Source organism: Ranitomeya variabilis, chromosome 4, assembly GCF_051348905.1.
Source record: "Ranitomeya variabilis isolate aRanVar5 chromosome 4, aRanVar5.hap1, whole genome shotgun sequence".
NCBI lineage: Eukaryota > Metazoa > Chordata > Amphibia > Anura > Dendrobatidae > Ranitomeya > Ranitomeya variabilis.
In genome coordinates this window covers 733360669-733412728 of record NC_135235.1, presented here as the reverse complement: position 1 = coordinate 733412728, position 52060 = coordinate 733360669, and the positions used below count along the sequence as shown (strand labels likewise).

The window sequence follows — 52060 nt, the reverse complement described above, 5'->3', positions numbered from 1 at the left end:
GACCAGCGCGCCTGTCTAGGATTCAGGCGCCTGGCAGACTCAAGATAAATCAAATTTTTGTGATCAGTCAATACCACCACCTGATGTCTGGCCCCCTCGAGCCAATGACGCCACTCCTCAAAAGCCCACTTCATGGCCAAAAGCTCCCGATTACCAACATCATAATTTCGCTCCGCAGGCGAAAACTTTCGAGAAAAGAAAGCACAAGGTCTCATCACGGAGCAGTCGGAACTTTTCTGCGACAAAACCGCCCCCGCTCCAATCTCGGAAGCGTCGACCTCAACCTGAAAAGGAAGAGCAACATCAGGCTGACGCAACACAGGGGCAGAAGAAAAGCGGCGCTTAAGCTCCCGAAAGGCCTCCACAGCAGCAGGGGACCAATCAGCAACATCAGCACCCTTCTTGGTCAAATCAGTCAAAGGTTTAGCAACATCAGAAAAACCAGTAATAAATCGACGATAAAAATTAGCAAAGCCTAAAAATTTCTGAAGGCTTTTAAGAGACGAAGGCTGCGTCCAATCACAAATAGCCCGAACCTTGACAGGGTCCATCTCAATGGACGAGGGGGAAAAAATGTACCCCAAAAAAGAAATTTTTTGGACCCCGAAAACACACTTAGAACCCTTCACACACAAGGAATTAGACCGCAAAACCTGAAAAACCCTCCTGACCTGTTGGACATGAGAGTCCCAGTCATCCGAAAAAATCAAAATATCATCCAGATACACAATCATAAACTTATCCAGGTATTCACAAAAAATGTCATGCATAAAGGATTGAAAAACCGAAGGGGCATTTGAAAGACCAAAAGGCATTACTAGATACTCAAAGTGGCCCTCGGGCGTATTAAATGCGGTTTTCCACTCATCCCCCTGTTTAATTCGCACTAAATTATACGCCCCACGGAGATCAATCTTAGAGAACCACTTAGCCCCCTTTATTCGAGCAAACAAATCAGTCAGCAGTGGCAGAGGATACTGATATTTGACTGTGATCTTATTCAAAAGTCGATAATCAATACACGGCCTCAAAGAGCCATCTTTTTTAGATACAAAGAAAAAACCGGCTCCTAAGGGAGAGGAAGATGGACGAATATATCCCTTTTCCAGGGACTCCTTAATATATTCTCGCATAGCAGCATGTTCAGGCACAGATAGATTAAATAAATGACCCTTTGGAAATTTACTACCCGGAATCAGATCTATGGTACAATCGCAATCTCTGTGAGGAGGTAGTGAACCAAGCTTAGGCTCCTCAAAAACATCACGATAATCAGACAAAAACTCCGGAATCTCAGAGGGAATGGATGACGAAATGGAAACCAAAGGTACGTCCCCATGAGCCCCCTGACATCCCCAGCTTAACACAGACATAGCTTTCCAGGACTGGATTATGGGCTTGCAGCCATGGCAATCCAAGTACCAGAACAACATGTAGATTGTACAACACAAGGAAGCGAATCGTCTCCTGATGGTCTGGATTCATACGTATAGTCACTTGTGTCCAGTATTGTGGTTTATTACTAGCCAATGGCGTAGAGTCAATACCCTTCAGAGGTATAGGAACTTCCAGAGGCTCTAAATTAAACCCACTGCGCCTGGCAAAGGACCAATCCATAAGACTCAAAGCGGCGCCAGAGTCAACATAGGCGTCCGCGGTAATTGACGACAAAGAACAAATCAAGGTCACAGATAAAATAAACTTAGACTGCAAGGTACCAATTGAAATAGACTTATCAACTTTTTTTGTACGTTTAGAGCATGCTGATATAACATGAGTTGAATCACCACAATAGAAGCACAACCCATTCTTTCGCCTAAAATTCTGCCGTTCGCTTCTGGACAGAATTCTATCACATTGCATATTCTCTGGCGCCTCCTCAGGAGACACCGCCAAATGGTGCACAGGTTTGCGCTCCCGCAAACGCCGATCAATCTGAATAGCCATTGTCATGGACTCATTCAGACCTGTAGGCACAGGGAACCCCACCATAACATCTTTAACGGCATCAGAGAGACCCTCTCTGAAATTCGTCGCCAAGGCACACTCATTCCACTGAGTAAGCACAGACCATTTGCGAAATTTTTGGCAGTATATTTCAGCTTCCTCTTTCCCTTGAGATAGGGCCATCAAGGCTTTTTCAGCCTGAATCTCTAAATTAGGTTCCTCATAAAGCAACCCCAAAGCCAGAAAAAACGCATCCACATTGAGCAACGCAGGATCCCCTGGTGCCAATGCAAATGCCCAATCCTGAGGGTCATTCCGCAGCAAGGAAATTACAATCCTGACCTGCTGTGCGGGGTCTCCAGCGGAGCGAGATCTCAAAGACAGAAACAACTTACAATTATTTTTCAAATTCTGAAAACGAGATCTATCCCCAGAGAAAAGTTCTGGTAAAGGAATTCTAGGTTCAGATACAGGAGCATGAATAACAAAATCCTGTAAATTTTGAACCTTCATAGAAAGATTATTCAAACCAGTAGCCAGACTCTGAGGATCCATTTAAATTAGATGAGATCAGAGCCATTCAAGGGTTAGAAGGAGAGAGAGACAAAGGCTGCAGTATAAGCAGAAATGCTAAAGAGCCAACTAATGAGCAAACTAAAAAAAAAAAAAAAAAAAAATCTGCAGACTTCTTTTTCTCTCCTTTCTACTGCCAATAGTTTTAACATGGGCCGGTCATACTGTCATGGTTCTCAATGGCAAGAGAACTACTGAAAAACATAAATAAGGAGTAGCTCTTGGGTGATGGCATCTAGAGCTGACCGTGAGCTAAACCTACCGCACAACTAACAGTGGCCGGGTAGCGTGCCTACGTTATATCCCTAGACGCCCAGCGCCAGCCGGAGGACTAATTAACCCTGGCAGAGGAAAAACAGGCCTGGCTTACCTCTTAGCGGAAATTCCCCAAAAAGGTGACAGAAGCCCCCCACATGTATTGACGGTGAGTTCAGAGGGAAAAGACATACGTAGTATGAAGGCAGGTTCAGCAAAGCGAGGTCCACTTACTAGATAGTAGGAAAATAGAAAAGGGAACTTCACGGTCAGCTGAAAACCCTATTCAAAAGACCATCCTGAAATTACTTTAAACTCAAGTCTCAACTCATGAGACTGGAGTGGTAATTTCAGCTCACAAGAGCTTCCAGCACAGAAATATAACCGAACTGTGAACTGGAACAAAAATGCAAAAACAATACTCAGGACAAAAGTCCAACTTAGCTGATCAGATGTCTAGGAGCAGGAACATGCAACAGAAAGCTCTGGTTACATTGATGACCGGCAAGGCAATGACTGAGCAGCAAGGCTAAATAGGAAACTCCCATATCCTGGAGGAAACAGGTGAACAGAGAAAATGAGGACACAAGTCCAGTACCACCAGTGACCACCGGGGGAGCCCAAAACCAAATTCACAACACGTGTCCCAGTTGATGACCTAGGCCGCCACACCGGTGTCCCAATGTCATGCCTGTGTTCCGATGTCCTGCCTGTGTCTGATGTCCTGATGTCCAGCCTGTGCCCTGATGTCCAGCCTGTGCCCTGATGTCCAGCCTGTGTCCAGAGGTCCAGCCTGTGTCCAGAGGTCCAGTCTGTGTCCAGATGGCCTGATTTCCAGCCTGTTTCCTGATGTTCAGATGTCCAGCCTGTGTCCAGATGTTCTGCCTGTGTCCTGATGTCCCGCCGGTACCCTGGGTTCCACCCTGTGATGATGTCTGTCCAAGGTCGGTGTCTGATGTTCTCCTGCTGAGCCTGTGCTACGCCTGAGATAGAGGCCATCCTAGCATGCACATGCCAGATAACCCTGGACTGCATCAACCTGTGATGTCCTCCTGCCTTCGTCTGTTTCCCTGAGACATGTACCCTTTCTTGATGTGCGGAATCGGGAGCCTGGCATAGTTATGTTTTGTTTATGTACTGTGATTTCGTTTGAGTAAGCTTTAACCTTCTTCTTACCTGAAGTTGTGCTGTGTTATCTAGTTCTGCATGTCACCATCTCGTCCACGTGGAGGCGTCGGGTGGGCCACGTCTGCGGTCGCAGCTGTATCAGAGGGGACTGGTAACAAGCTTAACTGAGCAGCTTTTGTGTCCCTTTAACGCAGCAGATTAGTGAGATTATGGTTAAATAACAAGTATATAATGACAAAATAAAATGAACATAAACATATATAAACAATTTATTTACAAAAGGAACTCAAGATTAAAAGCAAAAAAGATATATATTTAAAAATGTAAGTAAAATATGCAAATTATGGATATGCAAATACTGCCTTCAGAAGATGAATATACAGATGTATAAGGGGTATCGTTTCTCCTTATGGAGAGTGACATACCATCTCTGGCCATAAGGAGAAACGATACCCCTTAGACCCCAGTCCAGAGCCACTCACCTAGCCAAATCAGTTCTCATGCTTCGCACTGACGAGGGCCAACAGCCCGCAACACCACCAGAGTAAACCTTCTGTCAAACCCCCCCGTAACCAAATTATACCGACAGACACACAGCCGAGATTCATTACCAAATTTAATTCAAACTGGATGGAGATCAATCGAATTTTTAAGAAGCATTGGCCTATTTTATTAACAGATAGAGACCTACAAAGACAACTTACACCCTATCCCTCCATTACATGGCACAAATCCCAGACTTTAGGTGATACATTATGCAGAAGTCATTATATACCCCCTATAAACAACCCTTTTTCAATTAATAGCAAAGGACCACCTTTGGGATGTTTTCCTTGTGGAAATTGTTCTGCATGCCGTAACATCATTAGGACAAAGGAGTTTTTAAACTCAAAGGGTGACAAGACATATAAAATAGTCCATCACATCACATGCAATACAGAAGCAGTCGTATACCATATACATTGCCCTTGTGGCCTTATATATATTGGCATGACGACTAGAGCATTTAAAATCCGGATCCAAGAGCATATAAGAGATATCAAAAACGCAGCAGAATGCCTAGAACCACATCTCTTAAAAACCATCCCAAAACATTTCTTGGATGCTCATCAATGCAACCCAAAGGGTCTTATAGCCCGTGGCATTGACCATGTATACATGGGTATTCGTGGAGGGAACCTTAAACAAAAACTCTTGCAGAAAGAAACACGGTGGATAGTGATACTTGATACTATTACACCTAAAGGCCTCAACGAGGCCATCAGCTTCAAGCCCTTTCTCTAAACATCTATTTGTGCGCTAATTTTAATTGGGTCATGGATTATGTTTGTTTTTATTCTTTTGATATTTATTGTTTGTTTTGACTTTTTAGATGTTGTCCTGTCCTATCATCAAGCATACCGTTCTCTCTGGGAGATTCAGCCATGTATATTATTTTCATTGGATAATTCCGAATAAATAATCTGGTCTATTGGTGGATCCAATGAATGCTGCTAAACAGTCTGGACTAGTAGTAACCTTTACTGAAAACAATGCTAACTACTTGGTGGCCTGTGTTTGATACCTGTTGTAACCTGTCACATTCAAAAGCATAGATGTTTTCACTTTGTATATGTTTTGATATTATATATATATATATATATATATAACCACAAGCAGAAGTGAAAAGTAGAATGGCACTAGAGCAATGTGAGTTTCCAATAGACAGGACTAAAAGTGGACAGCTGGTAATCAGGCGTCACGAACGCTAAGGGTTTTTTGGTGCTCTGCATGAAGATATCAGGAATGTTCCAAAATCCATCCAAAAAGAGAAAAGAATATGCGGCACTCACCCCAGGATAGCAGTGATGTTCGTGAACTTTATTGGAGAAAATATATGCAAAACATCCGTCAGGACATCAGGAATACAGGTATACAGGAGGGTGCGGTATTGGATTGTGAACGACGGCCGTTTCGCACAAAAATGTGCTTCGACGGGTCCAGAGAGTAGATTACACCACGTCATTTCCTTTTAAAGGATCTCAGACGTGTAACCATAATTAGAAACATAAAATTTCAAAAATTGTGAACAATTTGTGATTGTGACATATAAAATAATCTACATACAGTCATACAATCTAGATCGGAAGCTTCATTTTTACATTTTCTCAAACCATCATACGATATACGATCGCAACTTATTTATAAGAATTACTAAATGACCTCTCTAATATCATCAGTGCCATACCGTATTAAAGAATCTTATAAAAATGCAGACATATCCAGTTTGTCATTTAAGCCAATTGGCCCCTGAGCGTTTGCGTTTAGAATCCATTTGGCTTCTTTTTGTAATAGAAATCTCTTTTGATCACCTCCCTACGAGGAATACGTCATGGTTTCTATACCAGCAAAGCTGAGTAAATCAGGGTTGGCTCCGTGTTTTTCTTTCATATGTTGAATTAATCTTAGGCAGCCCTTACCAGTTGAAATTGAATTATAATGCTCTCCAAACCTCTTAATCAAAGGTCTTATTGTTTTTCCGATATAGAAATATCGGCAAGGGCAGAACAAAACATAAACAACGAATTTACTCTTACAAGAAATAAAATCTTTTACGACATGAGTAATAGAACCTATTTGTAAAGGATTTTTTGTTGTGTGGAGATGACAAAACCTACAATTGCCGCATTTATAATTCCCGGTTGATGTATTACCGGTAAGCCAATTATTTCTAGGTACAGATATTCTATTATGTGCCAATAAATCCGAAAGATTATGGGCACGCTTATATGCAAATTTTGGAGCGTTTTTATAGATTGATGATAAATCTTTGTCATTCTGTAGCACATGCCAATTTTTTCGGATGGAGGCATGGATAACTTTGTCTAAATTACTGTGCTTAAAACAGAAAGCGAAATTCTCGTTTTTTTCCGAACCGGGTTCATTAATTCTTTTTCTCTTTCTTTTCAAGAAATCTTGTTGTGTGAATTTATCTATTTCATCTTTCTTTTAATATTTGTAGGGGGTAACCTCTCTTTGTAAATTGAGATTTTAACTCATTAATTTGATCATTAAATGTTTTATTACTATTATTGATTTTTCGTAATCTTACCATGGATTCTAAACGCAAACGCTCAGGGGCCAATTGGCTTAAATGACAAACTGCATACAGTGGGGCAAAAAAGTATTTAGTCAGTCAGCAATAGTGCAAGTTCCACCACTTAAAAAGATGAGAGGTGTCTGTAATTTACATCATAGGTAGACCTCAACTATGGGAGATAAACTGAGAAAAAAAAATCCAGAAAATCACATTGTCTGTTTTTTTATCATTTTATTTGCATATTCTGGTGGAAAATAAGTATTTGGTCAGAAACAAACAATCAAGATCTCTGGCTCTCACAGACCTGTAACTTCTTCTTTAAGAGTCTCCTCTTTCCTCCACTCATTACCTGTAGTAATGGCACCTGTTTAAACTTGTTATCAGTATAAAAAGACACCTGTGCACACCCTCAAACAGTCTGACTCCAAACTCCACTATGGTGAAGACCAAAGAGCTGTCAAAGGACACCAGAAACAAAATTGTAGCCCTGCACCAGGCTGGGAAGACTGAATCTGCAATAGCCAACCAGCTTGGAGTGAAGAAATCAACAGTGGGAGCAATAATTAGAAAATGGAAGACATTCAAGACCACTGATAATCTCCCTCGATCTGGGGCTCCACGCAAAATCCCACCCCGTGGGGTCAGAATGATCACAAGAACGGTGAGCAAAAATCCCAGAACCACGCGGGGGGACCTAGTGAATGAACTGCAGAGAGCTGGGACCAATGTAACAAGGCCTACCATAAGTAACACACTACGCCACCATGGACTCAGATCCTGCAGTGCCAGACGTGTCCCACTGCTTAAGCCAGTACATGTCCGGGCCTGTCTGAAGTTTGCTAGAGAGCATTTGGATGATCCAGAGGAGTTTTGGGAGAATGTCCTATGGTCTGATGAAACCAAACTGGAACTGTTTGGTAGAAACACAACTTGTCGTGTTTGGAGGAAAAAGAATACTGAGTTGCATCCATCAAACACCATACCTACTGTAAAGCATGGTGGTGGAAACATCATGCTTTGGGGCTGTTTCTCTGCAAAGGGGCCAGGACGACTGATCTGGGTACATGAAAGAATGAATGGGGCCATGTATCGTGAGATTTTGAGTGCAAACCTCCTTCCATCAGCAAGGGCATTGAAGATGAAACGTGGCTGGGTCTTTCAACATGACAATGATCCAAAGCACACCGCCAGGGCAACGAAGGAGTGGCTTCGTAAGAAGCATTTCAAGGTCCTGGAGTGGCCTAGCCAGTCTCCAGATCTCAACCCTATAGAAAACCTTTGGAGGGAGTTGAAAGTCCGTGTTGCCAAGCGAAAAGCCAAAAACATCACTGCTCTAGAGGAGATCTGCATGGAGGAATGGGCCAACATACCAACAACAGTGTGTGGCAACCTTGTGAAGACTTACAGAAAACGTTTGACCTCTGTCATTGCCAACAAAGGATGTATTACAAAGTATTGAGATTAAATTTTGTTTCTGACCAAATACTTATTTTCCACCAGAATATGCAAATAAAATGATAAAAAAACAGACAATGTGATTTTCTGGATTTTTTTTTCTCAGTTTGTCTCCCATAGTTGAGGTCTACCTATGATGTAAATTACAGACGCCTCTCATCTTTTTAAGTGGTGGAACTTGCACTATTGCTGACTGACTAAATACTTTTTTGCCCCACTGTATGTCTGTATTTTTATAAGATTCTTTAATACGGTATGGCACTGATGATATTAGAGAGGTCATTTAGTAATTCTTATAAATAAGTTGAGATCGTATATCGTATGATGGTTTGAGAAAATGTAAAAATGAAGCTTCCGATCTAGATTGTATGACTGTATGTAGATTATTTTATATGTCACAATCACAAATTGTTCACAATTTTTGAAATTTTATGTTTCTAATTATGGTTACACGTCTGAGATCCTTTAAAAGGAAATGACGTGGTGTAATCTACTCTCTGGACCCGTCGAAGCACATTTTTGTGCGAAACGGCCGTCGTCCACACTCCAATACCGCACCCTCCTGTATACCTGTATTCCTGATGTCCTGACGGATGTTTCCGATGTTCTGGCATATACCGAATGCTCTGTTGATATTTACATTCTGTTATGTGGATGACGATTGGCATCTGAGTATCAGCTGACTTGAGCAGCTCTTACCATGGTGCAGCTCTGGTATCCTCTGCCGCTGATATCCGGGAACCAGTTCAGCCCAATTGAACATAGCGTTTAGCGCAGACGCGCTCTGCTCGCGCGCTACACCCGCCCCGTGCTGGTGGGCGGCTCGAGCGTGTTGCTGCGGTGATGGAAGGTGATGACGGAAGTCCTCCCTCCCATCGCCCGCGTCGCGCGCCGGGCCTCCACCACGGGGGGCGGGGCATCGCGGGCAGCAGCGCGTCGATTCGCTGATTAGCCCCCTCTGTCACATATTTAAATCCATGACCCTCACCTTGTAACCACGCCTCCTGACGAAGCCGTAGGCGGTGAAACGCGCGTCGAGGCATAGCGCGTCCCAGGGACACGGCGGCAGCACACAGAGAGCATCATGTCACAAGGTAAAGCATTCTAACTTTCATTATGACTGCTGCCTGCTTTCGATTTAGGAGACAGATTTGAAACGCTTATCTTATATACTAACCACTGTCTCTCACCGGACACTAACATTAAAACCCCTAAGCTCACCAATGGTTGCTCACATGGTCATATGCCTTGGCAGAACATGTAGTGAAGCATGCAGCCTTTCAGTGTAAGCAGTAGCCTGGGGTTCAATCAGATATGATACATAGAAAGTCTAATGGCACTTTTCGGTTATAACTGAATACGACCTGTTTTTTATAAACTGCATGCCACTTTTGCTCCTTGTCTTTCTTATTATCGTGTGCGAGGCCGTGTTTCTTGGGACGCGTTTATTTCTTTTCATTCCGGCACCCTCTGCTATATTTTTGTACGGTGCCGGTGTGCACGTCTTTTTACTGTATTCTACCCATTTACATACTTGTCCTAAATATTTTGTATTGATATATGTTTATATGTTTAATAAAACCATATCTGTTTATTACATTAACTCCCTCTGGTTATTCTATGATCTCTTGAGAAATATATGTCACTTGGGCTTCAATGTAGTTGCCCATTATTCATCTGAACATGGAGATTTAAACTTTTGTTGCTCTCTTTTGAGCATATCTTTCGGTATATATATTTGAAGCCACAGGGGGATGTTTTCCGTTTTGGCCACGGATCTCTTTGTAGGTTTATAGCCCGCAACACCACCGTGTCTGCGAATTGAGATACTGATTTGGCTTTTATCCTAAGTCATATTGCACGACTCGTTAGAGGGTTGATTGTGACTTGTAGGATCGCTACTTCCAACAGGTGGCGCTATAGAGTTAAGTCCACTTTTTCTCAGAAGAGGCAATTTGCATATACAGATGTATACACACATCATAAGATATTAATCACAAAATATATGGACACACATGGCCATCTGCACATGCTGTCCGCAAGAGGGAAAAATACATTTTTAAAAATGTATATACAGTATACACATCTCAAGTCAAAACTATCGACTCCACAGCCCAGCTCTATGGGGCTAAGGTCAGGCGAGTTTGCTGGCCAATCAAGCTCAGTGATTTTGTTGTTTGTAAACCAGCAGGGCCGTATTTTCCACTAGGCACTTGAGGGCACGTGCCTAGGATGGTGACAATGCAGGGGGCGGCACCTGAGCAAGGTTTTTTTTGTTTGTTTGTTTTTTATAAGTCCTGGGTCACCTCCCAACCGACCGGTATATGCCCATATTCATGACCTTAATGAGCGGTATCACATGACCGCTCACGCAGGAAGGTGCTGCGTCGGGAGTCGGGACAGAGCCAGAAGGATGTCGGCGCGGCCACGCGGTGTGGGACAGGTGAGTATGAGAGACGGGGGGACAGGTGAGTATGAGGGACGGGGGGACTTGCATACAGGTGGGGGAATATGAGCCATGCATTCAGGGGGGAATATGAGCCAAGCATACAGGGGGGGGGGGGAATATGAGCCATGCATTCAGGACGGAGAATATGAGCCAAGCATACAGGGGTGAATATGAGCCATGCATACAGGGGGGGAATATGAGCCATGCATACAGGGGGGGAATATGAGCCATGCATACAGGGGGGAATATGAGCCATGCATACAGGGGGGAATATGAGCCATGCATACAGGGGGGGGAATATGAGCCATGCATACAGGGGGGGTTTGAGCCATGCATACAGGGGGGAATATGAGCCATGCATACAGGGGGGGAATATGAGCCATGCATACAGGGGGGGAATATAAGCCAAGCATACAGGGGGGGGGGAATATGAGCCATGCATACAGGGGGGAATATGAGCCATGCATACAGGGGGGAATATAAGCCAAGCATACAGGGGGGGAATATGAGCCATGCATTCAGGGGGGGGGAATATGAGCCATGCATTCAGGGGGAATATGAGCCATGCATACAGGGGGAATATGAGCCATGCATACGGGGGGATATGAGCCATGCATTCAGGGGGATATGAGCCATGCATTCAGGGGGGGAATATGAGCCATGTATACAGGGGGGAATATGAGCCATGCATGGGGGGGGAATATGAGCCATGCATACAGGGGGGAATATGAGCCATGCATACAGGGGGGGAATATGAGCCATGCATACAGGGGGGGAATATGAGCCATGCATACAGGGGGGAATATAAGCCAAGCATACAGGGGGGGGGGAATATGAGCCATGCATACTGGGGGGAATATGAGCCATGCATACAGGGGGGAATATAAGCCAAGCATACAGGGGGGGAATATGAGCCATGCATTCAGGGGGGGGGGGAATATGAGCCATGCATTCAGGGGGAATATGAGCCATGCATACAGGGGGAATATGAGCCATGCATACGGGGGGATATGAGCCATGCATTCAGGGGGGGAATATGAGCCATGCATACAGGGGGGAATATGAGCCATGCATGGGGGGGGAATATGAGCCATGCATACAGGGGGGAATATGAGCCATGCATACAGGGGGGGGGGGAATATGAGCCATGCATACAGGAGGGGGAATGAGCCATGCATACAGGGGGGAATATGAGCCATGCATACAGGGGGGGAATATGAGCCATGCATACAGGGGGAATATGAGCCATGCATACAGGGGGGGGGGGGAATTTGAGCCAAGCATACAGGGGGGGAATATGAGCCATGCATACAGGGGGGAATATGAGCCATGCATTCAGGGGAAGGAATATGAGCCATACATTCAGGGGGGAATATGAGCCATGCATGGAGGGGAATATGAGCCATGCATACAGGGGGGAATATGAGCCATGCATGCAGGGGGGAGGGAATATGAGCCATGCATACAGGAGGGGGAATGAGCCATGCATACAGGGGGGAATATGAGCCATGCATACAGGGGGCGGAATGTTATGATCCGGTGACTTTGGAGCCGCATGAAACTTTCTCTGGAGTAGGTGGAAACTGTACTGACCGCAAAACCTGAACTAACACCGCAACTAGAAGTAGCCGTGGGGTGTGCCTAACAAACCCTAGACACCTCGACACAGCCGGAGGACTAAATACCCCTATAGATGGAAATAGGAATACTACCTTGCCTCAGAGTAGAACCCCAAAGGATAGGCAGCCCCCCACGAATATTGACTGTGAGTAGGAGAGGAAAGATACACGCAGGCAGAAAACAAGATTCAGCAAAAGAGGCCACTCTAGCTAAATAGGGAAAGATAGGACAGAATACTAAGCGGTCAGTATTAAAACCCTTCCAAAAATATCCACAGCAGATAATACAAAAAGTTCCACAATCTAACTAAAGACATGGAATGTATATCTGCCCCTCCAGAGAATCCAACAAGACTGAGAAAATACTGACACAATCTAAGCTGGACAAAAAAACACTGAATAGCACAGAATTATTAAGCACACAGCATGTGTGCCACAAAAACAAAACCAGACACTTATCTTTGCTGATTTGGCAGAAGGCAGATAGAACTAAACCAGGACCAAAACCTCCCAACAACCATGGACAACTGGCAAGGACTAATGAATCCTGCAAGCCTAAATACCCCAGTCAGAACTGCAATCAGCAGATACACCTGACCAGGACTGCAACTCAGGGACAACTGCATTACCACCTACAACCACCGGAGGGAGCCCAAAAGCAGAATTCACAACAGTACCCCCCCCCCTTGAGGAGGGGTCACCGAACCCTCACCAGAGCCCCCAGGCCGATCAGGACGAGCCAGATGAAAAGCATGAACCAAATCAGCAGCATGGACATCAGAGGCAAAAACCCAAGAATTATCCTCCTGGCCATAACCCTTCCATTTGACAAGATACTGAAGCCTCCGCCTTGAAAAACGAGAATCCAAAATCTTCTCAACCACATACTCCAACTCCCCATCAACCAAACACTGGCCGGAGGATCAACAGAGGGAACAACGGGTACCACATATTTCCACAATAAAGATCTATGGAAGACATTATGGATAGCAAAAGAGGCCGGAAGCGCCAATCGAAAAGACACCGGATTAATAATCCCAGAAATCCTATAAGGACCAATAAACCGAGGCTTAAACTTAGGAGAAGAAACCTTCATAGGAACATGACGGGAAGACAACCAGACCAGATCCCCAACCCGAAGCCGGGAACCAACACACCGATGACGGTTAGCAAAACGTTGAGCCTCCTCCTGAGACAACACCAAATTGTCAACCACCTGAGCCCAAATCTGCTGCAACCTGTCAACCACAGAATCCACACCAGGACAGTCAGAAGGCTCAACCTGCCCAGAAGAAAAACGAGGATGAAAACCAAAATTACAAAAAAAAGGCGAAACCAAAGTAGCCGAACTAGCCCGATTATTAAGGGCAAACTCGGCCAATGGCAAAAAGGCCACCCAATCATCCTGATCAGCAGACACAAAGCATCTCAAATAAGTCTCCAAGGTCTGATTAGTTCGCTCGGTTTGGCCATTTGTCTGAGGATGAAATGCAGAGGAAAAAGATGAATCAATGCCCAGCCTAGCACAAAAGGCCCGCCAAAACCTAGAAACAAACTGGGAACCTCTGTCAGACACAATATTCTCTGGAATACCATGCAAACGAACCACATGCTGAAAAAACAACGAAACCAAATCTGAAGAGGAAGGCAATTTAGGCAAAGGCACCAAATGAACCATCTTAGAGAACCGGTCACAGACAACCCAGATAACCGAAATCCTCTGGGAAACCGGAAGATCAGAAATAAAATCCATAGAAATATGCGTCCAGGGCCTCTCAGGGACCGGCAATGGCAGAAGCAACCCACTAGCACGGGAACAACAAGGCTTGGCCGCGCACAAGTCCCACAGGACTGCACAAAGGAACACACATCACGTGATAAAGAAGGCCACCAAAAGGACCTACCAACCAAGTCTCTGGTACCAAAAATACCAGGATGACCAGCCAGCACAGAACAGTGAACCTCGGAAATCACTCTACTAGTTCATTTGTCAGGAACAAACAGTTTCCCCACCGGACAGCGGTCAGGTCTGTCAGCCTGAAACTCCTGAAGAACCCGTCGTAAATCAGGGGAAATGGCAGAAAGGACCACCCCTTCTTTCAGAATGCCGATTGGCTCAAGAACCTCAGGAGAATCAGGCGAAAAACTCCTAGAAAGGGCATCAGCCTTAATATTCTTAGAACCCGGAAGATACGAGACCACAAAATCAAAACGGGAAAAAAACAAGGACCATCGAGCCTGTCTAGGATTCAACCGTTTGGCAGACTCGAGGTAAATCAGATTCTTATGATCGGTCAAGACCACAATACGGTGCTTAGCTCCCTCAAGCCAATGTCGCCACTCCTCAAATGCCCACTTCATAGCCAACAACTCCCGATTGCCGACATCATAATTGCGTTCAGCCGGCGAAAATTTACGGGAAAAGAAGGCACACGTTTTCATCAAGGAACCAACAGGATCCCTCTGAGACAAAACAGCCCCTGCCTTAATCTCAGAAGCGTCAATCTCAATCTGAAACGGAAGAGAAACATCCGGTTGGCGCAACACCGGAGCAGAAGTAAATCGACGTTTAAGCTCCTGAAAAGCAGAAACAGCCGCAGAGGACCAATTCGACACATCAGCGCCTTTCTTTGTCAAATCGATCAAGGGTTTAACCACGCTGGAAAAGTTAGCAATGAAACGGCGATAAAAATTTGCAAAACCCAAAAATTTCTGAAGGCTCTTTACGGACGTGGGTTGAATCCAATCATGAATGGCCTGAACCTTAACCGGATCCATCTCAATAGATGAAGGAGAAAAAATAAAACCCAAAAAAGAAACCTTCTGCACCCCAAAGAGACACTTAGACCCCTTCACAAACAAAGCATTGTCACGAAGAATCTGAAATACCCTCCTGACCTGTTCCACATGAGACTCCCAATCATCAGAAAAAATCAAAATATCGTCCAGATATACAATCAAGAATTTATCAATATAAGTCCGGAAGATATCATGCATGAAAGATTGAAAAACAGATGGAGCATTAGTGAGCCCGAACGGCATCACAAGGTATTCAAAATGGCCTTCGGGCGTATTGAACGCAGCTTTCCATTCATCACCCTGCTTAGTACGAACAAGATTATACGCCCCCGAAGGTCAATCTTCGTAAAACAACTAGCCCCCTTAATCCTAGCAAACAAATTGGAAAGCAAAGGTAAAGGGTATTGAAACTTGACCGTGATTTTATTCAAGAGGCGATAATCAATACAGGGTCTCAAGGAGCCATCCTTCTTAGCAACAAAAAAAAATCCCGCTCCCATTGGTGAAGAAGATGGCCGAATATGCCCTTTCTCCAAAGACTCCTTAACATAACTCCGCATAGCGGTATGTTCAGGCACAGACAGGTTGAAGAGTCGGCCCTTAAGAAACTTACAACCTGGAATCAAATCAATAGCACAATCACAGTCCCTGTGCGGTGGAAGAGAACTGGACTTGGGCTCATCGAATACATCCTGAAAATCAGACAAAAGCTCTGGAATTTCGGAAGAGGAAGAAGAGGAGATGGACATTAAAGGAACATCATTATGAACCCCCTGACAGTCCCAACTAGTCACAGACATAGACTTCCAATCCAACACAGGATTATGTACCTGCAACCAGGGAAAACATAGCACGATAGCGTCATGTAAATTATGCAACACCAGAAATTGACAATCTTCCTGATGGGCTGGCGCCATACGCATGGTCACCTGTGTCCAAAACTGGGGTTTATTTTTAGCCAAAGGTGTAGCATCAATGCCCCTTAGAGGAATAAGGTTCTGCAAAGGCTACAAGGGAAAACCACAACGCCTGGCAAACTCAAAGTCCATTAAGTTCAAAGCGGCGCCTGAATCCACAAACGCCATGACAGAAAATGATGACAATGAACAGATCAAGGACACAGATAACAGAAATTTAGGTTGTACAGTACTGATGGTAAATGAACTAGCGATCCTCTTTGTCCGCTTAGGGCAGGCTGAAATGACATGAGAAGCATCGCCACAATAATAACACAACCTATTCTGACGTCTGAATCCTTGTCGTTCTGTTCTAGACAGAATCCTATCACACTGCATTGGCTCAGGACTCTGCTCTGAGGACAACGACACAGCGCGCACAGTTCTGTGCTCCCGCAAGCGCCGATCAATCTGAATGGCCAGAGACATAGAATCACTCAGACCGACAGGCGTGGGAAACCCCACCATAACATCTTTAACGGATTCAGAAAGACCCTTTCTGAAAATTGCCGCCAAAGCATCATCATTCCATTTAGTCAACACAGACCATTTTCTAAATTTCTGACAGTATAATTCTGCCGCCTCTTGACCCTGAGACAGGGCCAACAAGGTCTTCTCCGCTTGATCCACAGAATTAGGTTCATCATATAATAGTCCTAAAGCCTGAAAAAAGGAATCTACATTAAGCAAAGCCGGATTCCCAGATTCCAGGGAAAATGCCCAATCCTGTGGATCGCCACGCAGCAGGGAAATAACGATTTTAACCTGCTGAATGGAATCACCAGAGGATCGAGGTCTCAAAGCAAAAAACAGTTTACAGTTGTTTATGAAACTCAAAAATTTGGACCGGTCACCAAAAAACAATTCAGGAGTAGGAATCTTCGGCTCTAAAACAGGAGTCTGAACAATATAATCAGAAATTCCCTGTACCCTAGCAGCAAGCTGGTCTAAACGAGAAGCTAATTCCTGAACATCCATGCTAACACAAGACTCCTCAGCCACCCAGAGAAAAAGAGGGAAGAAAAGGCCAAGCAAACTGCAGAAGAAAAAAAAAAAATGACTGGACACCTTTCTTCCCTTCTTCTGAGATGCATTTAACTCATTATTGGTTGTACTGTTATGATCCGGTGACTTTGGAGCCGCATGAAACTTTCTCTGGAGTAGGTGGAAATTGTACTGACCGCAAAACCTGAACTAACGCCGCAACTAGAAGTAGCCGTGGGGTGTGCCTAACAAACCCTAGACACCTCGACACAGCCGGAGGACTAAATACCCCTATAGATGGAAATAGGAATACTACCTTGCCTCAGAGTAGAACCCCAAAGGATAGGCAGCCCCCCACGAATATTGACTGTGAGTAGGAGAGGAAAGACACATGCAGGCAGAAAACAGGATTCAGCAAAAGAGGCCACTCTAGCTAAATAGGGAAAGATAGGACAGAATACTAAGCGGTCAGTATTAAAACCCTTCCAAAAATATCCACAGCAGATAATACAAAAAGTTCCACAATCTAACTAAAGACATGGAATGTATATCTGCCCCTCCAGAGAATCCAACAAGACTGAGAAAATACTGACACAATCTAAGCTGGACAAAAAAACACTGAATAGCACAGAATTATTAAGCACACAGCATGTGTGCCACAAAAACAAAACCAGACACTTATCTTTGCTGATTTGGCAGAAGGCAGATAGAACTAAACCAGGACCAAAACCTCCCAACAACCATGGACAACTGGCAAGGACTAATGAATCCTGCAAGCCTAAATACCCCAGTCAGAACTGCAATCAGCAGATACACCTGACCAGGACTGCAACTCAGGGACAACTGCATTACCACCTACAACCACCGGAGGGAGCCCAAAAGCAGAATTCACAACAGGGGAATATGAGCCATGCATACAGGGGGGGGGATATGAGCCATGCATACAGGGGGAATATGAGCTAAGCATACAGGGGGGGGGGAATATGAGCCATGCATACAGGAGGGGGGAATATGAGCCATGCATATGGGGGGGAATATGAGCCAGGCATACAGGAGGGGGAATATGAGCCACGCATACAGGAGGGGGGATATGAGCCATGCATACAGGGGGAATATGAGCCATGCATACAGGAGGGGGAATATGAGCCATGCATACAGGAGGGGGGGATATGAGCCATGCATATGGGATGGGAGATGAGCCATGCATAAAGGAGGGGGGTCATTATACAATATTGAGCATCATGTGGGATCATTATACAGTATGGAGAACTGTGTGTGGCCATTATACAGTATTGAGCATCATGTGTGGTCATTATACAGTATGGAGCATCATGTGTGGCCGTTATACAGTATGGAGCATCGTGTGGCCAATGGCCATTATACAGTATGGAGAATCATGTGTGGCCATTATACAGTATGGAGCATCATGTGTGGCCATTATACAGTATTGAGCATCATGTGGGATCATTATACAGTATGGAGAACTGTGTGTGGCCGTTATACACTATGGAGCACTATGTGTGGCAATTATACAGTATGGAGCACTGTGTGGCCATTATACAGTATGGAGCACTGTGTGGCCATTATACATTATGGAGCATCATGTGTGGCCATTATACACTATGGAGCATCATGTGTGGCCATTATACACTATGGAGCATCATGAGTGGCCATCATACAGTATGGAGCATCATGTGTGGCCATTATACAGTATGGAGCACTGTGTGGCCATATTTTTTTGTTTATAATTATTGTATATAAAACAGTGTGATCAGCAGTGCTAAATGGCTGTGGTTGGGACGTGGATATGGGTGTGACTAGTTGTGAAATGGGTGTGGTCAGAGGCGTGGCCTAAAATTTGCCACGGCGCACTACGCGAGCCGCAAACTTTATACCTCCTTCAAAAGTTGGGAGGTATGGTACCGCATTTGCCAGATCATGGCAAGTGCTGCAAATCCCATAGGGAATGAATGAGGCCGAACCCAGTGTTGCCGTAAGTGATCCGTTACACGGCACATGCAGAAAAACTGCCGGATCTGCTGCAAAAGGCGACATTCACATCAGCGATTCTTGCCAAAGTCACTGCCGATAGTTTCATACTCACCAAAGGGGAGGCAGCACTAAAAGTGCCTAGGGCAGCAGAAACTCTAAATACGGCCCTGTAAACCAGGTATTGGTACTTTTGGCAGTGTGGACAGGTGCCAAGTCCTGCTGGAGAATGAAATTTTAATCTCCAAGAAGCTTGTTGGTAGAGGGAAGCATGAAATGCTCTAAAATTTCCTGGGAGATGGCTGTGCTGACTTTGGTCTTGGTAAAACACAGTGGACCTACACCAGCAGATGATATGGCTCCCCAAACCATCACTAATTGTGGAAACTTCACACTAGACCTCAAGCAGCTTGGATTGTGTGCCTCTCCACTCTTCCTCCAGACTCTTTATTTACTGAGATAATGACTTTTGGATTTTCATTGGCTGTTAGCCATAATCATCAACATTAACATAAATAAATACTTGAAATAGATCACTGTGTTGAGACTGACCTTAGCAATGATGTACAACTTGTGGGACAGAGGAGAGACTTTGGGGATAAGGGAATACTCTAATTTTACCCCATTATGGCAAAATCAGCGACTGGTGACAAATTTACTGGTTTCTGAGGTTGGGATCAAGGGGAATTCAGACTTTAGAACAGTTAGTAGGAAATGGAACACTTAAAAGCTTTAAGGGTATGTGCACATGTTGCAGATTCCATTGCAGATTTTTCCATGCGAATTCTGCAGAATCCGCAGGTAAAACGCCCTGCATTTTACCTGCGGATTTTGTGTGGAATTCGCCTGCATTTTTACACCTTCGGATTCCTATTATGGAATAGGTGTAAAACGCTGTGGATTCCGCACAAAGAATTGACATGCTACGGAAAATAAACCGCTGCATTTCTGCTGGAATTTTCCGCAGCACGTGCACTGCGGATTTTGTTTTCCAAAGGTTTATATGGTACTGTACACCGCATGGAAGACTGCTGTGGATCCGCAGGGCCGGATCCGCAGCCAAATCTGCAACGTGCACATACCCTAACAAACTACAGAAAGAGTTTGGATTGCCTCACGGCCTCTTCTTTCGATACCTACAACTTATGCATGCCTATCTAACTTAGTTTAGCGCTGCGGCACAGGATATACTGAAAAAGTATTTACTAGACTCAATAGCAGCGGCAAAATACACGACCGGCTTAATTTCAAACATCTATCATAAACTCTCTCAGTCTCGCATTGGGAGACCATCCCGACAGCTACATTAAAAGAGGAAGCAGATGTGATGCTGATTACGGAAGTTTTAAATCCACAATGGCTGTAGGTCTTTTGCGAACATTGTATCAAGCTCGCAAACTTATTGCACAACATTGAACAGACACTCAACCACCGACAGTTAATGAGTTAATAAATAAGCAAAACAATATTATTTGGTTGGAAATTTGACAACACCTGAGGATCCTGGATGAATGTTCCAGGCCTACCATCTGGAGTACTCCTGAGAGGACACATGGCAATTTCTGGCTTCATGAACACTTGTAGTATCATCAATCCAGGTGAAATTATATAAGAAGGGCAAGTACACATGTAAACTACAGTAATTATGATAACTGAATGGCAGATATTCTAATGTATCACATCATAAAAAAATAATAGTATGAATACAGATTTATCTGGAGTGTTATCGGGGAGGGGGGTTGTATTAGTTTGAATGAAAAAAAAAATTGAATCCTTGGAAGATGACAACTTTATTGTATTTTATGTACAACAATAACATAATGATATCATGTAACATTGAAAATATATTTGTTCTACTGATGTCTCTTTGCAAAAACTATTGTGTAGTTTTCTTAATAAAATGATCTAATAAAAAAAGTGTGTCTTATAGTCTAAGAAATATAGTAAGTTCTAAAGTAATTTCCCTCTCTCATTCAATAATACGTCCGTTAAATGTTTTTGTACAATTTGTCAATAACGTACATAGTTTGAATTATTTTTGATGGTCAACAAAATAATATTTTCTAGTAATTCATTTTTCACACTCTAGGTATGATAATGTCTTCTCCTCTGTGTGGGATTTTGACTTCTCATTCCTCATGTTTGGTCCTGTTAAAATATAAACACTTCTATAAACCTCCCATGCTGGGTCGGTTCCAGCAGTGTCAGCACTTGCATTTCGGCGGCTCAGGTTTTTATGTCATATGAGCCCTGCATCCAATTAGTGGTGGCTTCACTGTTCTCACCTTCAGACAAATCGAACAATAAGAGGAAGTCAAAGAGAAGTCACAGTACTGGCTTCCTGTTTATGTTCAATACGTCTGAGGGTGGGGACAGTGAAACTGAGGCTGATTGGACACAGGGCTAGTGTGATGCAACAACCTCATATTTGAGTCCCAGGAATGCAAGTGACGATACCACTGAAACAGCACCGGCACAGAAGGTGAATATGATTTTTTTTATTTTAACAAGGCTAAACATGATGACAATTCCTTTAAGAAAATACCATTCCGTATAAAACATTTCCCACATTAAGAACATGGAAAAGGCTTCTACCCTGTGTGGGTTCTCTGGTGGAGATCAAGAACCGACTTTCGGTTAAAACATTTCCCACATTCTGAACATGAAAAAGGCTTTTCCCCTGTGTGGGTTCTCTGGTGGTGATCAAGATGCGCTTTCTGTTTAAAATATTTCCCACATTGTGAACAGGAAAAAGGCTTCTCACCTGTGTGAGTTCTCTGGTGTCTAACAAAATGTGATTTCTGGTTAAAACATTTCCCACATTCTGAACAGGAAAAAGGCTTCTTCCCTGTGTGAGTTATTTGGTGCATAACAAGATGTGATTTCTGGTTAAAACCTTTCCCACATTCTGAACAGGAAAAAGGCTTCTTCCCTGTGTGAGTTGTTTGGTGTATAACAAGATGTGATTTCTGGTTAAAACATTTCCCACATTCTGAACAGGAAAAAGGCTTCTCCCCTGTGTGAGTTCTTTGGTGTATAACAAGATATGATTTCTTGCTAAAACATTTCCCACATTCTGAACATGAAAAAGGCTTCTCCCCTGTGTGAATTCTCTGGTGCTTAAGCAAATCTGATTTCTGGCTAAAACATTTCTCACATTCTGAACAGGAAAAAGGCTTCTTCCCTGTGTGAGTTATTTGGTGTAAAACAAGATGTGATTTCTGTTTAAAACATTTCCCACATTCTGAACAGGAAAAAGGCTTCTCCCCTGTGTGAGTTCTTTGGTGTATAACAAGATATGATTTCTTGCTAAAACATTTCCCACATTCTGAACATGAAAAAGGCTTCTCCCCTGTGTGAATTCTCTGGTGCTTAAGCAAATCTGATTTATGGCTAAAACATTTCTCACATTCTGAACAGGAAAAAGGCTTCTCCCCTGTGTGAGTTCGTTGGTGCATAACAAGATTTGATTTCTTGTTAAAACATTTCCCACATTCTGAACAGGAAAAAGGCTTCTCCCTTGTGTGGGTTCTTTGGTGTCTAACAAAATCTGATTTCTGGTTAAAACATTTCCCGCATTTTGAACAAGAAAATCTGTTCTCTGCTGTGTGAATTGTTTGATGTTTAATAAAAGACTTTTCAAGGGGAATGCTATTTCCATATTCGGAAGATGAAATCGGCTTCTTTGGTTTAGGAACAGTTCGCTTTTTAAAGCTTATTTTGTGACTTTGATTTTCCTTAGTAGTTGGTAATGAATCAGAAGACAGGACCTGTTTCAAAAGATCAGAAGACAGATCTTTGCTGTGAAGGGATGATGGTACATCTGGCATAATGACATTCACTTCAATTGTATCCTGTGTGATCTCAAGATCATCTGATTTATAAATTGAAGATGTCAGCGGCACCTCTGATCTCCTGGTACAGTAATCTGCTAAGAATAAAACAAGTTATTATTTTTCAATGAAATATCCTCAAATTTAATTTTTGAACATTTCTACTTAAACTGTCATTAATAATGGCAAGTTATGTAAAATATTTGAATTATTCACCAACAAAATGACAGTTGACAGTCTAATAGAAAACCTCATGGCATGAACCAGTGGAGCGTGGTGTTCAACTGTTTGTTCATTCTACCTCCCAAATATGGAATAAAAAGCCACCAATGTTATGTAGACAAAATAATACCAATGAAAAGTTCTACTCATCTTACAAAAAACAAGTCCCCACTCAGGTCCATCATCTGTCAATGGAAAAACAGAGGTTTCTACATTAGTAGTGGCTTGAAAAGCAACATGGCTTCCATAAACCAATCTTGCAAAATCCACTCTTCCAAAGTTAAATCTCCCCCTCGCTTCGGAGCCTTGCAGTGTGCCCAAACCACATTTAGCATCCATGTATTTGGCATTACTATAGCGAGAAGAACTCACTTAATTTATGGTGCGTGTGTCTTCTGGAGCACAATCTGGGCACTATGTGTTGGGTAATAAAATGGTATATTTTTAATTTTTACTCTCCAACATCCACTGAACGCTAATTACCGGAAAGTGGCTGTGGAGTCAAAATTGTCACTACTTCTATAGATTAATTCACAGAGGGCTATACTGTCCAAAATGGAGTCACTTTATGGGGATTTCTACTGCTCTGGTTTTCCGACATTGTCATATTAGGGATTCTACAAATGCTGTGTCCCATCTTCTCTGGGATCTGCTAATATGACGTCTGCTTATTCATTCTGTAGGCGGCGCTGGTAATGGAGGAGACAACAGAACCAGAAGCTCTGGGGGGCACAGACTGTCGAGCCACCAAGTTTAAGGTGCCTGCAACCTGTGATACCATCTATTCCGGCGGGGGTACCATCCATTCTGGCAGTTTGGGTGTGCACGCTGTCCAGCTAGAGTAATTTGCACCCTACTTCAGCCAACTGGAAAGCACCGCACTCCACTGAAGCTTGAAGCATATTGCCGGAAGCTGCAAGATACAGGGTTGTTCTCTGTTGTGAATTCTGCTCTTGGGCTCCCTCCGGTGGTTGTTAGTGGTAGTGCAGTTGTCCCTGGATTGCAATCCTGGGCAGGTGTCTCTGCTGATTGCAGCTCTGAATGGACTATTTAGGTCTGCAGGATTCATTAGTCATTGCCAGTTGTCAATTGTTCTTGGAGGAATTGCATCTCTGTCTGGCTCCTCATGCTCTGCTATCAATTCAGCTAAGATAAGTGTCTGTTTTTTTGTCCCTGCAGCATACTTGCAGTGTGCTTAAAGGCCCCGTCTCACGTAGCGAAATCGCTAGCGAGATCGCTGCTGAGTCACAAGTTTTGTGACGCAACAGCGACCTCAGTAGCGATCTCGCTATGTGTGACACGTACCAGCGATCAGGCCCCTGCTGTGAGATCGCTGGTCGTGTCGGAATGGCCTGGACCTTTTTTTGGTCGTTGAGGTCCCGCTGACATCGCTGAATCGGTGTGTGTGACACCGATCCAGCGATATCTTCACTGGTAACCAGGGTAAACATCGGGTTACTAAGCGCAGGGCCGCACTTAGTAACCCGATGTTTACCCTGGTTACCAGCGTAAATGTAAAAAAAACAAACACTACATACTCACCATCTGATGTCCGTCAGGTCCCTTGCCGTCCGCTTCCTGCTCTGACTGACTGCCGGCCGTACAGTGAGAGCACAGCACAGCAGTGACGTCACCGCTGCGCTCTGCTCTCACTGTACGGCGGCACACAGAGCGGGAAGCAGACGGCAAGGGACCTGACGGACATCAGATGGTGAGTATGTACTGTTTGTTTTTTTGGTAACCAGGGTAAACATCGGGTTACTAAGCGCGGCCCTGCGCTTAGTAACCCGATGTTTACCCTGGTTACCCGGGTGCTGCAGGGGGACTTCGGCATCGTTGAAGACAGTTTCAACGATGCCGAAGTCGTTCCCCTGATCGTTGGTCGCTGGAGAGAGCTGTCTGTGTGACAGCTCCCCAGCGACCACACAACGACTTACCAACGATCACGGCCAGGTCGTATCGCTGGTCGTGATCGTTGGTAAATCGCTATTTGAGACGGGGCCTTTACTGTTCAGTGCAATTTATTGTGTTTTTGTCCAGCTTAGACTTTGTTTGGATTTTCCTGTCATGCTGGATTCTCTGGAGATGCAGATATACATTCTATGTCTTTAGTTAGATGTAGATTATAGTAGTATCTGCTGTGGATATTTTTTAGGATTTTAATACTGACCGCTTAGATTTCTGTCCTATCCTTTTCTATTTAGCTAGAAGTGCCTCTTTTGCTAAATCCTGTTTTTCTGCCTGCATACGTCCTTCCTCTTAAACTCACAGTCAATATTTGTGGGGGGCTGTCTATCCTTTGGGGCTCTGCTCTGAGGCAAGATAGAATTCCCATTTCCAACTTTAGGGGTATTTAATCCTCCGGCTGTGTCGAGGTGTCTAGGTCGTGTTAGGTACACCCCACGGCTACTTCTAGTTGCGGTCAGTTTAGGGTTGCGGTCAGTACAGGTACCACCTACTCCAGAGATAGTCTCATGCGGCTCCAGGGTCACCGGATCATAACAGTTCTCCTCTGGTTCAGTCCTCTGTACTCAGCTCCCAGCTTGTGTATTTGTTTCTAGTTGTGACCCCAGCTTGTTTACTGACTACTCGTGTCTTTTCATTTTGTATTTTCTCTTCCCTCACGGTTGCAGTTAGACTACCTGACTATTCTTCTTGCCATCTCATACTACTGAAAAGCAAGAATCAATGTGGCCCAAGCCTAGGGATCTGTGTGTAAGTCCAGATGTAAAGGGGTTAAAGAAGATAAAGGATGATGGGCAAAACTATGACTATATAACACACCTACTGAAATAATCAAGCTTAACAGTCTTTTTAAGTAAAAAAAAAAAAATGAGCAACTAACGGCAAAACCTCTTTGGGGTAATTAGAGTATGGGACTGTTAGCAATATAAACTATTGTAAAGGCCAATATTTTCTATCAAATTAATTTCAACAAGAAATATACTTTTAAATAGAGCTATTTATAAGGTTGTGTGCGCACGTTGCGTATTTGCTTGCAGAAATTTCTGCAAGGTTTCTGCATCTCTTGGCAGAAAAATGCAGCTGATAATACGCGCGGTTTTTCTGCATTTTTGTGAATCCAAAGAGCTAAATAAAGATATATTAAAAAAAATAAAAAATAGTTGTGATGTTATTTCCTTGTTAAACCTCTTCAGCCTGATACCCTCATTAATATTAAATAAAGACAGACACACATCAGCCTATGTAGGAGTATTAATATAATTAACCTACATATGCTGTAACAAAAAAACAATTATCAGAAATCTGCGTGAAATGCTATATCTTTATATTTCAAAATATTTAAAAAAAATTGTGTGGGCTCCCACTTAATCTTCATAACCAGCAGAGGAAAAGCCGACAGCTGATATTAATATTCTGAGAAGGAGTCAATAGCCAAAGGTTCGCAGGCTACGAGTATTAAAATCAGCTCACAGCTGTTTGCTTAGCCTTTACTGGCTAGTTTACAGGGAAACCCCAGAAAAAAAAATTGACATGGGTTCCCCCTATAAAATCAAACCAGCAAAGGCTAGACAGACAGCTGTGGGTTGATATTAATAGCCTGGGAAGGGGCCATGGATATTGGCATCCCCCCAGGCTAGAAACATCAGCTCTCAGCCGCCCCAAAAATGTTGCATCTTATAGAGGCACCAATTCTGGCACTTAGCCTAGCTCTTCCCACTTGCCCTGTAGCGGTGGCAAGTGGGGTTAACATTTGTGGGGTTGATGTCACCTTTGTATTATCAGGTGACATCAAGGCCACAGGTTAGTAAGGAAGAGGCGTCTATAAGACACCTATCCGTTACTATCCATAGTGATATTGTATAAAACACAGATACCCAGAATAAAGTCCTTTATTTGAAATAATCACATAGACTCCTTTATTGAATCAAAATTTACCATACTTACTGAACGCCTAATCTCCGAACTCCCTTGTCTCCTGCAAACAATCAAAAAATGATAAACCAACATATAATACTATCCTGTCCACCGTAGTCCATTTAATACCGAGTGTCCCACATCGATCTCACGTGTAGAACAGTCACATCAGGAGATGTGACTGCTCTACCCGGCCTCTGGCGATACACTTCGGGAATAATTACCTCCTGTCAGTGTATCACTGCGCTGCCGTGAGAGTTCACCGGAGTTCATCAACTCTGATGCACTCATTTACGGCACTACCGCTGTGTGAGAACTTTCCCACGCAGCGATGCCTTAAGTGAGAGCAACTCTCACGGCGGCTCAGTGATACACTGCGGGAGCGATTACCTCCTGTCAAAAGACGTAGCCGGATGGGAGTAGTAGTCCCATCAGATGACGCATGGGTATACACGTCGCATGAGTACACACACACGCACATATTCTCCGCACACACACAGACACACGCACATATTCTCCACCCACACAGAGACACATGCACATATTCTCCGCCCACACACTCTTCCTCCTTCTGACATTAATTCTCTTTGACAATTAGCTGCGTTTTTGGCAGCAAATCCGCAAACCTTTTTACACCTGCGTTTTTGCTGCAGATTTGACTGACTCAATTAAAGTCAATGAGTCAAAAATGCTGCAGAAACGCAAAAAGAATTGACATGCTGCAGAAAATAAAACGCTGCAAATCCGGACAGAAATTTACTGATAATGTGTAGAACACTTCAGGATTGTCATTGAATTACTTTGCTTTAGTATTCCATCGCGTTTTTTGGAGCATTAACACACGTAAAAAAAAAACCCAGCAAAAACGCATTGTGTGCTACAGCCTAAGGCCGGCGTCACACTAGAGAGTTTTACAGACGTATGAGAGGCGGAAAAACAACGCATTGCACACGGACCGATTCTCTATGGGGCAGCTCCTATCTGCCGTATATTTCTCAGCCGTATTTAACGGGCTGAGAAAATCACAGCATGCTGCGTTTGTCAGCATATTGCGCAAAAAATCCGCCAATGAAAGTCTATGGGGGTGAGAAAAATACGGATTACACACTGACCATGTGTGTGACTTGTGAAAAATACGCGCCGGTGTCCTATAAAAAAGCTGGCAATTCAGTGCAGTGTGCAGTAAAAGCACACTGACAGGTTAGAATAGATAGAATAAATGTCTACACATAGTAAAGGAAGGTGTGTGTGTATATATTATACATATACTCCATAATGTGTGTGTGTGTGTGTGTGTGTATATATATATATCTTACTATGTTCATTAAATAAAATGACCTGCCATTATGATTCTCCAGGTCATTACAAGTTCATAGACACCTAACATGTCTAGGTTGTTTTTTATCTAAGTGGCGAAAAAAAAATCCAAACTTTGCTAAAGAAAAAAAAATAAATTGCGCCATTTTCCGATACCAGTAGTGCCTCCATTTATCGTGATCATGGGTTGGGTGATGACTGATTTTTTGCACACTGAGCTGATGTTTTTAATTATACCACTTTTGTGCAGATACGTTCTTTTGATCGCCAGTTATTGCATTTTAATACAATGTCGTGGAGACCAAAAAAACATAATTCTGGCGTCTCGACTTTTTTTCTTGCTGCGCAGTTTAGCGATCAGGTTAATGCTTTTTTAATATTGATATATCGGGTGATTCTGAAGGCAGCGATACCAAATAGGTGTATGTTTGATTTTTATTTTTTGTTATATAGAATTGATCAATTGTTTGCTAAATGTCTCATTTTTGTAATACAGTTAGAAATCAATATGTGCATTTGCACGTTATGTATTGCGTTCTGACCATAAGCAGTGCTGGCCTCTCCCCTCTTGTGCTTTGATTTTTTTTTGTTTTATTTTAAATAGGGCAAAAGGGGGGTGATTAGAACTTTTTTTTTTTGTAATATTTTTAAAAACATTTTTTTTCTACTTTTGGCATGCTTCAATAGCCTCCATGGAAGACTGGAAGCTGCCATAACCCAATCGGCACAGCTACATACAAGCGATGATCTGATCACCTGGATGTAGCAGAATTACTCACTTGATATGAGCGCTCACCACGTGGCGGCGCTCACAGCAAGCCAGCAGTGACAACCATAGAGGTATCCAGGAGACCTCTGGTTGTCATGCCAACCCATCGGTGACCCATGATCACGTGACGGGGGTCATTGATGGACGGATTTCTGGCGCGATTGCCGGAAGCGCATGTTAAATGCTGCGGTCAACGTTTAACGTGTTAACCCATTATCTACCAATGACCTTTTATGGGACGCCTAATATTTTGCTTCTAGCAACTAAGATTTTATAATTTTTATAATTAGGTCCAATTTTTTGTGTTGTGTTTGTAAAATGAATGTTTGCAAAATAGAAAATCATGTCATTGTCATTTTTAATTGAATATTGAGACGCCCTTTTCTGAAAAATCCGTAAAATGAAAATTTCTAATTTGGCAAGTAATGGGTTAATAGCCGAGGGTGGATCACGAATCCACCTGCGGCTGTTCCTTGCACATGTCAGCTGTTCAAAACAGCTGACATGTGCCGGGAAATATGTGCGCTCACCGCCGGAGCCCACATCAAAGGGAAGGTGTCTGACATCGGCGTACATTTACGTCCGATGTAGGAAAGGTGATAAGGACTAACACGGAGTTACAGACTCAGATAACTGAGGCAGGGCGATCCCACCACAATCAAACTATCATACAGATGAACAGGTAAAAAAAGACATAGAATAAAAAACTATGTTACATCCCCAACAACAGGGTATGTATGAGGGGAGTGCTCAAACACTCAACCGGAGTTGCACTCATTTATGGTGGACCACTGGAGCTACTATGTTACATACATAGTTACATAGTTATTAAGGTTGAAGGAAGTCTGTAAGTCCATCTAGTTCAACCCATAGCCTAACCTAACATGCCCTAACATGTTGATCCAGAGGAAGGCAAAAAAAACCCATGTGGCAAAGAGTAAGCTCCACATTGGGGAAAAAAATTCCTTCCCGACTCCACATAAGGCAATCAGACTAGTTCCCTGGATCAACGCCTTATCAAGGAATCTAGTGTATATACCCTGTAACATTATACTTTTCCAGAAAGGTATCCAGTCCCCTCTTAAATTTAATTAATGAATCACTCATTACAACATCATATGGCAGAGAGTTCCATAGTCTCACTGCTCTTACAGTAAAGAATCCGCGTCTGTTATTATGCTTAAACCTTCTTTCCTCCAGACGTAGAGGATGCCCCCTTGTCCCTGTCTCAGGTCTATGATTAAAAAGATCATCAGAAAGGTCTTTGTACTGTCCCCTCATATATTTATACATTAAAATAAGATCACCCCTTAGTCTTCGTTTTTCCAAACTAAATAGCCCCAAGTGTAATAACCTATCTTGGTATTGCAGACCCCCCAGTCCTCTAATAACCTTGGTCGCTCTTCTCTGCACCCGCTCTAGTTCAGCTATGTCTTTCTTATACACCGGAGACCAGAACTGTGCACAGTATTCTAAGTGTGGTCGAACTAGTGACTTGTATAGAGGTAAAATTATGTTCTCCTCATGAGCATCTATGCCTCTTTTAATACATCCCATTATTTTATTTGCCTTTGTAGCAGCTGCCTGACACTGGCCACTGAATATGAGTTTGTCATCCACCCATACACCCAGGTCTTTTTCATTGACGGTTTTGCCCAGAGTTTTAGAATTAAGCACATAGTTATACATCTTATTACTTCTACCCAAGTGCATGACCTTACATTTATCCCCATTAAAGCTCATTTGCCATTTATCAGCCAAAGCTTCTAGTTTACATAAATCATCCTGTAATATAAAATTGTCCTCCCCTGTATTGATTACCCTGCAGAGTTTAGTGTCCTGTCCAGAAGAGTAGAGAAAGTATTAGTGCCTCCATTTCAGGAGAGATTGTGCAGTAATCTGAAATTCTTAGGATCGAAAACATAATGTCATTTATAACACGGAGTGAAGCTATGAATCCAGGAATCGAGCCATGCTAACACATCTCCTGCAGGCGTGAATAAATGTATATTACAGCCATCAGCCACGCACAGCTTAGAGATACAGTACAGACCAAAAGTTTGGACACCTTCTCATTTAAAGATTTTTCTGTATTTTAATGACTATGAAAATTGTACATTCACACTGAAGGCATCAAAACTATGAATTAACACATGTGTAATTATATACTTAACAAAAAAGTGTGAAACAACTGAAAATATGTCTAGATGGAGGCCCGATTCTAACGCATCAGGTATTCTAGAATATGCATGTCCACGTAGTATATTGCCCAGCCCACGTAGTATATTGGCCAGACACGTAGTATATTGCCCAGTCACGTAATATACAGTACAGAGCCACGTAGTATATTGCCCAGTGACGTAGTATATTGCCCAGTGACGTAGTATATTGCCCAGCGACGTAGTATACAGCACGTAGCCACGTAGTATATTGCCTAGCAACGTAGTAGATTGCCCAGCCACGTATGTCACAGGTTAAAAAATAAAAAATAAACATACTCACCTTCCGATCCGAGGGATTCCTTGTAGTTCTAACATACTCACCATACTTGTAGTTCTGTCGCCTGTGCGCGGTACAGGCGGCAGCTTCTGGTCCCAGGGTGTGATGACGTCGCGGTCACATGACCGTGACGTCATGGCAGGTCCTGCTCGCGCAGGGCCTGTGATGACGTCGCGGTCACATGACCGTGACGTCATGGCAGGTCCTTCTGCCATACGATCCTTGGTACCGGAACCTGCCGCTTGCACAGAGCGGTTACCGGAGGGTGGCGAGGAGCGGGAAAGGCAGCGGAAGGTGAGTATATAATGATTTTTTAAAATTATTTTTAACATTAGATCCTTTTACTATTGACGCTGCATAGGCAGCGTCAATAGTAAAAACTTGGTCACACAGAGTTAATAGCGGCGGTATCGGAGTGAGTTACCCGTGGCATTAAGCGGTCCGTTACCGCTGGCATTAATCCTGTGTGAGCCGTGACTGCGGGGAGTATGGAGCGGCCGCCCGGCACTGACTGCAGGGGAGTAGGGAGGGACTAACTGGACAGTACCCGTCGCTGATTGGTCGCGGCAGCCATGACAGGCAGCTGGCGAGACCAATCAGCGAATGAATAACTGTGACGGAAGTTGCCGACAGAAGGACAGAAAGACGGAAGTACCCCTTAGACAATTATATAGATATTTTAGGTTCTTCAAAGTAGTCACCTTTTGCTTTGATGACTGCTTTGCACACTCTTGGCATTCTCTTGATGAGCTTCAAGAGGTAGTCACCGGGAATGGTTTTCACTTCACAGGTGTGCCCTGTAATGTTTAATAAGTGGGATTTCTTGCCTTATAAATGGGGTTGGGACCATCAGTTGTATTGTGCAGAAGTCTGGTGGATACACAGCTGATAGTCCTACTGAATAGACTGTTAGAATTTGTATTATGGCAAGAAAAAAGCAGGTAAGTAAAGAAAAACAAGAGGCCATCATTACTTTAAGAAATGAAGGTCAGTCAGTCCGAAAAATTTGGAAAACTTTGAATGTGTCCCCAAGTGCAGTGGCAAAAACCATCAAGTGCTACAAAGAAACTGGCTCACATGAGGAGCGCCCCAGGAAAGGAAGACCAAGAGTCACCTCTGCTTCTGAGGATAAGTTTATCTGAGTCATCAGCCTCAGAAATCTCAGGTTAACAGCAGATCAGATTAGAGACCAGGTCAATGCGACACAGAGTTCTAGCAGCAGACACATCTCTACAACAACTGTTAAGAGGAGACTTTGTGCAGCAGGCCTTCATGGCAAAATAGCTTAAAATAGCTGCTAGGAAACCACTGCTAAGGACAGGCAACAAGCAGAAGAGACTTGTTTGGGCTAAAGAACACAAGGAATGGACATTAGACCAGTGGAAATCTGTGCTTTGGTCTGATGAGTCCAAATTTGAGATCTTTGGTTCCAACCACCGTGTCTTTCTGCGACACAGAAAAGGTGAACGGATGGACTCTACATGCCTGGTTCCCACCGTGAAGCATGGAGGAGGAGGTGTGAGGGTGTGGGGTGCTTTGCTGGTGACACTGTTGGGAATTTATTCAAAACTGAAGGCATACTAAACCAGCATGGCTACCACAGCATCTTGCAGTGGCATGCTATTCCATCGGGTTTGCGTTTAGTTGGACCATCATTTATTTTTCAACAGGACAATGACCCCAAACACACTTCCAGGCTGTGTAAGTGCTATTTGACCAAGGAGAGAGATGGGGTGCTACGCCAGATGACCTGGCCTCCACACTCACCAGACCTGAACCCAATCGAGATGGTTTGGGGTGAGCTGGACCGCAGAGGGAAAGCAAAAGGGCCAACAAGTGCTAAGCATCTCTGGGAAGTCCTTCAAGATTGTTGGAAGACCATTCCCGGTGACTACCTCTTGAAACTCATCAAGAGAATGCCAAGAGTGTGCAAAGCAGTCATCAAAGCAAAAGGTGGCTACTTTGAAGAACCTAGAATATAAGACACATTTTCAGTTGTTTCACACTTTTTTGTTAAGTATATAATTCCACATGTGTTAATTCATAGTTTTGATGCCTTCAGTGTGAATGTACTATTTTCAAAGTCATGAAAAAACAGAAAAATATTTAAATTTAGGTGTGTCCAAACTTTTGGTCTGTACTGTATATCATGGCACAGGTGTAATGTATTTTATGTAGTTTATCACAACCTTCCTTGACGTTATTTGGTTTTAAAAGAAATTGAAAATTCAGTATAAAAGGAAACGCTGTTGTTACAGTACAGAAATTTACACTTGGCCTCACTGCACATTTAATGTTGTCGATCATAAAAGTTAAGTTTGAGCAGAAAGACTGGACCTGGTCTTGTAGGGATCATATGAGCACATTCAGCACCACAGAAGGAAAAGAGGTAGATTCATCCAATAAGATATCAGGGATCTAGGAAGCCAAAAGCATCATTATCCTCCGCTTTCCCTTACAGGCCCATTATAGTATTTTTCTTCAAGAGAATTTCTAACTTATCAGCACATTCTACATACGCTGTCATTTGGCTTTGCAGTTTACAGACCTTGGCAGGTTACGGTCAGCGTCTCCTAATTTCAGGGGGTAGGTGGATCCTCCAGGCTATATGTTCTATAGAAAAGGGCTTTTAATACCCAAAGTCATTTGAACAGTTTTGGGTGGAGGAGAATGTTGCGATCTAAAGGCAAAATGGGGATCACACGATTGTGATACAGCCAGACTACACCACCAATAAAGCAGCCACAGCCGGGGACTGAGAAGAATCTGTGACTTCTCTGCATTTAGTGGTTACTACTCACCTGGGTAGTCATATGTAGGAATCTCCTTACACCGCTCATCATCCCTCTCATATGACTCTGTAGTATTAATATGGGTCAGATCTTCACCCTGAAACAAATATTGTAAAAGTCACAGAGAGAAGGAGAAGTCACATCTATGATCAGCTCTAATCCTGCCATCTCCACCGTTCTCATTACACAAGTATAAACCGGATTACTTACCGGTAATTGTATTTTATGGAGTCCACGACAGCACCCACAGAGAGGAGTTTTGCCCCCAGGAACAGGAAACCTACAGATAAAAAGAGGCAGTCCCCCTCCCCTCCAGAATTGATTACAGAGTACAAGAGGAACCGCCAAAAAAAATTAGAACATCTTCATAAAAACCACTCAATGGTACCCATGGTCAAAATTACTGTTATTGTGAACTGTTAATCAAGTTGAAGATTAAATAATCTCTAAAACGCCTAAAGGTAAAGATGACACATTTCCTTTGTATTTTAGGCAAAAAAATAAAATATATTGTCATTTTTTACATTTTAAAAATTACAAAAAGGAAAATGGACCTATGCAATGTTTGGGCACCCTTGGATATTTCTGTGCTAAAATAATTTTGACCAAGGTTTCAGACCTTAATTAGCCTGTTAGTTATGGCTTGTTTACTATCATCGTTAGGAAAGGGCAGCTGATGCAAATTTCCCAGCTTTATAAAAACCTAGCCACCTCTAACCTTGTACCAAAATACAACAGTCATGGGTTATTCTAAGCAGCTACCTTGAACTCTGAAAATGAAAATGGTGGTGGTCCACAAAGCAGGAGAAGGCTATAAGAAGATAGTAAAGCTTTTTCAAGTTGCTCTTTTCTCAGTTTGAAATTAAATTAAGAAATGTCAGTTATCAGGAACAGTGGAGGTCCAGATAAGGTCTGGAAAAGCAAGCAAAATTTCAGTGAGAGCTGATTGTAGGATTGCTGGAGAGGCAAATCAGAACCCCTTTGTGACTGCAAAAGACCCTCAGAAAGATTTACCAGACTCTGGAGTTGTGGTACATTGTTCTACTTTTCAGAGACACCTGTACAAATATTGCCTTCAGAAGAAAACCTCTCCTGCATCCTCACTATAAAATTCAGCATCAGAAGTATGCAAAAGAACATCTAAACAAACCTGATGCATTTTGAAAACAAGTCCTGTGGACCGATGAGGTTAAAATAGTACTCTTTGGCCACAAATGGAGTAAAAAAAGCAACGATTTTCAGGAAAATATATCTCTAACCATTAAGCTTGAGGGTGGCTCAATCATGCTTTGGGGTTGTTCTGTAGCCAATGGCACGGAGAACATTTCACGGGTAGAGGGAAGAATGGATTCAATGAAATTTCAACAAATTCTTGATGCAAACATAACACAATCTGTAAAAAAGCTGAAGTTGAAAAGAGGATGGCTTCTACAAATGTCAAAATCCACAACAGACTACCTCAAATGGTGCAAGGTGAAGGTTTTACAATAACCCTCACAGTCCCCTGACCTGAACATCATTGAAAATTTGTGGCTAGACCTCAAAATAGCACTGCATGTAAGATGACCAAAGAATATCACAGAACTGGAAGAATTTTCCAAGGAAGAATGGATGAAAATCCCTCAAACAAGAATTGAAAGACACTTGGCTGGCTACAAGAAGAATTTACAAGCTGTGATACTTTCAAAAGCGGGAGCTACTAGGTACTAACCATGCAGGGTGCCAAAACTTCTGTATTGGCCCATTTTCCTTTTTGTAATTTTAAATATATATATATATATATATATATATATATATATATATATATATATATATATAAAAACTGCAAAGGAAATATGTCATCTTTAGCCCTTTTAGAGATCATTTTATCTTCAACTTGTTAAATTGTTCACAATAAAAGTTATTTTGACAAGGGGTGCCCAAACATTTTCATGCCACTGCATACTACCATCACCCGGAGTGAATTACATACACATCTCTATTATGTGCTACTAAATGGAGGGAAGTGAGTGGGTGCCGTCGTGGACTCCATAAAATACTATTACCGGTAAGTAATCCATTTTTTTATTCTCGCCACGACAGCACCCACTGAGATACTTTCAGAGAACCATCATCTGGAAGGGATTACCATATTGAGGACAGATCTCCCGAAAACCAAGTCAGATGATGACAAATCGAGTCTATAGTGGTTGTAAAAGGTAGATGTGGAAGACCATGTTGCAACATTACATATCAGCTCAATCGAGATGTCCACCTTCTCAGCCCAGGAGGATGCCATAGCCCATGACGAATGTGCCCTTATTCCATCCGGAGGACCTTCACCCTTTGCTGAGTATGCCAGACAGATTGAATCTCTGATCCAAAGTGAAAGTGCTCCTTGTGACTCTAAACCCCTTCCTGTGGCCCTGAGAAGACACAACCAGAGCTCTACTCTGCCTCCAGGAATGAGTTCTGTCTATATAAACTCAGGACAGCTCTCCTCATCTAAGGTGTGGAATCTCTCCTCCTCAGAAGTAAAAGGGTTATCAAAAATGGAGGGAAGGAAAATCTCCTGACTTCTATGAAACCTGGCAGCTCCCTTAGGGAGGTAGGAAGGTTCTGGCTTCAGCACTATCCTATCAGGAAATACAGGAAAGGAGGGTCGATAGATAGAGCCTGTATGTCACTAACTCTTCTAGCTGATGTTAAAGTAACTAACAGAGCAGTCTTTAATGATATGAACTTTAATGCGACAGACTCTAAAAGGTTCAAAAGGAGGACCTATCATGGCATTAAGGACCAGGTTCAGGTCCCAAGGAGGCAAGCGAGCAATGTGTACAGAGTCGCTACGCTCACACGCTGAAATAAACCATGCAACCCATCCATCTCCCGCAATATTATGACTAGACTAGATGGTGGCCCGATTCTAACGCATCGGGTATTCTAGAATATGCATGTCCACGTAGTATATTGCCCAGCCACGTAGTATACTGGCCAGCCACATAGTATACTGGCCAGCCACATAGTATACTGGCCAGCCACATAGTATACTGGCCAGCCACATAGTATACTGGCCAGCCACATAGTATACTGGCCAGCCACATAGTATACTGGCCAGCCACATAGTATACTGGCCAGCCACATAGTATACTGGCCAGCCACATAGTATACTGGCCAGCCACATAGTATACTGGCCAGCCACATAGTATACTGGCCAGCCACATAGTATACTGGCCAGCCACATAGTATACTGGCCAGCCACATAGTATACTGGCCAGCCACATAGTATACTGGCCAGCCACATAGTATACTGGCCAGCCACATAGTATACTGGCCAGCCACATAGTATACTGGCCAGCCACATAGTATACTGGCCAGCCACATAGTATACTGGCCAGCCACATAGTATACTGGCCAGCCACATAGTATACTGGCCAGCCACATAGTATACTGGCCAGCCACGTAGTATACTGCCCAGCCACGTAGTATATTGCCCAGGCACGTAGTATATTGCCCAGGCACGTAGTATATTGCCCAGCCACGTAGTATATTGGCCAGCCACGTAGTATATTGGCCAGCCACGTAGTATATTGCCCAGCCACGTAGTATATTGCCCAGCCACGTAGTATATTGCTTAGCCACGTATTATATTGCCTAGCCACGTAGTATATTGCCTAGCCACGTAGTATATTGCCCAGTGACGTAGTATATTGCTGTCACGGGGAGACTAGGTGGGCAAGAGCTAATAACCTGGGCCCCTGCAATTTCCCTCAGACTAGGGAAATCCTGACTGACCCTCTACCTGGAGTTTACACTGATGGTGTGCATGTCCAGGCCTCGAACCTCACCTTGCCTCCTGTTTCAACCCTAGGCTGAAACCTCCGCCCACCACCCAGTGAAGAGGTAATACACCAATACCCACAGTTAGCACAGACAAAGATAAAGGAAAATATACACCACGCCGCAGTCACTCAGGAATACACTATAAATGTGCAGGGCAAACTAGATACAAATATAGAAGGAGTAAATAAGACAAAGGAAAATACACCACCAGCAACGAATCTCCAACAACCAGCTCTCCACTCCAGACCGAGATAACAACGCAAAAGACTGAAGCTATAATCGGCGACGCCCAATGATCAGGAGAGCTATTTAAAGGCAATGGGCATGGCCCAGCTTCCAATCTTAGGATCAGGTAAATTAACCCCGGAACAGCTAGATAAAATCTAGCCGACGCCAATGAGCACATAGTGGTCAAAAGCGGAATTACCGCTGTCTGTCGAATGACCTGGTCTGAACAGCGTCCGACATGACAATTGCCCAGTGTCGTAGTATACAGCACAGAGCCACATAGTATATTGCCCAGTTACGTAGTGTACTGCCCAGCCACATAGTATATTGTCCAGCCACGTAGTATATTGCCCAGCCACGTAGTATACTGCCCAGCCACGTAGTATACTGCCCAGCCACGTAGTATACTGCCCAGCCACGTAGTATACTGCCCAGCCACGTAGTATACTGCCCAGCCACATACTATACTGCCCAGCCACATACTATACTGCCCAGCCACATACTATACTGCCCAGCCACATACTATACTGCCCAGCCACATAGTATACTACCCAGCCACACAGTATACTGCCCAGCCACACAGTATACTGCCCAGCCACATAGTATACTGCCCAGCCATGTAGTATATTGTCCAGTCACGTAGTATATTGCCCTGCGACGTAGTATACTGCCCAGCCACGTAGTATACTGCCCAGCCACGTAGTATATTTTCCAGTCACGTACTATATTGCCCAGCCACGTAGTATATTGGCCAGCCATAGTACACTGCCCAGTCACGTAGTATAGTGCCCAGCCACATAGTATACTGCCCAGTCACGTAGTATATTGCCCAGTGACGTAGTATATTGAAAAAAAAAACATAAGAGGAAAAAAAAATAAAAAAAAAAGCGGGTTGCCGGCTTAAGTATTGTGGCCATAATACCAACTAATACCTTACATACATTGTTATGTTTTTGGACACGTCATTTTTTCAGGGTGCAGCTGGGCCCTATATTGCCAAGGCACGTAGTATATTGCCCAGCCACGTAGTATATTGCCCAGCCACATAGTATATTGCCCAGCCACGTAGTATATTGCCCAGCCACGTAGTATATTGCCCAGCCATGTAGTATATTGCTTAGCCACGTAGTATATTGCCTAGCCACGTAGTATATTGCCCAGTGACGTAGTATATTGCTGTCACGGGGAGACTAGGTGGGCAAGAGCTAATAACCCGGGCCCCTGCAATTTCCCTCAGACTAGGGAAATCCTGACTGACCCTCTACCTGGAGTTTACACTGATGGTGTGCATGTCCAGGCCTCGAACCTCACCTTGCCTCCTGTTTCAACCCTAGGCTGAAACCTCCGCCCACCACCCAGTGAAGAGGTAATACACCAATACCCACAGTTAGCACAGACAAAGATAAAGGAAAATATACACCACGCTGCAGTCACTCAGGAATACACTATAAATGTGCAGGGCAAACTAGATACAAATATAGGAAGGAGTAAATAAGACAAAGGAAAATACACCACCAGCAACGAATCTCCAACAACCAGCTCTCCACTCCAGACCGAGATAACAACGCAAAAGACTGAAGCTATAATCGGCGACGCCCAATGATCAGGAGAGCTATTTAAAGGCAATGGGCATGGCCCAGCTTCCAATCTTAGGATCAGGTAAATTAACCCCGGAACAGCTAGATAAAATCTAGCCGACGCCAATGAGCACATAGTGGTCAAAAGCGGAATTACCGCTGTCTGTCGAATGACCTGGTCTGAACAGCGTCCGACATGACAATTGCCCAGTGTCGTAGTATACAGCACAGAGCCACATAGTATATTGTCCAGCCACGCAGTATATTGTCCAGCGACGTAGTATATTGCCCAGCCACGTAGTATACTGCCCAGCCACGTAGTATACTGCCCAGCCACGTAGTATACTGCCCAGCCACGTAGTATACTGCCCAGCCATGTAGTATACTGCCCAGCCATGTAGTATACTGCCCAGCCACGTAGTATACTGCCCAGCCACGTAGTATACTGCCCAGCCACATAGTATACTGCCCAGCCACATAGTATACTACCCAGCCACACAGTATACTGCCCAGCCACACAGTATACTGCCCAGCCACATAGTATACTGCCCATCCACATAGTATACTGCCCAGCCACATAGTATACTGCCCAGCCATGTAGTATATTGTCCAGTCACGTAGTATATTGCCCTGCGACGTAGTATATTGAAAAAAAAACCATAAGAGGAAAAAAAAAATTAAAAAAAAAGCGGGTTGCCGGCTTAAGTATTGTGGCCATAATACCAACTAATACCTTACATACATTGTTATGTTTTTGGACACGTCATTTTTTCAGGGTGCAGCTGGGCCCTAGATGGCTCTGTATACTGTGGCCTCTGTTCACACAGGATGCATGATAGCAATGGCTGGCCCGCTATATGGCGTTACTAATAGGCCACAGCCATATGCTTTGTATTTCTGTGTGAACATGCTACATACAGATCATTTTTGCGCAGGTGTGCCAGGCGGCCAAATCATGATTGTAGGCTGGCTTGCAGTATTGGTATTATTGCACCTGTGCATTTATCATCCACCATCTTAACTTGCGTCCGCTGCACTTTGGTTAGTGTAATTGGTTTGAGGCCTCAGACAGGTAAACATCTCTGCCTGTGTAATGGTTTTTTGACGTAGTATATTGCCCAGTGACGTAGTATATTGCCCAGTCACGTACTATATTGTCCAGTCACATAATATATTGCCCAGCCACGTAGTATATTGCCCAGCCACGCAGCATATTGCCCAGTTACATTGTATATTGCCCAGTGACGTAGTATATTGCCCAGTGACGTAGTATATTGCCCAGTGACGTAGTATATTGCCCAGTGACGTAGTATACAGCACAGAGCCACGTAGTATATTGCACAGCCCATGTAGTATATTGCCCAGCTATGTAGTATATTGCCCAGCCACGTATGACACAGGTTAAAAAAATAAAAAATAAACATATACTCACCTTCCGTTGTAGCTCTGTCTCCTGTGTGGGGTGCAGGCGGCAGCTTCCGGTCCCAGGGTGTGATGACGTCGAGGTCACGTGACCGTGTCGCGGTCACGTGACCGTGACGTCACAGCAGGTCTTTTCCGCGCAGGCGCGCAGGACTTGTGATGACCGTGACGTCATTGCAGGTCCTGCTGCCAGACCATCCGTGCCACCGGAACGTACCGCTTGCATCGCGAGGAGCAGGAAAGGCGGCGTAGGTGAGTATACAATCATTTTTTATTTTTTTTATTATTTTTAACAGTAGATGTTTTTACTATTGGCGCTGCATAGGCTGCATCAATAGTAAAAAACTTGGTCACACAGGGCTAATAGCAGCGGTAACGGAGTGCGTTACCCGCGGCATAATGCGGTCCGTTACCGCTGCCATTAACCCTGTGTGAGCGCCGACTGGAGGGGTGTATGCGGGCGGCAGACAGTGAGTGCGGGGAGTAAGGAGCAGCCGTTTTCTTCCGGACTGTGCGCGTCGCTGATTGGTCGCGGCAGCCACGACAGGCAGCTGGCGAGACCAATCAGCGAACGAATAACTGTGACAGACAGACAGACAGACAGAAGGACAGACAGACGAAAGTGACAGGGCTCCCAAAGCGGATAGCTGACCCTTTAACTTGTTAACTAAAAGATCCAGCTCATGACCCTTCTGCAGAAACTCAAGAATTGCAGCAATTGGAACCTCACTAGAAAAGGGCAAAGTATGAAAATTAGGGAACTTCCTCCAAACTCTACTGTATATCTTCGTGGTGGATTCTTTCCTACTCTGTAGAATGGTACTAATCAAGTTGTCAGAAAACCCCCTTAATTTCAACAACTGCCTCAAGTTCCACGCCGTCAAGTGGAGACCACTCACCCGAGGATGACGGAATGGACCCCCAGAGAGCAAGCCCGGATCTGATGGGAGGATCCAGGTGTCGGATATGGACATGGCTCTGAGCCATGAAAACCAAAGTCTCTTGGGCCAGAAAGGAGCGATGAGAATTACCCTTGCTCTATCGTCCCTCATCTTCCTGATGGAAGCACCATCATTGGGGAAAAGCATAGGCCAGACTGAACCACCAAGGGTACTGGAGGGAGTCAACCATCTCTGGCTGATCAGCCCTGTTCAGGGAGGCAAACCTTTGGACCTGTCTGTTGCCCCTTGTAGCAAATAAGTCTATTTCCGGAAGCCTCCACACGTCCACTAACTTCCTGAATACTTGGTGACTGAGAAACCATTCTCTCTGATATAATGTATGGCGACTGAGGAAGTCTGCTTTGAGATTTTCCACTTCCCTGATGTGAAGGGCTTAGAGGGACAAGAGATGGGCTTCGGCGAGTTCCAGAATCTCCACCACAGTAGACATCAGCACTTTTGATCGAGTTCCGCCTTGCCAATTTACGTCTGCAATTTACATATGCAACTGGCATGGTATTGTCTGACAAAACTCTCACATGAGACCCCCACAGCTGTGGGAGAAAGTGATGTAAAGCATGGCTGACTGTCTTTAATTCCTTTAGATTTGAGGAGTCATCAGCCTCCTCTATGGACCGCTGCCCCTGGACCAGGTTATAGTACCATATGAGCACCCCATCCATCAGGACTAGCATCTGTAGTAACTATCCTGGACGGTTTCACTACCCATGGAATCCCCTTCCCCCCTGGTCTCCCGGGACCTCCACCAGGACATGCTTAGATAATAGACATAAAACCTCCAACTCAAGAGCCTCCTGTTGTGCCGGGGATCTAAGAGAGGTCATGACAAAGGAATCTGGGGGGAAAATGACGAAACTCTAGTTTCAACCCCGATGTTACTAAGCCCAGGGCCCAGGGAATAGAAGTGATCTCCTGCCATCTGTGGCAAAAGAATTTTAACCTGCCGCCCACAGGAGGGTCAGGGTCAATGGAATTTATTACTCTTCCTGGGAGAGGATCCGCTAAAATAGGCACCTTTTTGTTTGGTCTCCTTTGTCGCCCAGCAATCTCAGGTTTCATAAGGCCACCTTCTACCGAATGGCTGCTTTCTGAAGGCCCTCCTGTAGCATGGAACAGACTGGTTAGGGAACCCCTTCTTTCTCTCTCCCGCCTTGGTGAGGATCTCATCGAGCATGCTGCCAAACAGGATCTCACCCTGGCATGGAATTGCACACTTTAGACTTTGATTGCACATCCCCCTTCTAGCACTTCAGCCATAGGGCACGACAAGCAGAATTAACAAGACCAGCTGACCTTGCCGCCAGGTGTAGGGAATCCACAGAAGCATCGGCTAGATATTCTGTAGCTCCCCTGATCAATGTAATAGAGGACAACAGCCTCTCTCTAGACAATCCTGTCTTGATCTGTTCCTCCAGCTTGTCCACCCAAACAAGTAGAAAAATTCACAGCAAATACGATTTGTTGGGAAAATGATCAAAAAAGCCGATTCACAGAAAAAATCCCAATTATTAAAAAATACCTTTTATTCTTATTTATGTTTAAAAACTGGTGCACACAAAACCATCACCAAAGAAAAAACAACGTCTATTAAAGAAAAGCCCTAGGGGGTGCCTAACCCTATGGGCCTATCACTATACTGCACCCTACCTGGCAGCGGAGGTTGGCACCCTATTTCCTACGCAATGGCGCACGCGCTCACAGTCGGCTATCCCTTCTATTCTAACTATCCCTATAGGGAAGGGGTAGAAAGACAGTTACATTCCCTAATTCTGCATATAAGGCTATGGGCCTGAGGATATGACTTTTGGAGACCAAAAAATATACTGAATTGCCCCATTCTGATCCTGCCTCATAGCGGGGGTTGGCATCCTAGATTTCTTTGCAACATGTGGCACCCCCACTCCTCGACGGCTGTCCCAATGCTGACCCTGATAGAGAGATCTTAAGGTGCTAATGTGCAAAAAATAATTTAGCAAAAAATATTGATGGGCTTACAGTTGCTGGAAAAGCACGTTAATGATTATCTATTAAATTTAATAATGATTATCTGACAATTTTCATAAATGTAATCCCATTAATGAATGTCAAGATGTCTTCTATAATGATAAAAGCAATGAGGATAAGAAATAACAGGGGCCCCTATTTCCTAAAGATAACCACTTGGGACATGTTCTCCCCATCAATATTTTTTTGCTACATTATTTTTTGCACATTAGCACCTTAACATCTCTCTATCAGGGTGTCACACTCACGCCCTGACTGGTGGGTGTCAGCTCGGGGGGTTTGTGGCCCCACTGTGCCACGAACCAGACTACCCTGGAAGGGGCGAGACTATGACAGCTGCCTTGGTCTTCACTGGAGCCTCTGATGGTGAGGTCAGGCTTGTGCAGCAGGTAGCTGCCAGGTGCAGCTGCCAGGTGCTACTCAAGGGTGGTGTCTGGCTGTGGCTGCTGATCCCACTTGAAAAACAGGAACACTAGGACAAGTGCGGGCATCAGGCAGGATTAGCAGATGAGCACGGATGAAACTCAGACGAGTAGGCAGGCACGGCAGAGACACAGGGCTGGCAGGCACGGCAGAGACACAGGGCTGGCAGGCACGGCAGAGACACAGGGCTGGCAGGCACGGCAGAGACACAGGGCTGGCAGGCACGGCAGAGACACAGGGCTGGCAGGCACGGCAGAGACACAGGGCTGGCAGGCACGTCAGAGACACAGGGCTGGCAGGCACGGCAGAGACACAGGGCTGGCAGGTACGACAGACAAAGGGCTGGCAGGTACGACAGAGACAAAGGGCTGGCAGGTACGACAGAGACACAGGGCAGGTTGGTGTGGTGTATGAAGTAACAGGTTGGGACCTGTTCACACAGGAAGAGAACCGAAAGGCTGCGGATAGGAGCGGTAGAGCAGCAAGAGATAGCTCAGCAACAGAGGCTAAGCAGAGCGGAACAGCAAGGAATGCGGAGAGGAGCAGCAGCAAGAGATTACTGCACCAACAGCAGCGGTGCAGAGTAGAACGGAGCAGAACCGCAGGAGTGCGGAGCAGAGGTAAAGCTGCAAGAGACACAAGGGTAGAACCACATAGTGCAGAGCCAAGAGCAGAGTGAAGGCACAGAGTGCAGAGCCAAGATCCAAGAGCAGAGTGAAGGCACAGAGTGCAGAGCCAAGAGCAGAGTGAAGGCACAGAGTGCAGAGCCAAGAGCAGAGTGAAGGCACAGAGTGCAGAGCCAAGATCCAAGAGCAGAGTGAAGGCACAGAGTGCAGAGCCAAGAGCAGAGTGAAGGCACAGAGTGCAGAGCCAAGAGCAGAGTGAAGGCACAGAGTGCAGAGCCAAGAGCAGAGTGAAGGCACAGAGTGCAGAGCCAAGAGCAGAGTGAAGGCACAGAGTGCAGAGCCAAGTGCAAGGTAATGGAACAAGACAAGGTAAAAGAACAAAGACACAGGGACCAGGATATTCAGCCTCCTGGAGGACAGACAAACAAGATACAAGGCAAAGCAAGGAGAACAGCCTTCAGAGAAGGCAAGACACAAAGCAAGGCCTGGCAGCTCAGAAGCAAAACACAAACTGAGTTAACACATTGCACAGGCCCAGTCCACTGGGTGGAGCTGCACTAAATTCTGGAGGCCTCTTGGTAATTGGTCAGGAACAGATTAGACAGGTGCACCCGATTCCTATAAGAACCAGAGAGTTCAGGCGCCGCCCCCATATGCACACAGCCAGGAAGCATGCAGAGAGCAGAGGCACAGAATATGGAGCTGGCAAGAAACAGAAACCACAACATGACCTGGAGCAGTGGGTAAGATAGTGTGAGAGATGAGAGGCCATGCCGTGATGCCAGCAGAGTTGTTACACAGGGTCAGCATTGGGACAGCCGTTGAGGAGTGGGGGCGCCACGTCGCAAAGAAATCTAGGATGCCAACCCCCGCTGTGAGGCAGGATCAGAATAGGGGCAATTCAGTATATTTTTTGGCCTCCAAAAGTCATATCCTCAGGCCCATAGCCTTATATGCAGAATTAGGGAATTTTACTGTCTTTCTACCCCTTCCCTATAGGGATAGTTAGAATGGAAGGGATAGCCGACGGTGAGTGGGGGCGCCATTGCGCAGGAAATAGGGTGCCAACCTCCGCTGCCAGGTAGGGTACAGTATAGTGATAGGCCCATAGGGTTAGGCACCCCATTAGGGCTTTTCTTTAATAAACGTTTTTTCTTTGGTGATGGTTTTGTCTGCACCAGTTTTTAAACATAAATAAGAATAAAAAGTATTTTTTAATAATTGGGATTTTTTCTGTGAATCCACTCAACCAAGTGTTGACCTTGCTGCACATGTGCTGGATATAGCCGGTCTAAAGGCTCTGGTGCAGGACTCGCATGATCTTTTAAGTAATGTACCTGCTTTGCGGTCTAGAGGGTCAGATAGGACCCCAGAATCTTCTACAGACAGGACAGAATGCCTAGAAGTCAAGGCCACTGCGGAGTCCACCTTGAGAATCTTGGACCAAGCTGTCAGGTTATCATCCTCAAAGGGACAAAGGGATACCTCCTCCTGGAAAATGAAGAGAGGAACCCTCACGCTGCCCTTGCTTGCTCCATTCCTTCCAGACCAAATCCTTCTCCAATAATGGGGAAAGCACGTCTCTTTTTCTACGAAAGAACTGCAAACATAATTTCCTGCGTAGATCTAGCCTCTGTCGCCTCTGAAAGCCCCATGGTATTTCTAACTGATCTCACCAGGTTATCCATACTCTCTATGGGAAAACAAGATAGCCCTTCTTCACCAGATGATGATGAATCAGAAGCACCAGAGGATCCAGCCTGGGCACTACCGGAAGCAGAACTGGAGACAGGGGTAACACTCCTTGCTTTGGACTTATGTTTCTTAGGCTTGTTTGAGCATCCTAAGGACTGAAGTTCCTCTCTTATCATTAATCGTATATCAGTGGATCTAACCGAGGACTCCTCCTCTAAAGTCTGGCTGATACAACTCTGACACAGTCTTTTAAGATAGAGGTCAGGAAGAGGTTGTGAGCACAAGGCACATTCTTTGTGCATGGATTTTTTAGATTTCTTAGCCTGAAGGGGAGGTACACAAAGAAGCCGAATCAGCTTAGTAGGCAGAGTCATGTAACACTCACCCAGTGAAGCTGTGATGTGGTACCGGTTCTAGAAGCGGAGGCACAGCACAAGTTCTAGACGGTTCATCTCCATTACTCCGTACCCTCTTGTCAGTGGAGTCGCCCTCTCGGGAGCCCACTGCTGCTCTTGGGATTGCTGTGCAGCTGCACTTCCACCACCTGTGGGTGCACCTTAGATCCTCCTGGAGAGGACATCTTTGGGACAAGATGAGAGCCGGTCTGGTCCTACTGCACCGCGTGAGCCAGGACAGCCTCTTCCGGATCCTGGCCTCACATCATCCACCATCAGACGAGGGGGGAGTCGGACAGGCAGGGCTCTCCTGACGCTGCTTCTGGTGCCGCAGCCCCTGCCGTTCCCCCAACACTGCACAGGCGGCAGGCACAGGCCCAGGTAACCTTTCCCCTGCAGGTTCCCGCAGGAACAGGAAACCAATATAGGAGGCGAGGGGGACCACCCCTTTTTATCTGTAGGTTTCCTGATCCTGGGGGCGGATCCCCTCTCTCAGTGGGTGCTGTCGTGGCGATAATAAAAAAAACATATAATACTGGTGGATAAAACAAGACTGAGCACAAAACCTTCACAGTTGTCTACACATAATAGGGGAGATCTCATGACACCTTCTCTCCATCTACCTGATGATCCTGAGGAACATTGGGATCTCCTTGTTTACAGTCCTGTGGAAGAAGAGGACGGGGACATCTCTCTGGTGTTGTCCTCTTACTGGATAGATCTGGAGGAAACACATACAGGGACTGAATTCATTCTTTATATATAGATAATTATAGGCCGTGTGTATTTAGTCCTGTCTATTACCTGGTGATGTGAGGGGCTGGGGAACCTCCATCATGATGTCCTTATACAGATCTTTGTGTCCTTTTAAATACTCCCACTCCTCCATGGAGAAATAGACCGCAACATCCTGATACCTTATAGGAACCTGACACATACAATGATATCGTCATCCCCCCGATCCCTTCATAGTGTTACTGTATAATGTCCCAGCATTCCCAGCAGTGTCACCTCTCCAGTCAGCAGCTCAATCATCTTGTAGGTGAGTTCTAGGATCTTCTGGTCATTGATGTCCTCATGTATCAGGGGGTGAGGTGGAGGCCCCGTGATTGGGCTCAGGGGTCTTCCCCATCCCTCAGACACAGGGTCCTGACAGCGCTCACTAGAGGTCTTCTTTACTACTGTGTAATCCTGGTTATGGAGATACATATTAATAAATCTCACTACAGACATTTCCAGAGTCCTCACCTCTCCAGTTCTGTCCATCTGTTATTCCCATAGATAAGAATGATGTAATGTGACGTCATCAGAATCTCTCACCTCTCCAGTAAGCCGGAAGAGGATCTCCAGGGTGAGGTGTAATATCCTCTCCGCCATCTTGTCTCTGTCCATATCCATCCTTAATGGGTAAATCAGGAAAATTCTCTTATATAGAAGATCTTCACTGAGAGGATCCGATATTGTAGAGACCTGAATGAGAAGATGAGCCGATGTAACATCATAAAAATCCTGTGTAATAATACAATTACTGGAGATAATAAGGGAAACATATGAGGAGGTTTATTATTTTACAGTATTTAGTTTCCTTCTTTACATCTACTAATAAAACCTATATATTTCAGCCACAGACAACAAGCAGTTTCTCCCTCGGAGTCGGCAGCTGAATACGTTCCTCATAGACTCATCTTCCATAACGCTAATTCTCGTCTCATTTACCGACCCTGGAATCGGCATTAGTAATACTGCAGGAGATATTCATTACACGTGACAGGAGAAATAACGACTTCATGGTGAGGACGACATCTTCATCTTCTACTGCGGCTCTAGAAACAGATCTGTCCAGAGTCGGTCACTGACTCCATCCCCACCAGCCTCTATATGGAGGTTTCCCGTCTTCCCCGCACTGGAATCTTCTATCACGTTAGATCTCAGCTCTGAGTCACACACAGAAGTTTGAGGCTTTTAGAAAAGATTTTTTTGTGAGAACAACAAGTTTATAAATATAATGGAGGTTTTTGGTATTTTTCCGTAGTCTTTCACAGATTACATGAAAAACACCCAAAGAAAAGAGGTGTTAAAATGTTAAAAAAATAAAATTAGGAATGGAGGCTCTGGGAAAACATTATATTGTATGTGGGGGATGTTGATACTGTGGGAACATTACACTGTGGGCAGGAACTAAGAAAAGGCACTGTAAGGTATCAACAATGGGGATAAGGGAGGATTTACTAGCTATTGGTTTAGGTGGTAGAATATTGTGTGGGGGAATGGAGGAACTGTGGGAACATTATACTGTGTGGAGGCCCCGTACTATGAGAGTAATACTTGTTTCCCGTCTTTCATAGTTGGGTTTGTTTGTATCTATCAGCGGAAAAGGAACAAAACCATTGTGATTCTTATAAGGAGACAACACAAACCCCCTAAATATAACATTCTATAACAACCCCACAATCTGTGACTCTTCAGGGTAAATCACTCTCACCATTGGATTAGAGCTGATACTATGGAGCTAAAGTGACTAAACAGACTTTCTGTCACCTCCATAAAGGGGCACTTTTCCGTGTTTGTCAGAACTGTCCGAGGATTATTAGAGGTGATAGTTTCCCCCCAATTAGAAGGGACACCTGTGGATATTGGGGTCTTTACCTGCTACAGTCCTGGTGTGGAGCCTCCACCCACAGAGCCGCACTCCACATATATGGCTGCTCTGTGCGCACAGGACCTGTGATGAGGTCACAGGAGGGGAGGAGTCAGGGGTCACATGATCAGGGCCCTCAGTGTATGCAGGACTCTGCTGTGCTGGTTGTCATGGTGCTGGATGAGGGGAAGTTTATGTGTGGGGTCAGGAGGGGTTTAGAGTGTGGATGTAGCAGAGCCGTGTGTACGAGGTGTATGGAGCGGAGCCGTGTGTACGAGGTGTACGGAGCGGAGCCGTGTGTACGAGGTGTACGGAGCGGAGCTTTGTGCACGAGGTGTATGTAGCGGAGTCATGTGTGTACGGCGCAGAGCCGTGTGTGTATCAGGTGTACGGAGCAGAGCTATGTGTGTGCGGGGCTGTACGGAGTGGAGCCGTGTGTGTACGAGGTGTACACACGCCTCCACTCCGTACACCTCATACACGACACCTCTCCATTATTAACCTGGCTTAATGTCACCTTACAATAGCAAGGTGACATTAACCCTTCATTACCCCATATCCCACCGCTACACAGGAGTGGGAAGAGAGTGGCCAAGTGCCAGAATAGGCGCATCTTCCAGATGTGCCTTTTCTGGGGTGGCTGGGGGCAGATGTTTGTAGCCAGGGGGGGGCAATAACCATGGACCCTCTCTAGGCTATTAATATCTGCCCTCAGTCATTGGCTTTACCGCTCTGGCGGAGAAAATTGCGCGGGAGCCGACGCCAATTTTTTCCGCGATTTAACCCTTTCATTTCATAGCTAGAGCCCCCAAATTTGACACACAGAGACACTTCTTACATTAGTGAAGAGGAATATGTGATAAAAGAAGGGATATGAGATAGTTTACTATATGTAAACCATGTCTCATATCCTGTCGGGTTTATGAAAGAGAAAGAAAAAGCCGGCAATTGAATTAGCGGCTTTTATGCTAGCTAGCGCTGCATTAAATATAAATATACATATATAGGTGTCTCACTGACATATATATATGTATATATACCTATTCTATGTGTATATATCTATTCTATTCTAACCTGTCAGTGTGATTTTACTGTACACCGCGCTGAATTACCGGCTTTTCAAAGGACACCGGTGTGTAAAAATCGGACAGAACTCGCATGGTGCGAGTGCTGTGCAATTTTTTTCTCGCACCCATTGACTTGCATTGGCGAGTCTCGTCCGAGAATCGCAGCAATACGCAGCATGCTGCGATTTTTTTCTCAGCCGATCCAGATTTTTCTCAGTCCGATTTCGCAAATGAAAAGACACCTATTGAATAACATTGGTCCGAGTGCAATCCGATTTTTTATTGGATTGCACTCGTCCGTTTTTCTCGCAAGTGGAAAGGGGCCCTTAAGCTGTAATATACAGGTGCATCTCTCAAAATTAGAATATTATTAAAAAGTTAGTTTATTTCAGTTCTTCAGTACAAAAAGTGAAACTCATACATTATATAGAGTCATTACAGAGTGGTCTATTTCAAGTGTTTATTTTTGTTAATGTTGATGATTATGGCTTACTGCCAATGAAAACCCAAAATTCAGCATGGATGCAGTAATTGACGCCAAAGGAGACCCGACCAAGTATTGAGTGCATTTACTGAACATACATTTCAGTAGGCTAACATTTCAGATTTTAAAATCATTTTTTCAAGCTGGTGTTATGAAGTATTCTAATTTACTGG

General features: G+C 44.4%; 1 protein-coding gene across 2 annotated transcripts; it reads right to left on the bottom strand.

The window, feature by feature from the left end:
* Window positions 1–21005: 21005 nt before the first annotated feature.
* LOC143767959 (uncharacterized) lies at window positions 21006–50417 on the bottom strand. Of its 2 annotated transcripts, none has more exons than XM_077256525.1 (7): window positions 50345–50417; window positions 49019–49168; window positions 48710–48889; window positions 48503–48626; window positions 48322–48419; window positions 34554–34641; window positions 21006–23164 (listed from the first exon to the last, which is right to left on the bottom strand). In XM_077256525.1, the coding sequence occupies exons 2-7, from the start codon at window positions 49094–49096 to the stop codon at window positions 21825–21827; spliced, it is 1908 nt and encodes a 635-aa protein (XP_077112640.1). In that variant the 5' UTR covers window positions 49097–49168; window positions 50345–50417; the 3' UTR covers window positions 21006–21824. The 2 variants fall into 2 exon arrangements, with proteins under 2 accessions (XP_077112640.1, XP_077112641.1); XM_077256526.1 differs by having other exon boundaries at window positions 21013–23161; window positions 50345–50398.
* Window positions 50418–52060: the final 1643 nt, after the last annotated feature.

Excerpts from the sequence above, each read along its gene's own strand:
- LOC143767959 (XM_077256525.1), bottom strand. The coding sequence starts at position 49,096 with ATGGATATGGACAGAGACAAGATGGCGGAGAGGATATTACACCTCACC. Across the intron at positions 48,420-48,502 it reads CCAGCCCCTCACATCACCAG|ATCTATCCAGTAAGAGGACA; the intron begins GTAATAGACAGG and ends TGTTTCCTCCAG. Across the intron at positions 23,165-34,553 it reads TCCTACATATGACTACCCAG|CAGATTACTGTACCAGGAGA; the intron begins GTGAGTAGTAAC and ends TTTTATTCTTAG.